Source organism: Hordeum vulgare, chromosome 1H (assembly GCF_904849725.1).
Source record: "Hordeum vulgare subsp. vulgare chromosome 1H, MorexV3_pseudomolecules_assembly, whole genome shotgun sequence".
Taxonomy (NCBI): domain Eukaryota; kingdom Viridiplantae; phylum Streptophyta; class Magnoliopsida; order Poales; family Poaceae; genus Hordeum; species Hordeum vulgare.
Genome location: NC_058518.1, coordinates 387238154 through 387310242, shown reverse-complemented (window position 1 = coordinate 387310242; position 72089 = coordinate 387238154). Strand labels below are relative to the sequence as shown.

General features: G+C 45.1%; 4 protein-coding genes and 1 pseudogene across 6 annotated transcripts; 1 reads left to right on the top strand and 4 right to left on the bottom strand.

The window, feature by feature from the left end:
* Window positions 1-26453: 26453 nt before the first annotated feature.
* On the bottom strand, window positions 26454-27692 carry LOC123411754 (ethylene-responsive transcription factor ERF039-like). Its single transcript, XM_045104723.1, has one exon. The coding sequence runs from the start codon at window positions 27487-27489 to the stop codon at window positions 26659-26661; it is 831 nt and encodes a 276-aa protein (XP_044960658.1). The 5' UTR covers window positions 27490-27692; the 3' UTR covers window positions 26454-26658.
* A 3536-nt stretch (window positions 27693-31228) lies between these two features.
* LOC123439473 lies at window positions 31229-36172 on the bottom strand (annotated as a pseudogene).
* LOC123439514 lies at window positions 35942-42834 on the bottom strand. Its single transcript, XM_045116226.1, has 3 exons — window positions 42569-42834; window positions 40198-41498; window positions 35942-36239 (listed from the first exon to the last, which is right to left on the bottom strand). Exon 2 carries the CDS (start codon window positions 41283-41285, stop codon window positions 40347-40349), a length of 939 nt encoding a protein of 312 aa, XP_044972161.1. The 5' UTR covers window positions 41286-41498; window positions 42569-42834; the 3' UTR covers window positions 35942-36239; window positions 40198-40346.
* Window positions 42835-42927: 93 nt separating this feature from the next.
* LOC123439484 (8-amino-7-oxononanoate synthase) lies at window positions 42928-46455 on the top strand. 3 transcript variants are annotated; one of them, XM_045116198.1, is made up of 11 exons: window positions 42928-43182; window positions 43486-43598; window positions 43695-43802; window positions 43884-44122; window positions 44224-44265; window positions 44401-44488; window positions 44569-44702; window positions 45054-45142; window positions 45457-45607; window positions 45687-45755; window positions 46006-46455. In XM_045116198.1, exons 1-11 carry the CDS (start codon window positions 42987-42989, stop codon window positions 46154-46156), a joined length of 1380 nt encoding a protein of 459 aa, XP_044972133.1. In that variant the 5' UTR covers window positions 42928-42986; the 3' UTR covers window positions 46157-46455. The 3 variants fall into 3 exon arrangements, 2 of the variants coding, with proteins under 2 accessions (XP_044972133.1, XP_044972141.1); XM_045116206.1 differs by lacking the exon at window positions 45054-45142 and having other exon boundaries at window positions 45476-45607; XR_006630104.1 differs by lacking the exon at window positions 46006-46455 and having other exon boundaries at window positions 45476-45607.
* A 515-nt stretch (window positions 46456-46970) lies between these two features.
* On the bottom strand, window positions 46971-49893 carry LOC123439503. Its single transcript, XM_045116221.1, has 3 exons — window positions 49757-49893; window positions 47641-49003; window positions 46971-47455 (listed from the first exon to the last, which is right to left on the bottom strand). Exons 2-3 carry the CDS (start codon window positions 48372-48374, stop codon window positions 47245-47247), a joined length of 945 nt encoding a protein of 314 aa, XP_044972156.1. The 5' UTR covers window positions 48375-49003; window positions 49757-49893; the 3' UTR covers window positions 46971-47244.
* Window positions 49894-72089: the final 22196 nt, after the last annotated feature.

Sequence of the window (72089 nt, the reverse complement as noted above, 5' to 3'; positions counted from 1 at the left end):
TCAAACAGTTGACTATGATGAGACTTTCTCACTCGTAGCGATGCTAAAAGTCTGTTAGAATTATGTTAGTAGTTGATGCATTATTTATGAAATATTGCACATAGGATGTCAAAACATTGTTTCCTCGACGGTTTCCTTGAGCAAACATTGTATGTGATACAACCAGGAGGTTTTGTCGATCCTAAAGATACTAGCAAGTATGCAAGCTCCAGCGATCCTTCAATGGACTGGTGCAAGCATCTCGGAGTTGGAACATACACTTTGATGAGATGATCAAAGATTTTGGGTTTGTACAAGGTTTATGAGAAACTTGTATTTCCAAAGAAGTGAGTGGGAGCACTATAGAATTTCTGATAAGTATATGTGGTTGACATATTGTGGATCAGAAGTAATGTAGAATCTCTGTAAAGCATACAAGGTTGTTTGTAAGGAGTTTTCAAAGGAATACCTGGATTGCGCTACTTGAACGTTGAGCATCAAAGATCTATGGAGATAGATCAAAAGCGCTTAATGGAAGTTTCAACAAGATGCATGCCTTGACAAGTTTTTGAAAGAGTTCAAAATAGATCAGCAAAGAAGGAGTTCTTGGTTGCGTTGTAAGGTGTGAATTTGAGTAAGACTCAAAACCCGACCACGGCAGAATAAAGAGAATTGACGAAGGTTGTCTTCTATGCCTTAGCCGTAGACTCTAAAGTATGCCATGCTGAGTACCGCACCTGATGTGTGCCTTGCAGCAAGTCTGTTAAGAGGTACACAGAGTGATCCAGGATTGAATCATTGATCAGCGGTCAAAGTTATCCTTAGTAACTAAATGGACTAAGGAATTTTTCTCGATTATGGAGGTGGTTAAAGAGTTCGTCGTAAAGGGTTACGTCGATGCAAGCTTTGACACTAATCCGAATAACTATGAGTAGTGAAACGGATTCGTATAGTAGAGTAGATATTTGGATTATTTCCGAATAGCACATAGTAGCAGCATCTATAAGATGACATAAAGATTTGTAAAGAACACACATACCTGAAAGTTTCAGAACCGTTGACTAAAACCTCTCTCACGAGCAAGACGTGATCAGACCCCATAAATATATGGGTGTTGGATTCGTTGGAATCACATGGTGATGTGAACTAGATTATTGACTCTAGTGCAAGTGGGAGACTGTTGGAAATATGCCCTAGAGGCAACAATAAATTAGTTATTATTATATTTCTTAGTTCATGATAATCGTTTATTATCCATGCTATAATTGTATTGATTGGAAACACAGTGCATGTGTGGATACATAGACAAAACACTGTCCCTAGTAAGCCTCTAGTTGACTAGCTCGTTGATCAAAGATGGTCAAGGTTTCCTGACGATAGGCAAGTGTTGTCACTTGATAATGGGATCACATCATTAGAAGAATCATGTGATGGACTAGACCCAAACTAATAGACGTAGCATGTTGATCGTGTCATTTTGTTGCTACTGTTTTCTGCGTGTCAAGTATTTGTTCCTATGACCATGAGATCATATAACTCACTGACACCGGAGGAATGCTTTGTGTGTATCAAACGTCGCAACGTAACTGGGTGACTATAAAGATGCTCTACAGGTATCTCCGAAGGTGTTCGTTGAGTTAGTATGGATCAAGACTGGGATTTGTCACTCCGTATGACGGAGAGGTATCTCGGGGCCCACTCGGTAATACAACATCACACATATGCCTTGCAAGCAATGTGACTTAGTGTAAGTTGCGGGATCTTGTATTACGGAACGAGTAAAGAGACTTGCCGGTAAACGAGATTGAAATAGGTATGCGGATACTGACGATCGAATCTCGGGCAAGTAACATACCGAAGGACAAAGGGAATGACATACGGGATTATATGAATCCTTGACACTGAGGTTCAACCGATAAGATCTTTGGAGAATATGTAGGATCCAATATGGGCATCCAGGTCCCGCTATTGGATATTGACCGAGGAGTCACTCGGGTCATGTCTACATAGTTCTCGAACCCGCAGGGTCTGCACACTTAAGGTTCGACGTGCTTTTATGCGTATTTGAGTTATATGGTTGGTTACCGAATGTTGTTAGGAGTCCCGGATGAGATCCAGGACGTCACGAGGAGCTCCGGAATGGTCCGGAGGTAAAGATTGATATATAGGAAGTCCTGTTTTGGTCACGGGAAAAGTTTCGGACTCATCGGTAGTGTACCGGGAGTGCCGGGAGGGGTGCCGGGGACCATCGAGAGGGGTGTCACGCCCCAAGGGGTCTCATGGGCTATGGGAAGAGATAAACCAGCCCCTAGTGGGCTGGAATAAGTTCCCACTAAGGCCCATAAGGTTTGAGAAGGGAAAAACACAAGGTGGAAAGAGTTTCCAAGTGGGAAGGTGGAATCCTACTCCAAGTAGGATTGGAGTAGGACACCTCCACCTCAAATTTCGGCCAAACCTTGAGGGTTTGAGGCTGCCTCCTCCCCTCCCTCCCTCCTATATATAGTGGGGTTTTAGGGCTGCTTTGAGACAACTTTTGCCACGGCAGCCCTACCACATATCTCCACGGTTTTACCTCTAGATCGCGTTTCTGCGGAGCTCGGGCGGAGCCCTGCTGAGATTAGATCACCACCAACCTCCGGAGCGCCGTCACGCTGCCGAAGAACTCATCTACCTCTCTATCTCTCATGCTGGATCAAGAAGGCCGAGATCATCGTCGAGCTGTACGTGTGCTGAACGCGGAGGTGCCGTCCGTTCGGCACTAGATCGGAGCGGATCGTGGGACGGATCGCGGGACGGTTCGTGGGACGGTTCGTGGGGCGGATCGAGGGACGTGAGGACGTTCCACTACATCAACCGCGTTCACTAATGCTTCTGCTGTGCGATCTACGAGTGTACGTAGATCGGAAATCCCCTCTCGTGGATGGACATCACCATGATAGGTCTTTGTGCGCGTAGGAAATTTTTTGTTTCCCATGCGACGTTCCCCAACAGTAACATCATGAGCTAGGTTCATGCGTAGATGTCTTCTCGAGTAGAACACAAAAGTTTTTGTGGGCGGTGATGTGCGTTTTGCTGCCCTCCTTAGTATTTTCTTGATTCCACGGTATTGTTGGATCGAAGCGGCTCGGACCGACATTACTCGTACGCTTACGAGAGACTGGTTTCATCGCTACGAGTAACTCCGTTGCTCAAAGATGACTGGCGGGTGTCAGTTTCTCCAACTTTAGTTGAATTGGAATTGACCGAGGAGGTCCTTGGATGAGGTTAAATAGCAATTCATATATCTCCGTTGTGGTGTTTGCGTAAGTAAGATGCGATCCTACTAGATACCCATGGTCACCACGTAAAACATGCAACAACAATTAGAGGACGTCTAACTTGTTTTTGCAGGGTATGCTTGTGATGTGATATGGCCAACGATGTGATGTGATATATTGGATGTATGAGATGATCATGTTGTAATAGATAATATCGACTTGCACGTCGATGGTACGGCAACCGGCAGGAGCCATAGGGTTGTCTTTAAACTAACGTTTGTGCTTGCAGATGCGTTAACTATATTGCTAGGACGTAGCTTTAGTAGTAATAGCATGAGTAGCACGACAACCCCAATGGCGACACGTTGATGGAGATCATGATGATGGAGATCATGGTGTGACGCCGGTGACAAGAAGATCGTGCCGGTGCTTTGGTGATGGATATCAAGAAGCGCATGGTGATGGCCATATCATGTCACTTATGAATTGCATGTGATGTTAATCCTTTATGCACCGTATCTTGCTTAGAACGACGGTAGCATTATGAGGTGATCTCTCACTAAAATTTCAAGACGAAATTGTGTTCTCCCCAACTGTGCACCGTTGCAACAGTTCTTCGTTTCGAGACACCACGTGATGATCGGGTGTGATAGACTCAACGTTCACATACAACGGGTGCAAAACAGTTGCACACGCGGAACACTCGGGTTAAGCTTGACGAGCCTAGCATGTGCAGTCATGGCCTCGAAACACATGAGACCGAAAGGTCGAGCATGAATCGTATAATTGATATGATTAGCATAGAGATGCTTACCACTAAAACTATTCTCGACTCACGTGATGATCGGACTTGAGATAGTGGATTTGGATCATGTACCACTCAAATGACTAGAGAGATGTACTTTTTGAGTGGGAGTTCTTAAGTAATATGATTAATTGAACTAATTGTCATGAACTTAGTCTAATGGTCTTTGCGAATTACGATGTAGCTTGCGCTATAGCTCTACTGTTTTTAATATGTTCCTAGAGAAAATTAGTTGAAAGTTGATAGTAGCAAACTTTGCAGACTGAGTCTGCAAAACCGAGGATTGTCCTCATTGCTGCGCAGAAGGCTTATGTCCTTAATGCACCACTCGGTGTGCTGCACCTCGAGCGTCGTCTGTGGATGCTGTGAACATCCGACATACACTTTTCTGATGACTACACAATAGTTCAGTACAAAATACTTAATGGCTTAGAAGCAAGGCGTCGAAGACGTTTTCAAACGTCACGGAACATAAGAGATGTTCTAAAGAGATGAAATTGTGATTTCATGCTTGTGCCCTTGTTAAGAGGTACGAGACCTGTGACAAGATTCTTTGTCCACAAAGTAAGGGAGAAAAGATCAATCGTTGAGCGTGTGCTCAGATTATCTGAGTACGGCAATCGCTTGAATCAAGTGGGAGTTAATCTTCCAGATGAGATAGTGATGGTTCTCCAAAGTCACTGCCACCAAGCTGTGAGAGCTTCGTGATGAACTATAACATATCAAGGATAGATACAATGATCCTTGAGCAATTCGCGATGTTTGACACTACGAAAGTAGAAATAAAGAAGGAGCATCAATAGTTGATGGTTAGTAAAACCACTAAGTTTCAAGAAAGGCAAGGGCTAGAAGGGATACTTCGTGAAACGGCAAAACAGTTGCTGCACTAATGAAGAGACCCAAGATTAATCCCAAGCCTGGGACTAAGTGCTTCTGTTATGAGGGGAACGGTCACTGAGGCGGAGCAACTCTAGATATTTGATATACATCACCATGATAGGTCTTTGTGCGCGTAGGAATTTTGTTGTTTCCCATGCGACGTTCCCTAACAGATACTTGGGTTGTGCAACATGGATGACTCTAGGATCGTATCTCCTCAGGAACTTGTTCAACTTGTTGTGTATGTTTTAACAACATCGAGGTACATATCGACAGGAAAGATGTCGAACCGCGGGCCGAAAAAGATTTTTTCGCGCAGAACCACCACTCAAAATACCTCAAACAAGAGGATGTCTCGCCTCCTAAAAGAAAAACATAAAAAGAGGTTAATGGTGCCACAAGCACAGAAAATGAAAAAACTCTTGTAAAAACGTTACGTCTACGTTGAATCAAGTTGGTGATGATCTGAAATTGGTCTTAAAGTTAATTTGTGCTTCCATGTTCTTTAACACAGTACATCTGATTTCTAGACTTCAAGCGGGTCAGCCTTTGGATTCAACCTCCTACCCCAAAGGTGGAGTGTTTCGCGAACTAAACTCGGGCGGCTTTCAAAAACCCCAACTACCTTCCTATTGACCAACACTCGCGTCGTAAAAAGGAATAGTAGAAAAAGACTTTGTTACGACTAAGAAGAAAATCCATTTATTGTAAAACGGCTAATATAAATTTAAGAGCTCCACTTAACATGGGAAAAGAAGTATTTTTAACAAACATTGTTTTTCACAAATAATTTTTTTGTTCAACACAAATATAATGCTTGGTCGAACTGAACAAAAATAATTTTTTTAAAAAAGTGGAGCATGAAAGCGACTTAGGTGGTTAATGTGCTCGGTGTTGATGACGAGGGCCGAGCTTGCGGTCGTTCGAGGTCCTAACCCCCAAGCCGCTCCCAAGATGCCCGCGCGAAGAACTCGGCTTGATGAAGTGGCGATGTAGCATGGTCGACGTGGCGAGGCGAAGCCTGTGGTCCAGCCGAGGTGACAAAGCTGGTTGGTGACGAGGCCGGTGACGCTGAAATCCCCGGAGCAGGTTGATGAAGAGATGGCGAAGCCCCCGGTCTAGCCAATGTGACGGAGCAGGTCAGTAAGGTTATGCTAGAGCCCCCATGACAGCTGGCATGTGGAAGCAGGTCGGCGTGGTGGACGTCGGGTAGAAGAAGCGACGGTATGGTCATGATGACGCATGTCAGAATTTGTGATGCGATCAACGCTGGCTTGATGAAGCAAAGGCTCTCCCGACCCGTGCAACCCATGGGGCGATGGGGTTCTCTTAATGGTTATTTGACCCTCTCAATACCGAACTCTTGGCCGGGTCACCGAGGTGATGATCCGATCAGGTTGACCTCGACTTGACGAAGCGATGATCTGTCTAGCATAGGTCGGCAGTCGTGGAGCAATGTTGTCACGCTGGTTTGACACCACCGCAATGATGAAGATTACCTTGGAAAAGGATTTAATTTTTTTTGGCACGTGCTTGAGAACAACACACAATACCGTGAGAAAAAGATCCTTCAAAAAGGATGTACAATACCCCGTTCATTAAGAAAGATGAACTCGGTCTGATTCATTCTCGTGTAGAAAACATATATTAAAATTGATGCACTCAACGTTTCCGAGAGTTTGAACTGTCGGATCGATCTAAAATTTTGAGGGGTGATCTAGATAGGAATTACGCACTCGATGAATGGTGGGATCTTTTGAACGATGTGCTAGCTGGACGCTGGAATCGTCGCCCTAAACTCGTCGGGACTCGTCCAGATTCGACAAGGCTCCGGTAGATCGGAGTTTGCTGGAGGTTCCTCCATCAGAACACGATGAAATTTTACAAGGTTGTTCTAGACTTAATTGCACACAATTCCACTGAAGCAATCATGAAAGCAACACCCGAGGAGGCGGGGACAACAAACATGATCTTGATGTCCAGAAAAAAATACAATCTGTAGACGAGGCATCAATCGTTTTGTTGATCTCACAGCGGAACCCTCAATAAAAACACCAATGTCGGTGTCAAAACCGGCAGATCTCGGGTAGGGGGTCACGAGCTTTGGATCTTGGATCAATGGGGAAAGAAAAACACATGGACAGTATTTACCCAGGTCCGGGCCTTCTCGAAGAGGTAAAACCCTACGTCCTGCTTGATTATATTGATGTGTGTATGATGGTTACGGACTCGATCTATCGCGAGATCAGATGAACTAAACCCTACATGGGTAGGATAATGATTATTGTAATTTATCGAATCGCCTGGCCTCGTCTTATATAATGCACGAGAGGCCTAGGATAATAAAAGTTCTAGACGACTATGTCGATGGAGATGAGTCCTTGTCTTGATCACCAAGTCTTGTGGAATCTTCCTCGTATATGTCATGGGCTGCCCAAAGTAGTCCATTAGTGAACCACCCTGGGGGTCCTCGGCCCAACCCACTGGCCGAGATCTGACATGTTGATTACCTCCTAGAGCAAGACGCCGTCAGCGTCCAAGAAGCCTACTTCAGCCGTTGCATTGAAGTCGGCTTCCCATGGCTTCTCGTCCCTTCCCCTGGCTTCGTCGTGCCTATTTAAGCAGGGCTCCGACGCTGTCAACATCTCACCATAACACTCCTCTTCATATCTCTCACATCCTCTTTGTTTCTCTCTGCTTCGGCTCTGTGCACACCATCATTCACAACATGTTGAAGTCTTGGTTCTCAACACCGGCAGGCGGCAGTGGGGGCGGCTTCGGATCTCCCTTCGGATGTGCATCTTGGCGCCATCGCGTTGCTCTTCAGGGTCCTCGGCCTCCATGAACAACGGCTCCTCTAAGAAGAAATAGATCATCGCCTCCTCCAGTGACGAGGAGGACTAGTAGTTGGGCGTGTATGCGAAGGCAGTGGTCATCGACGACAAGTACGTGTGGAAATGTAGCTCATGATTGAGCTGTCGCTCTAGGACTGTGGTCCAGCATTTCCCTCAACGTCGCGAGCTCGCGTGAAGGAGATGGAGTCACGACATCTCCATCACGAGAAGGTGGAGCGACAGCCCCCTAGCCGTGGCATCCAAATCGATCGCCACATGAAGGAGAGCTGGTGTCCTCGCCACACAACCGATATGGCCGTATCGATCAGTTAGTATCACCACCACGCTGCTACTCGTACGGGAAGGGCGTGAAAGAGGAGGCGACGTCCGTTATCGTGATGTGCGTGGGAGCCTCCTCCCATACCTCTGTAGTGGGAATGGCTCCTCGTCCTCATTGAGCATCGTCATGCGGGAGGAGAGGGCGGACATACACGTCGCATGGCGGGAGCGACGAAATGTGATGTGGCATTAAGCGTTCACTAAGTCTGATGAGGCGCTGGTCTCGGTGCCCACTAACGCCAACCTCACACAGGCCTCAGCCTGCGACTAGTCGGTGACTACCACATAGACAGTTGATACTTGTGATATGCATTAGGTTTTCCGTGAAGAGGAACAGGTTATTGCAGCACAATGTGGGTAAGTATTTTCCTCAGTTGTGAAACCAAGGTTTATCGAACCAATAGGAATATCAACAACAACTGTCTTCAGCGAGTGCACATGAAAGAACAATCAACTTGCACCCAACGCTGGCAAGAGGGTTGTCAATCCCCTTGATATTATTATTTGCAAGTAAGTGATGTGTGTAGATAATTGTAAACTGAAAAATAAAATAAAATAAAGTAAATGGCAGCAAGGTATTGAAGAGGCCTTCCGTGATCGACCCCCCCTCGGACAGGGTGCCGGAACGGAGCTCGAGATGGCATCCCATCGGAATAGAGACTTGCGGCAGCGTAAAAAATGTTTCGGGATTGCCTTAGGTTTTCAGGATATATGAGAATTTATAAGCCAGAGAACGGATTCGGGAAGGCCTCGAGGGATCCACAAGCCATGAGGGCGCACCCCCATGGTTGTGTCGTGTTGGCTTGTGGGGCCCTCGGGTGGCCTCCAACCTTCTTTTGATGCTTGTTGGTCTTCTTTTGATCCAGAAAAAAATCTCCAAAAAATTTCACATCAATTGGACTTCGTTTGGTATTGGAAACATGAAAAGTGAAAAACATGTAGAAAACATCAACTGGCACTCGACACTGAGTCAATAGGTTAGTGCTAAAAATAATATAAATTGGTAAATAAATACCCAAAAAGTATTCTAGAATGATAATATATGAGGATGGAACAATCTAAAATTATAGATATGTTGGAGACGTATCACTGTCTCATTCTCACATGCATGAGGCAAGGGGAAGAGCTCTTACAACTCACTCTTCCTCCCAGAAAATACGGCTCTAGGAGCAACCCTGTACTATGGGATACACCACATATATCACCACACATGCAGGACTAGGGGTGTTACCTCCTCGCGAGGGCCCCAAACCTGGGTAAACCACCGTGTGCTCTTACCCAATCCCGTCCCGTATCCCCACCACATCCTCGCTCTCACCTCTTTAAGCCACCACATGTCATGTGACTTGAGAAAACGACGACACACAAGTTAGCAATTCACACTAAAAACAAGATATATCAATAGTAGCAAGTATGAATTGCGTGATATAAAGTGTAGGCCAAAATAATTAATCTTTACAAGGAAATAGACAACACAATATAATGAGGACAACAATATATATAGTGAATGCAAGGTCAAAAGACCAAAGTAAACCACAAGTAGTGGCTAGGGTTACATATAACCGAAGACATGGAGACGAGGATGTATCCCTATGTTTACTTTCTTGCACGGAAGCTAGTCACCGTTCGAAAGGTGGATGTTACCACAAAGGCACACCATAGCCATGAAGGCTCACACTAGTATTCTTGAGATATCACCACGAAGGCGATTCCCAACCACTAGTCGTAGACCTTGAGGCGGCCTTCAAACCTTCACAAACTTTTCGGGGGATAAATCACAAGTTGATTCCTCACTAGATCACTCCTACCGCCTAGGAGTCTCCAACCTCCAAGAGTAACAAGATCAGGGGGAAATGCTCAAGACTTGATCAAATCATGAATTCCTTTTGCCACAAGAGGGGGAGGAACACTTGATTGGAAAATATCTCAAGAATTCTCACTAACCTCTCCGGGATCTAAGATTTAGTGTTGGAGAAACGTGAGAGTGAGCCACTTGGGTGCTCTAGGTTCTTTTGGATTGAGTGGTCAACCCCTGCTACTGCAACAAAAGACCCTCCAATGGCATCAGAAATAGGCACGTCGAGGGGAGAATACTTGGCTTGATCCTTCTGCTGCGGCTACGCCTCAAGGGACTTCCTAGGCAAGTATGCAAAGGATTCCCCCCCGTGGCCTTGGAGCCTTGCGTTGGTGTTCCCTCGAAGTGGAAAGGGTGATGTAGCGTAGCGGTGGTAAGTACTTCCCTCAGTTTGAGAACCAAGGTATCAATCCAGTGGAGGAGTATCTCAAGATCCTGCACAAACACAAAAACTTGCTCCCAACGCTATGAAGGGGTTGTCAATCCCTTATAGATTGTTTGCCAAGTGAGGACTGAAAGCAACAAAGTAACAAAGCAAAGTAAAAGCGGAGGTATAAACGATGGATGTGAATAGACCCGGGGGACGTAGTGTTTACTAGTGGCTTCTCTCATGAAAGCAGGTAGACGGTGGGTGAACAAATTACTGTCGAGCAATTGATAGAACCGCGCAAAGTCGTGACGATATCTATGCAACGATTATTTCTATAGGCATCACGTCCGAAACAAGTAGACCGATACTTTCTGCATCTACTACTATTACTCCACACGTCGACCGCTATCCAGCATGCATCTAGTATATTAAGTCCATAAGAACAGAGTAACGCCTTAAGCAAGATGACATGATGTAGAGGGATAGTCTCAAACCAATGATAAAAACCCCATCTTTTTACCCTTGATGGCAACTACTTGATGTGTGCCTTGCTGCCCCTACTGTCACTTGGAAAGGTCACCACATGGTAGAACCCAAAACCAAGCACTTCTACCATTGCAAGAATCATAGATCTAGTTGGCCAAACAAAACCCAAGACTCGAAGAGACTTACAAGGATATCAAATCATGCATATAAGAAATCAGCGAAGACTCAAATATATATCATAGATAATCTGATCACAAATCCACAATTCATCGGATCTCGACAAACACACCGCCAAAGAAGATTACATCGGATAGATCTCCATGAAGATCATGGAGAACTTTGTATTGAAGATCCAAGAGATAGAAGAAGCCATCTAGCTACTAACTACGGACTCGTAGGTCTGAAGTGAACTACTCACGAGTCATTGGAGGGCCGATGATGATGATGAAGAAGCCCTCCAACTCCAAAGTCCCCTCCGGCAGGGTGCCGGGAAGGGTCTCCAGATGAGATCTCGCGGAAACGGAAACTTGCGGCGGCAGAAAATTATTTTCGAGGCTCCCCGATTTTTTGTGGAATATTTAGGAATTTATAGGCCAAAGACCTAGGTCAGGGGGCGGGCAGGGAGGCCACAAGCCTGCCCACCGCCGCCTCTCCCCTGGTGGCGGAGTGGGGGCTTGTGGGCTCCCTGGAGCCCACCTGGCTTGGCCCAAAAGCCCCCTGGTCTTCTTCCTTTCGGGAAAAAATCATTTCGGGGTTTTTCTTCTGTTTGGACTCCGTTCCAAAATCAGATCTAAAAAGAGTCAAAAACACGGAAAAAACACGAACTTGCACTTGGCACTGAATTAATAAGTTAGTCCCAAAAAAGATATAAAAGGTACATAAAACAATCAAAGAAGACAAGATAACATCGTGAAACCATCAAAAATTATAGATCCGTTTGAGACGTATCAACCCCCTCCACGAAGTGGTGGGGGTTATATATAGTGTGCTAAGAAAACTTGTTGTTTTAGTGTAAGTGGCAACGCCATGCGGGGCATCCGACGGTTTTGAAATGCACAAACTAACACATGAAAACACAACAAATGTATAGGGCCCGGATATCTCGCCAATGCCCACACATCTGGCCTTTCTTGGGGCCCCAGATATTCGGCCAAGTGTCAGACATCTGAGAGGCGCAACTAGCACTTCACATAGGTTATGTACAGTGACAGTCGGAATTCTAGGAGCATCCTGGACATCCGGGAGCACGCACACCCGTCAAAGTACGAGATATCCGGCCAATAAAAAGCAGCAAGAAGCCCAAAACTAAAACATACATAACTTTTACATATGGACTCCGATTTTGATGATCTTGGGCTCGTTTTGAAGCTATGGAAAAACTCGAAGACCTCACATAGAGAACCATCGAAGATAAGACAACATGGAGATACAAAGTATGCAAAGGTTAGATCTTATACTTTGGGAAACCTAGTTGCTTATGGATTTCTTTGGTATATATGTTAGGAGTGTAATTGTTTATAGAAGATGTTAACTTGAGCAAATCTAGCACGAACCCCTTTGATCCCCTTTTAATAGTGTGGGATCCCTATAACTCAAAAATCATAAAAGAGTTAGATTACATTGCTATCGAGACTCCATTCTTGAGTGTATATGTTTCTTCGGTGGTAATCACTCCACACCGCTAACGTCAAAGGAACTAATACCTTTCACTCGAGCCTTTCACTTGAGCTTGATAACCTTATTTCTTCTTGGCTTAAGTTGAAGGCAAGGCATTGGCGAAGGCTTCAAGTAGCTCTCTCATATGGAGCATCCCACGATCATCCCCATGGATACACCTCAAGCTACAAGTGGTCCCATGACAAGAGCCCGCGCACGTGCCATTCAAACCCAAGTGACATCTCTCCTTAATGACTATTCCTTTGATACAAATGGAACATGGGTGCTACCTCAAGCGGAGACTACATGCATGATCAGGTACCAGGATCAAGGCCATCAAGGCACGATGGAAATGGACTCGAAGACGAACGCTTAAAATGACCCAAGGAAGGAGAAGTCTCCCGCACGCCAGAACTTTCGGTGCCCGGAACTTCCGGCCTGCCCGGAACCTCCGCCCTCACTCAGCCTCGGCAACCGCAGCCTCGACAACTTTTGGCCCAGCCCTGAACAAGCTCGGGACCGGCCCGGAACCTCCGGCCAGCCCAAAAGTTTTGACCCCTGCTCAGCCTCGGCACCTCGACCGGTGACATCACTCGAGAAAGCCCGGAACCCGCCCGGAACTTACCCGGAACATCCGGACCCCAGAACTTCTGGCCTCCATGCGCGTAGACACTCGGGCTTGAGTGCCCATGTACCCCTTTGGCTTCTGTTTCCAACCTAGACTATAAATACTCTTCCCTACCTTTGTTTTAGGCTTAGCTAATGTATCCATTTTTTGAGCTTAGCTCCATCTACTATCCTCCTCCCATGGAGATGTCCTCCATGTGAGAAGATCCATAGTGATGTCAGGGCCTCTAATATAGGGAAGATCCCCTCCCGGATACAAGGCCCCTAACATAGGGAAGACTATCGTTACATGTATCCTTTCGTTGACTTTGGATCGTGTATCTCCGTGTGTTATGTGGATCTAGTGGATGTGTGATTTGAGGATTGTTCTTGAGTTCTTGTGTTTCTCTTGATTCTCCTTTCTCCCCCCTCCAACTGTGAAAAGATCGAACACCGCGGGTGTGCCCCATATCATATTGATATCATGAGCCATGTAGATTCACACCTTGGAGTCTCACCCCCCACCATCTAGCTAATTTTTGTTTGATTTGACCTAAATTCGAAAATTGCCCACAAAAATAGCCATACCAAAATTTCTTGAATTCGTTGGATTTGAAGAGATTTTTTTGATTTGGATCCATGGATTTCGTTGTGCACAAGTTGATCTAGCTTTCCATCCAGCCAATTTTCACCATTTTTTCTTTTTCACCGCAGGATTTGGGTGTTTCTCCTAGTTTTCCGCCCAAATCACAGATTTGGAAATTAGGGTTCTTCCTCAATTTCCCGACCCCTGGAACCTCCGGCTCCACCCGTACCTTCCGGCCGCCTCGGAACTTCTAGCCATCGAAACCTTTGGCCATCCCGGACCTTCCGTCTTAAGAAGACCGTTTTCATTTCCGCATTTTCAACCACTGCCATTTTCTTCTGCATTTTTCCTCCAACATTTCTTCCGCAACCCATTTGCATTTTAGATTTTGAGTCACGAGCCCCACCACTTCCTAAGGTGTTTCGGCTAATTAGGACTGGTTCTACAACGACATCATCGCTCATCATCGCCCTGGGTCGTCGCCAACCGCCTCTTCATTGACACCTCACCATAAGCAAGGACGGTAACCGTGATGACACCCTTGACATATACCCGTGCCATCATATTGTTACCCCGAGCCTACTTGCGTAACTTGCCTATCGAGACAAGCCATCGAATATTGCGGGCCATGCTACTTGTGCACATTAGTGATACATACGCCGCATAGCTTCAATTGCATCCAAACACCATAACTATCATATTGTGGTGTCATACTAGTATCTTTTATGTTTTAATAATGCCCGCATACAAAATTGCTATATTGTTTGTGCACGTCCTGCATAGTAACCATACAAAATATCATTATCAAAAGAAAGAAAAGCAAAGCTTTTAAGCAAGTGCAAAGAGTAATAGCATTGCCAATTGCATCACATTGATATCATAAAAAATCATACTTGATCATCTTGGATCACTTGAGCGAGAGACATTGTGCCTCACACATATAGCAAAAGTCAGGAATAGGAAGACGACACGTTTTGTTTCTTATAGGTTGTGCACAAGTTCGTATCACGCCAGTTTGAGCAATCGTGCTAGCGTCTCTCTAGCGTTGTGCAACGCGGGCATTTTCGTGGAAAACCACATTTTGTGCTCATCGTTTGGTTTCACAACCCCACTTTTCTATCCGTGTGTGTGTGTTTCCGTGTATACTCATTGATATTGATCTAGCTTGTCTTACTTGCGAATTTGCGAATTTCTTTCAACATTATTGACTCTCATCTTCAAATTTCTTGAATTTTGTGGCACCATCCTAACCAAGCTCCTTCATAAGCTTTATTTGTGTAGGTGTGAGAAGGACAATCTTCGGTACCAATTCAACTATTTCTATAATTGCACATTGGGTGATCTCGATTCATCTTCAACTTTTGGATCACTAATTGATATTGTCTTCTCACTCTTCCACTTATATCGACTTGAGTGATATGGATAGGACTACCATGATGAACCCGACCATCGAGGAGCAAGACGACGACGAGAACAACTACGTCACCAAATTACAATTCTTCTGTGCCCAAAAAGGAATGCGCCAAGCACAAGATGCTATGAACGGTCGCATCAAGCAACTCGCCACTGAGTTGCGTGAATCCGAGGTGCGCATGAGGGACTACCTCGACGACAAGCTATCAAGCCACATGGATGAGATCCACAGATTGATGGTCAATCGCGCGTCCTCAACCTCTACTTCATCGCGGCGACGCCACTCAAGTCACCACTCCGATGAGTACTCCTCCGACGCAAGTCCTCCACGAGCTCGACATCATCAATGTGATGGCCGTTGATACGTCTCCGTCGTATCTACTTTTCCGAACTCTTTTGCCCTTGTTTTGGACTCTAATTTGCATGATTTGAATGGAACTAACACGGACTGACGCTGTTTTCAGCAGAATTGCCATGGTGTTGTTTTTGTGCAGAAATGAAAGTTCTCGGAACGTCCTGAAAATTTACGGAGATTTTTTCTGGAATAAAAGAAAAATACATGCGCAAAGTTCCACGTGAGGGGGCGTGCCAGTGGTCCACAAGCCCCTGGGCCGCGGCCACCCCCAATGGCTGTGCCATGAGGGCTTGTGGGGCCCACATGGCACCACCGCCCCAATCTCAGTTCTATATCTTCCGTTTCGCCTGAAAAAAAATCAGAGAGAAGGTTTCATCGCGTTTTGCGATACGGAGGCGCTGCCACATCATGTTCTTCATTTGGAGGGCAGATCTGGAGTCCGTTTTGGGCTCCCGAGAGGGGAAATCGTCGCCATCGTCATCATCAACCTTTCCCCATCGACAATTCCATGATGCTCTTCATCGTTCGTGAGTAATCTCATTGTAGGCTTGCTAGACGGTGATGAGTTGGATGAGATCTATCATGTAATCGAGTTAGTTCTTGACGGGGATTGATCCCTAGTATCCACTATGTTCTAGATTGATGTTGCTACTACTTGGCTATGCTTAATGCTTGTCACTAGGGCTCGAGTGCCATGATTTCAGATCTGAACCTATTATGTTGTCGCCAATATATGTGTGTTTTAGATTCTATCTTGCAAGTTGTAGTCATCTACTATGTGTTATGACCCGGCAACCCCAGAGTGACAATAGCCGGAACCACTCCAGGAGATGACCATAGTATGAGGAGTTCATGTATTCACCACGTGTTAATGCGTTTGTCCGGTTCTTTATTAAAAGGAGAACCTTAATATCCCATAGTTTCCATTAGGACCCCGCTGCCACAGGAGGGATGGACAATAGATGTCATGCAAGTTCTTTTCCCTAAGCACGTATGACTACATACGGAATACATGCCTACATTAGATTGATGAACGGGAGCTAGTTACATATCTCTCCGTGTTATAGCTGTTACATGATGAATCACATCCGTCACACTCATCCATCACCGATCCACTGCCTACGAGTCTTTTACTACTGGTTCTCGCTACGTTACTTTGCCTAGGCTTGTCCCTTGCTACAAGAGGGATTGGGCCACTTTGCTGCTGCTGTCACTTTGCTGTTGTCACTACTGCTGTTACTTGTTACTTTGCTACTGCTGCTACTATTGTTCCTTGCTACTCCGTTGTTACTTGTTGCAAGACTTTGTTGGCGCTAACATCCCATCAACAGGGCCTTTTTTGGCGCCATTGCTGGGAATTGTCAAAGCTTTTTCTGGTGCCATTGCTATCATACTACCTTGCTATTGATACTTTGCTTGCAGACACTAATCTTTCAGGTGTGGTTGAATTGACAACTCAACTGCTAATACTTGAGAATATCCTTTAGCTTCCCCTTGTGAGTGAATCAATAAATTTGGGTTGAATACTCTACCCTCGAAAACTGCTGCGATCCCATACGCTTGTAGGACATCAGCCATCACCACAACCAAGAATCGTACAATCCTTTCCATGGCAATGGATCACAAGATCGACTTCACGAGCATGATTAACTCCATCGATAAGAACAAGAGGCTTTGGATCAAGCACGCATTCAACAATGTTATGAAGACGATTGGCGACGTGAAGAACAAGCGCTTGAAGCTCAATGTGCTCTACGAGAAGCAACACATGCGATTCAACAAGACAACCGTCAAGCGTGAGAAGAACAAGATGCTCTCCGACGTGAACGTCAAGAAGAAGCCGTGCACCAAGAGGAGCACCAAGAGCTATGACATCGTGCAAGAGGACCTTGCCAATGAGCTCAAGCAAATCATGATGAGGCAATTGATGACGAAGCTCCAATGCAAGAACAACAACGTGAAATCAACAACGACATTGAAGACCCCCCGCCAAGACAAGGTCAACGCCAAAACAACAACCATTAAGAGAATCGCCTCGGCAATCTCAAGTTTGCAATGCTTAAATTCTCCGGAAGCAATGATCCCGAAAATTATCTTTCATGGGCGCTCAAAATTGACAAGATATTCCGACTTCACAACTTTGATGAAGAGAAGAAGCTTGCCATGGCTTCACTTGAGTTCCAAGATTACGTTCTCATTAGGTGGGAACAAATGATTGAGCAAAGAAGAGAAAAGGGTGATCCTCCTACCACCACTTGGACCCAAATGAAGGATCTCATGAGATCTCACTTCGTGCCTACTCACTATAACCGTGACCTCTTCAAGAAGCTGCAACTACTCAAGCAAGGCACACAGTCGGTAGAATAATACTATCAAGAGATGGAAATGTCCATGATCTGAGCCAATGTCAAGGAAGATGAGGAGCAAACAATGGCGCGTTTCTTGAATGGTCTCAACTACCAAGTCAAGAAAATTGCGTACTTCCAACCCTACGCAAACTTACTCGAGCTATTGCATCAAGCATCAAAAGTAGAATGCCAAGTGCAAGGTGGCTACACATACTCCAAGTTCTCTTCCAGGACCTACAGCTCAAGTGCCCAAGCTTCTCCGACTACAACGCCTTCGACTACAAAGCCTTCTACAACAACCGGCGAGAAGTTAAGCTACAAGGACAAGATGACTTCATCAAGCCACACTCCTACAACAAGCAACTACAAGCCAAGAGCTTCATTCTATACTCCAACACCGGATGCCAGCGCTAAAACAAGCTCCATCAAGTGCTTCACGTGCCAAGGCCGCATCCACAAGACGTACGAGTGTCCCACAAGGCACACGATGATCCTCCAAGTTGACAACACCTATGACTCTATGAGCGAAGACGAGATGGAAGCTTTGGACCATGTGGCCATGCACTGACAAGTAAATGAAGATGAAGATATGAAAATCTATTGCGACAATGATTCGAGCCCCAATCTTGTTATTTCAAAGGTGTTGACTCTTCAATAACAAAAATACGAGGACCAACGTTGCCACATCTTCCACACCAAGGAGGGCATTCAAGGAAAATCCATCAAGGTAATCATCGACGGCAAAAGTTGCCATAATTTGGCAAGTGAGGAACTTTGCTCAAAGATACAATTGGTCAAGCATAATCATCCACGCCCCTACAAGGTACAATGCCTTAGTGACTCGGACACAGTCCAAGTCGAACACACCGTGCAAGTATCCTTAAGATTGGTGCATATGATGATACATTGGAGTGTGATCTGGTTCCCATGTCCGTTTTCCATCTCCTACTTTGAATACCTTGGAAATTCAACCGTGGATTCATTCACAATGGCCGGACCTATCACTAAAACTTCAAGATGAAGGGCAAGGAATATGTGCTTCGACCAATGACTCCAAGTCAAGTCACCGCTGACAACCGAAATACATCCCATCATGGAGATAAAAGTGAGAGAACAACCCACCTAAAAGAGAGTGAGCGCCACAAGACAAAATTGAGTGACTCCATGATGAGATACAAGATAGATCTAGTTCCTTTAGCCACCAAAAGAGGCTTGAGGGATGTGAGTGAGAGCCCATCAACCATTCTTCACTTTTTACTTGTGTGCAAAGATGAGTTCGTAAGGACTCATGCTTCACAACATCTACCTCTTGTGTTATCTTGTCTATTGCAAGAATTCTAAGACGTTTTTCCCAACGAGCTACCTCCAAACTATCACCAAAATGAGGGATCGAACATCGCATTGACCTCATACCTGGAGCACCTCTTCCTAACAAGGCACCTTATCGCGTCAACCCCGAATAAACTAAGGAGATACAAATGCAAGTCCAAAAACTCCTAGATAATGGCCATGTACGTGAGAGCCTAAGTCCTTGTGCGGTTCCGCTAATTCTCGTTCCTAAGAAAGATGGTAGTATGAGCATGCGTTCGGATTGTCGCCCCATAAATGCTATCACTGTTTGTTATAGACATCATATACCTCGCCTTCATGATATGCTGATATGCTAGAAGAACTTAGCGGTGCCACTATATTTTCCAAAATTGATTTGAAACGTGGTTACTATCAAATACGCATACAAGAAGGTGATGAGTAGAAAATGACATTACAAACAAAATTTGGTCTATATGACTGGCTAGTGATGCCTATGGGCTTATCTGAAGCACCAAGTACTTTTATGTGTGTCATGCATTATGTCTTACACCATCTCATTGGTGATTGTGTTGTGGTCTACTTTGATGACATTCTTGTTTGTAGCAACACTACAGAGGAGCATGCTAAACATGTTAGGAAGTATTACAAGTCCTTAGAAATGAACAACTTTATGCAAACATGGAAAAATGCACTTTTGGTGTTGACAAGATTGTTTTTCTTGGATTTGTAGTATCTTCTAAGGGTGTGCAAGTTGATGAAACTAAAACTGATGCTATTAAAACTTGGCACACGCCCACAAATTTGCAAGAAGTGCGTAGTTTCCTTGGCCTAGCTGGCTTTCACCATAGATTCGTCAAGGATTTTAGCACCATTGCCTCTCCTCTACATGCTTTGAGTAATAAAAATGCACCCTTTGTTTGGGGACCATCGCAAGACACAATTTTTCATGAGCTTAAAAACTTGCTTACTCATGCGCCCCTACTTGCCTTACCAAACTTTGATAAAAACTTTTGGAGTGTATTGTGACGCTAGTGGTAATGGCATAGGTGGCGTGCTCATGCAAGACAAACGCCCAATTGCTTATTTTAGTGAAAAACTTTCAGGCACCCAACTCAAGTATCGCATATATGACAAAGAATTGTATGCTTCAGTGAGAGTCTTGCATGTTTGGGAACATTATTTATGACCTCATGATTTTTTCATTCATACCGACCATGAAACATTGAAATACCTTAAGGGGCAAACCAAGTTGAACAAGTGGCATGCTAAATGGAGTGAATTCATTGAATCTTTTACTTATGTTATCAAATATATTAAGGGTAAAGAGAATGTAGTAGCCGATGCACTTTCAGGCAAATGCATGATCGTTACGCAACCTGAATTGAATTTGATTGGATTTGAGGACATTGAAGATTTATATGAGCATGATACTTTCTTTACGATTCCATATACTAAATGCCATGATAAACCTTGTTGGTAAAATATTACATGAACAAGGGCTATGTTATGTGTGCTAACAAACTATGCATTCCCGAGTCTTCTCTTCGTTTGTTGCTTTTGCAAGAAGCTCACGGTGGATGAGTCATGGGTCACTTTGGACGCGACAAGACATATGTGACACTCTCCAACAAGTACTTTTGGCCAAAATTGTTTCGTTATGTTGCACGCTTCACCAACCGATGCTCTACATGTCACAAAGCTAAGTCAAAATCTCAATCCCATTGTCTTTACATGCCCCTTCCTATACCTTTTCAACCTTGGAAAGATATAAGCATAGAATTTGTGCTTGTTTTGCCTATAAAAAAGAATGTTCATGATTCCATGTTTGTTGTTGTGGACCGTTTTTCCATGATGGCTCACTTCATTCCATGTCACAAGATAGACGATGCTTCACATGTTGCAAATCTCTTTTGTAGGGACATCTTGAGACTACATGGCGTCCCAAATACCATCGTGTCCGACCGCGGCGTCAAGTTCCTTAGGTACTTTTGGAAGACTTTATGCACCAAGCTCGGAATCAAGCTACTATTCTCTTCGGCCTATCATCCACAAACCGATGGCCAAACGGAGGTGATGAACAAAACACTATCAACTCTCCTACGCGTGTTGATAAAGAAGAATCTCAAGAAATGGGAATATTGCATCCCGATCGCCAAGTACGCCTACAACCGTGCAAGACAATTCACCACCGGCAAGTCTCCTTTTGAAGTGGTCTACTGCTCCAACCCCTTGTCCCCATTAGACATCCTTCCTCTACCACTTCAAGAGAGAGTGGACATGGATGCAAGTACAAGGGCTGCTATATCAAGAAGTTTCATGAAGATACAAGGCACGTGAGCGAACGTCAAGTGGAACGCATCACCAACAAGCGCAACATCGACAAACACCCCATGGTGGTCAACCCGAGTGATCTTGTGTGGCTACACCTTCATAAAGGCTGCTTGCCCAATGAGTGCAAGTCCAAGTTGCTAACCCGAGCGGATGGACCTTTCAAGGTGTTGACACGCTACAATAACAATGCCTACAAGATCGACATTCCACGCGACAAGTACAACGTGAGCGACACATTCAACATCAAGGACCTATCTCCGTTCCATGGTGATGAAGAACTTGATCTGAGGATGGATGTTTCCCAAGGGGCGGGATATAATATAGAGCATCCCACGATCATCCCCATGGATGGACCTCAAGATACTAGTGGTCCCATGACAAGATCCCGTGGACGTGCCATTGAAACCCAGGTGACATCTCTCCTTAATGACTATTCCTCTGATACAAATGGAATGTGGGTGCTACCTCAAGTGGAGACTCTGTGCATGCTCAGGTACTAGGATCAAGGCCTTCAAGACACGACGGAAATGGACTCAAAGACGAACGAGCAAGAGGACCCAAGGAAGGAGAAGTATCCCGGGGCCAAGAACTTCTCGTGCCCGGAACCTCCAGCCCCCGCTCAGCCTCGGCAACCGCAGCCTTGACAACTTTCGGCCCAGCCTAGAACAAGACCGAAACCAGCCCAGAACATCCGGCCAGCCAGGAACTTCCGACCCCTGCTCAGCCTCGACACCTCGACCGGAGACATCACTCCGGTAAGCCCGGAAGCTGCCCGGAACGTCCGCCCCCCCAGAACTTCCGGCTTGACCCGAAACTTTCGTCCTGCCTACGCGCAGACACTCGGCCCCGAGTGCCCATGTATCCCTTCGGCCTCTATTTCTGACCTAGACTATAAATACTCTCCCCTACCTTCTTTTCAGGGTTAGCTAATGTTTAGACAACCATTTGTTGAGCTTAGCTCCATCTACTATCCTCCTCCCATGGAGATGTCCTTCATGTGAGAAGATCCATAGTGATGCCAAGGCCCCTAATCCAGGGAAGATCCCCTCGTGGATACAAGGCCCCTCTCGTAGGGAAGGCTATTGTTACGTGTATCCTTTCGTTGACTTTGGATCGTGTATCCCGTGTGTTTATGTGGATCTAGTGGATGTGTAATTTGAGGATTGTTCTTGAGTTCTTGTGTTTCTTTTGATTTCCCCTCTCTTTCCCTCTCCAAGTGCGAAAATATCGACCATCGCGGGTGTGCCCCATATCACTCTCCCATACACAATGTGGAAAGCCTTGCTTTGTATTCATCTTCACTTGTCCATCATGTGAACATCCACAAGCTTCAAGCATGTAATCCTTCGGGATGGTTATCTTGAACCTGCCCTTGTCAACCATGGTCATGAACACTTCATGTCATCCTCTCACGAACACTTGGAATCTTTCTTGATACGAGCCCACGAGAATAACCAAAGAACATAAACAACACATAGTCTGGGTTAGTACACAAAGTGCAATTGACAATTACTTACCATACCACAAGATCTAATGTGGTACACCATTTGCGCTTGTGTGATGCCATCTTTGAGTTAAATCTTTCATCTTCATCTTTGTCAACATTTATCTTTGATCCATGATTAATCTTGATGTCTTGAAGGCCCTATTGATTTCTTCACTCTACTTCATTGCTTTAAGACATGATTACCAATATCTCAATTCACCATGACCATACCAAGTTTCTCCATGAAACTCATATTGGATATAACTTGCTCATTTTCATGATCCAACATAGTCTCTCGAGAGGCACAATGAGTTCTTCACTTGAATTACTTGCTTGAAGACATAATCATCCATGACTCAACGTATGAGCTCATCATGATCATATTTTCCAGACATGTGTATAATTATTCTCTTTAATTATTCTCTCAAGATCTTTATTCATCATGATTCAACCCATAAGCCAAAGCATGAGAAGGTATGAGATCCTCGATGGACTCCACATAGATCACATCTTGTTCATCACATGGAATTCATCTTGATTGTATCGTATTTGATTCAATCATTGAGCTTATCCTTGATGCATGCACAATAATATGTATATGCCATTCATTTGATATCCTTCTTGCATTACCGTGGAACAAACATCCTTAAATTTATCCAATATTCTTCATGCATTGCAAATGGAACTTTCCTTCGAATGTATAACTCAATGCAAACATTAGTCCATTGGGATCGTCATCAATTACCGAAACCACACATGGGGACTACATGCACTTTCAAATGTCCACATCATCTTCTTGCCATTGGTTGTCATGGCCATGAGTGTCTTCTTACATGTGGACGTCTATGTCTTCTTGCCCTTCGGTGTACTGGTCGTGGTCGTCTTGGCTTTGGGTCTCATCGTCATCGTACGCTTGGCCACTCTCGTAGATCATGTCATCCATGAATTCATTGTAGTAGGTTGAGTCTTCATAAGTTGTCGTCGGTGTCAGTGGTTCGACGTATAACTTGCGAGCATCGGGATATTTTTCCCGTAGGTATCTCTCGCGCTCGCTTCCTTTGTGTCCCGGTGGAGTGCTCGGCCACCAGTGTGACATTGAGGTCGAGGGCCCCCACCACGGGGAATGGTGGCGTGAGTTCTCTCACTTTCGGTGAGCCGTGCCGAGATAACCCGGGGAAGCGGGATACACCCAGGCCATTTTGAGGAAGGAAAATGTAAGTCGACGACGTTATTGGGGTGTGCGGCGACTCTGGATGTGGAGGGCGGGCAATCGACGAGCCTCGACTGGTTGCGGCCGCAACAACAAGAGTGGTTGGCTAACCGTGAATGTCTAGCATGAGGAGGGTCTCCTGCGTGGCCTTGGCGACGTGAGGTCATTTTGTGCATCGACGGCCTCATGCGCACGGATTCGACTACGGCGGCGATGGCGTAATCTTTTTTGTCGGTCGCGACCTTTCTCCGGTTAGCCCTCTTCAGCGTATTCTTGATTGTATCCTCCTGCGTGTGCACCTTATTCGACTTGTTTTTCAGGTGCACGATGCAGTCAACCACGCCATTCACTGTGGTGTCTCGGATGCAAGTGTCGATGGGGTTGGGTGCGCCAGCTAGGGCGGGAGGACCGGAGGGTTTTGGAAGAGAGGGGGAAATGGGGTGGATGTGTCACCTACGGATGGACCAGTTGAAGGACAAGGGAGGGCGTCCGCGCTGCCGCAAACCCTGCCCAATTTTTTTAACGAAAAGATGGCCCTAGGGCCATATTTCTTTGATTAATCAGAGGGAGAAATACAAATTGCAGTAGTAGAGCCATAGTTAGTGCGATCAAAAGGTTTAGGGGCTGGTTTCCAGCTGGCACGACCAGTATACAACAACAACGACAACAAGAAGATGCTCTTTAGCACTCATGGTGGCTCAAAGAGTTTGTTTAAAAGACTTATACCAGCCACCAACCAGCTTCTCGCCTCACCGTTGATGCATCCCATGAACTGTGGAACAATGCACTCGGCAGCGTTGAAGACACGATTGTTGCGTTCTTTCCAGAGCATTCATGAAACCAAGCTGATGGCCGAATCCTATCTAAATTTAAATGAGAAATGGGTTTTGACGGTCAAAAAAAGATACATGTTTGTTTGTGTAGCCACATTGGACCGTGTTTTTATCCACACAGACCCAATTTGATGCGGACGGACGAAATGAGTTGCCGCATTGGAGTTGGCCTGAGGCTTGGTCCATGTTGATATCACATGGTTATATTTTGATGGTCAACAAAATCACTCGACTAACTTTTTTCCTATGCAGTTTAGAAAACAAATGGTCTTTGTTTGGATGGTTGCTAAGTTTCATGGCATGACAATGACTCTTTGTCTACTCTTAACTCATTTTCTTTCCAATGCTTGCTAAATTATGGGGAACTAATTTTTTTTATACAGTGCCAACTTGGCAAAAGCAAAGCATATGTTCCGGTCCTAATCTTCGAGGGCATGTCCTGGCCGCCCACGTGGCAGCCTTGGTGACACCGTGGTAGGGCAGTAGATGAACTAGCACCAGAGCTTTGATTTGAGCTCACAGAAACAGGGAGATAAGATGAGATGAGACGCAATTAAGGCGGCCGTTGTGGCTTGACTAGCCATGAAGATGACACCCTTGCCCTGTTTGGAGAAGCAGTGTTCAACTCGAGCGAAAGGGCAGAGCATGCATGCACACATGGTCAGCTCAGCTAGCCAGGGCCTCTCTGCCCGGCACATGCTTGGTAAGTGGGAGCATTAGCTTTCTCACTGGAAATGATGGCCACGCTTAAAATAACCTCGTCCTCTCCCCCTCTCTCTCTACCACGAGGAAAAGAAGCAGCAGCAGAAGAAGAATCTCATTCCCTCATCTTGATCAGGGGAGCAGCAAGCAGCTTTCCAAAGCAGATGGCAAAAGGGAGAAAAAAGCAGGGGAAGCCAGAGGAAGAAGAAGAAGAAGATGATGAGATGAGATGCTGCACTGGAGCCACATGAGGAGCGCTGCCTTTTGTCTGCACTGCTTGCTTGATCATGGAGGAGACCAACACTAGCCAAACAATCTCATATCCACAAATAACCATTTTAACCCTTTTTTTTTCTTCTATTGTGTCGAATAGTTAAAGAGCTTCTTCTCCCAATCTCACCAAGGAAACTAATAAAGTTTAACATGATGTTTACGACAGGATCTGATGATGATAAAGAAACATGAAATTGCTGGCAGTAGCAAAGCACCTCTTGTTGAGCAACATCACTTGATGATGATAAACAAGTGAGGGGTGGAATAGATCAAGTTTTCAAAGTCAGCTTCAGTGGCCTCTTAACTTCGAGCTTCATGGCAGTTCTATTTCTTTTCTCCTCATCCCAGTTTCCATTGCATGACACTCAAATGTACTACTATTTCTTTTCCTGGGGAAACTCAATGAAGTACAGAGAGTATTCCAAGCATAACGAATGCAGTACATCGCCTAAAATCTAGCAAGGTCAACCACTGGGGTTCACACATTACTATGTGGTAACAGTAATAATACTTAACTCTCAGGTACTAACATGTAGTAGTAGCAGCAAACTTTCTTTTGCATATGTATATATCACTACGTACTCCCTTGTGCTTATTAAACCAACAAAGTAAAAGAAAAAGAAAAGGCAAACTAAAAAAACACTAGTAGTAAAAAAAGGAGGAGAAAAAAGGCAAAGAAGAGATTACACTAGCAATTAAGTACTCCTAGTATATTGATGATCATCTAGTCTTCGCAAGCATCTGCTACTCCCAAAGGAGTGGCTCCTCGAGCCGGAGGTCTGCATTGACCTCCTCGACGTCGGGGAGCGGAGCCCACATGGTGGAGAACCCGAACCCGTCCTCGATGTCCATGAGCAGGTCCGGCAGGTCGAACAGCTGCAGCTCTTCCTCGTCGGCCTGCTCAGCGGCGCCGCCGCTCGTCGGCGTGCCAGCAGACTCCGTCTGTGCGGTAGCGCCCGCGCTGGCTTCGTTGTTCTTGACGATCTCCTCTTGGATAAGGCCCTCCTCCTCCTCCGACTGATCGGTGGACAAGGGCGGCGAAGAAGACGTGAACGCGGCGGCCAATGCGGCGGCGGCCTGCACGTCCTTGGGCGCCGGCGAGGCGGCGCGCGGGAGGACGTCGGCGAGCTCCGGGAAGTTGAGGTGCGCGGAGCGGGCGCCCTTGATGGCGAGCGCGGCGACGTCGTGCGCGCGCGCGGCCATCTCGGCGGTGGGGAAGGTGCCGAGCCAGATGCGCGACTTCTTGCGCGGCTCGCGGATCTCCGACACCCACTTGCCCCACGCCCGCATCCGCACGCCGCGGTACACCGGGTGCTTCCCGTCGCTGCTCCGCTTGCTCTTCTTCTTGGTCGTCGTCGTCGTCGTCGTCTTCCCCTCCTCCTGCCCACCTTCTTCCTCGTCCAGCTGCCGCTTGCGCGGCGCCTTTGCCGCGGCAGCATTGGCCGGCGAGGAGGGACAAGACGAAGAGTCCGTGACGGTGGACGAGCACGACATGGACGTGGAGCTGGTCGTATACGACGACGTCGACGACGAGGAAGACGAGGAGGTTTCTTGGAGCTCCCGAGCGGGCGCCATGGCTGCGTGCAGTGGTGGGTGCACGAGGAGGAAGGAGTATGTATCAGAGTATGGCTTTGCTGCTGCAAGCTAGCTCTCGCTGCTGCTCCGCCTTGGGCTTGCGGTGCGGTGGTGTGTGTGCGTCTGTTCGTATCTGCAGTGGGGGTTTATATGAGAGAGAGGGAGGTGGGAGAAAAAATTACTGGGAGAAAAGCTAATTAAGAAACCATGGGAGGGCGCTATATATGCTTGGTGCCCCCCTGGTCTCGTCCCCACTGTTTTTGTTTCCAAGGCCACATGTTCATCATTGGTTTTTCGGTGCCTCGTGGGACTACACGATATAAATCATCATTTCTCTTCATAAAATTGGCACCACATATTCAACGGTACAAATCTGAGCGGTTCTGGGCTTGGGTGCCGGGACAAGGATGCCACCATTCACATGCTCCCATGCTCCTAATTTTACATTTAAATGGTTCACATTCTTTTGATTATTTCTTGCGAATGTTCATATAAGACAAGTACTCCCTCCATCACAGTTTATAAGGCATGTACGTATATCTAGATTGTCAATTTGATCAACTTAATAAGAGGCCTATATTACAAAAAATATATCATTAAAAACTTTAGATATTCTATTTTCTAATGATATAATTTTTATGTTAAACAATATATTTTATATAAGTTAAATTGATGACCTAGATATACGTGCACGCCTTATAAACTGTGACGGAGGGAGTATCTGACGCCCTTAAAATTACGAAAAGAAACAAAAAGAATCCATATGTGAATAGTGTCGTTTTTTCTCGATATCCATTTTAGCTTGCAAGCTCATCTGATCTCGGTGAATGGTAAATCGAAAAAATACTAAATGAATTCAAAAATATGAGTTCTTTTTTCCATGGAAGATATTTTAGCGTGTGAGGTCCGTGGCAAATTTCAGCGCCTTCGGACATCCTAGAAGCTCTCAGCAAAATAGAAAAATCAGTCCCGAACAATGCTTGAATAGTAAACTTTTTCATATACCCCTGTTTTTTTTGTTTTTTTTTGGCTGAGAACTGCTAAGATGGTCAAATGAGATGAAATTTGACACGGACCTTACCCACTTAAACATCTTTCATGCAAAAAATAAATCAAAATGTGTTGAATTAGTACAGTATTTCTTTTGATTTTATTGTTCATGTGCAGGAGCAGATGAGTTTGACACTATTCATATTGTTCATGTCAGTTGATTTTCCTTGAGTGAATTCTATAAGATATTCACATGAATGCGATGTGGAAAACAACAAAAGAAGTATAGCAGATTCTGTAACTTGCAAATTCAGTCTTGTAAAAGAATCAACGTCACTCCTTTACCAAAAAGAAACAACATCATCACGTAGATCTTTTGATGTGCATCGTTGGGTAAACCCGTGTAAAACCCGCACGCCGTTTTGATGTGCACGCCACAGGGGAGGCACATATCGGCATCAAGCCCATTGCGTACCAGTGCCACATTGTGACGTGATGTGACAGTCTCATGCAAAAAAAAAAAAGTTGTGGTACACCATTAGCACGTCTGTGCTAACTAATCAGTGCCCTTGTACATGTCAAAAATAATAATCAGCGCCTTTATTTGTTCGGACGAAATATAATTGTGTTTAATGACTTCAAGATCATTTTTTTCTCATCTTTTTTCTTTTACGAACCATAGTATTTTGTGTACTGCATGCATTTTATTTTGTATGTTTTGTAACATTGCACGGTACATATATACTTGAGGGTTAAGCGAGGATGGAAAACTAAGCAACTATGTTTCGCATCTTTTTAAGGTGATATCTTTCGCATCCCATTTCCCAGAAGAAGGTGGTAGGGACATGCACAAGGCTCTGTTCCTTTCACCACCACCCCTTGGTGGCTGGTGTCTTGCTGGTGGCACAAGCAGCCCATCCCCAAAGGCCCTCCCGCTCCTCCTCCCATCCCACACCCGTTTGGATGTTTTACAACTCACCCACGCAGGGAGGCCATGTTGGAGGCGTCGCACGTTGATGCTGCTGTCCACCGGGCACTGGCCTTGGCTTTAGCTGCCAAAGCAGAGTGGAGACAACCAACTGGCTTGTACCTGCCTGCAAGCTGCAAGCCAACCAGCCAAGCTGGTGAAAATGGCTGCCCATGCATGGGAAAAGCAAGAGGCATGGCGAAGCAGCTAGCATATGCATATGCGTGGTGTGTGGAAGTGGAAGGGACGGATGGCATTGGGATCGGAGCACATGGACGAGCGGTCTCCTGGTCTGCCTTTCGGAACGCTCTTCTCTTCTCTTCTCTGCAAGGAAAACAATATGCGCTCTCCTCCTTGCGTGGTCTCCTTGGATTTTTGTGGCGGCAAGTGAGGTGAGGCGAGCCCCTATAATTGGGCTGGGGTTTCCTTGGATTCCCATATATAACCAACTAATCGGTCGGGATTGCGCTCGCAGTTGGCCACCTGCAAATTGCAGTGCATGTTTGGTGCGTTTACTACCATGATGACGATGATGATACTACTTGCTTATTTTGATCCTGTCAGCCTGCTGATGATGACTCCTTGTAGATCGGCCTAGGAGCATGGCATGGCGCCGTACCATGTGCGTGCAGCGATCGTGTCGTGCGTGCGTGCCCCCTTGGTTCCGAGGGTCTGGTCCTGGGCGTTTACCCACGGTTGCTTCTGCACTGCACTGCACTGCACTTCCCATCATTCCTCGGGACCCCATTTTAATAAGCTTGTGTCCAAAACCTTGTTTGATCTTCAGGTCAGGCCAGGGGTTTTTATTTACGGAACCCGGCTGCGGTCCCCGTCGGTTGAATACGTATCGCCACTGTACGTGCGCGGCCAATGGACGGACTGTGCGTAACATGGCGTGGAACGCGTGGCCGCCGGTGGGTTGGGTGTGTGCAGGTGCGGCCCGGCTGGCCGAGCGACAGGTCCCTGTGCGGGACGGGCCGATCGGTCGATCGCCGGAGACGAGATCGTCCGTAGGCCCGGCCAAGCAAGGATCGATCATACCGGTGCGTCGTGGTGGATGGCGAGGGCGAACCAGGAACGCGCCGCGGTGCAGAGCACGGAGTCGCCGCGGCGCGCACAGTGGGGCGGCATGTGCCGGTTTGACCATGTGCCCCGCGCGCGGCCTCGCTTCGGCGCCGCTCGCTCCCCATGTGCGCGGCGTCAAGCCACAGTGGAGCACACACTGGCGGGCGTTCTCTCCGACGACGACTGCTTGGGCTTCGGCCCAATAGGCTCGCGCCATGTTTGCGGCGTGGCCGGAGGAGGAGGAGTGGCGCGACGTTTACGTTGATTGATCGACTGACCCGATGGCCGATGCTCCTCTGCTCGGTTCAGTACTTCAGTTCAGTCGTCCTCCTGTGTGTGTGTGTGTTCAGTGTGGCAAACGGTGCCGTTACGAGCAACTAGCACAGCGAGTTTGCCGCAACAGGAGCCAACAGATCGATCGACATGACAAATTAACAATTGGTGTTCTGTAACTGATGGTCTCCACTGATTTGGAATGGGTAATAGGCCAACAAGCAGTTGGAAAAGGGTAAAAAAAAAACTAAGAATAGCAGAGCATTTTGAACTGACGGTAGCTAGGATGTTTCAAGTGTCAGTAACAAGTGCAGCTTCAAGTTTCAAGCACCACTTTGTGACAAGCGCCCTCCAGGGCTGGGAGAGTGGGAGTTACATCCTCCCAGTAAAAACCCCACGGGTTCTCTACTGTACCTTCGCAAGCACACATCCAGAGACAAGTTGTAAAATCTATACACCTTGTTTCAAAACAAATTGTATACACAGGTAAGCCTGAAAGCTAGACAGGAATCAGCTTGCACAAGAGCATGGAGCTCAGAACCCTTCTCACGCATCAACCTATTCCTTTGTAATATTCACAGGAGGCAAAATAGAATTTTCAAGTCTAAACACAGGAAACCTGCCTGCCAAATTAACATGCCATGTCAGGCTGCAGGCGTCCTACGTGTCAACATGTGCAAGTATGGTCTGCATTTCCTCAGTTCTTGCGTATCAAGAATTCGAAGAATGAACAGCCACATCAAACAGTATGCTTACCATTTCTGAATCCTCGACCTTCTCGGATCTTCACACCGTCAAGCACGCCAGCTTTCCTTTCCTCACCTATTCATCCAAAGGAAGAAGAACCTCAGCACATTTCATAATTCATACATGACCTCACGCAAAAATATACTGTAGCACATAGGACAGGAGTGTCGCAACAGACGAATCCATACATCACATAACAAACACACGGTGTCAGAAGTGATATTCGCCTCTCTGGAGCATAATAGCACGCTTTGGTTCGTCGAAGGTAGCAGCACTATGAGCCAATTACCCTGCGACGTAAGGCGCAACTACAACAATGCTACTGACCCATGCTCTGTTACAACAGTACCGGCATGGAGTTATCTAATAGCCATCTTGAATGAGCCTGACAAGATTTCTATTGCAGCAGTAACAAAATCAGGCGATAGCGTTTCTATCTTTAATAAGGCTGACAATGGTGCTTGAGATCCTAAACACAAATCACTCATTTATATACATACATGATTTCCCAAGCTACATATAACCAGGATTGCCATGACAGATAAAAAGCCCCATACACATCACATACAAGGAATGGTAAATGGACAGAGATGTCAGTGCAGAACTTGTTTTTCCTGAACATTTCAGAACTTGGTTTCAGTACAGCCAAAAGGCATAGCAGAGCTTGTGTACACATGCATGTAATCTGACTAAGCACATTAATCTAGAAGCAAAATGAGCCTTAACAGTTGAGCAAACCATCACAAGGAGGAACCAGTTTCAGGCCACAACAGTGCAATACAACTTACATCTATTCTCATAATCACACTCAGGACTAACATGAAATGGCCAAGATGCAAATATGTCAGGCAAGCTAAAACTACAACTTACATCGATGAAGCTGAGCTTAGTTTTGGGCAACGAACTCCTGCTTGCTCATGAATATTGCAACTGGCTCCCCAGGGGAAGGTGGGTTGTTGTTAAGCACAGAAACATGCCGTCCAGCTCTGGCACGAGCAGCTCCATCAGATGCCGACAGCACCTCTGCATGCTCAAGATCCAGCTGCCTTTTGATCAGCTCCAGGTTCTCCTCAAGCACGTTCATTTCACCAAAGGAAAGCTTCAAATTCAAAGCCTGTGGACCGATGGTCCTTGCTTCATCTTTCTTGAACCTGATGAAAGGCATGCAGAGCTTCTGGACTTGTGTGAAGTTTGCTTCATGTTCGATGAAGCAATTCTTCAGCGCTTCCTTAATGTCCTCGTCAGGGGCAAACAAACGTGTTTGGCTATCATAGTTCGACTGAAGCACCCTCAAGCATTGCTCTTTCCATCCATCATAGTGCTCGTTGACATATATGAGACCAACAGTGAGCTTGTTCTCTGCGGATGGAGGCATTGCCGCGCCCTTCTTGGGTTTCTTGGAGCCAGATCCTTGCTTCTGGTGCAGCTTCCTCATCAAAACAATTGAATCCTGTAAATACTTGTTTGCAATTCTTAGAGTAGGATTGGGAGTGTCTGCGATAGGCCATCCAGCCTTTATTGCAAAACCTTCCTTAGGATATTCTGCCACACATGTTCAGCATAGTGTGGACAAATTGGAGTGATGAGCCTCGTCTGAACTTCCATGAACCGCACCAATAAACCACGATTCATGCCTGCCGCTCCACAAGAGAGCCTGTACTCATCTCTAGCCAACTGTAGGTCATAAAACCCAGACTTCAAGGCATCTCTGAACATAAAGGAATTGTAGCTCTTCTCGGTTTCTTTCACAGCAATGTTGATCTCATTGGCAAACACATGGTCAGCGTAAGTAGAGGGAGGACCAGATCGCCGAGAAGATTGAGCAGCTATAACCTCTTCCATCCATGCAATTTCTTTTGTAAGCCTCATGATGGCAGATTTTGCAGTTTCAGTGACAAAATTTGCATCATCCATACCATCACCCGCATCAGCAAGGGCAAACCTGGTGGCGTCTGAAGAGTACTCTTTAATGGTCTGCCCAAGAGTTTGGAAATTCCCTGTGGACTTGGACATTTTCTCAGAGTTAAGCATAAGGTGTCCATTGCAGCGGAAGCCACGAGGCCAATGGTGCTCTGGAAGCAGTGCTGTATGATTGTAAATGCTGAATGTCAGATGGTTCTGGATAAGCTCCTTACCAGAAACTCGAATATCCAAGGGATACCAGTACTCATATTCTTGCTTCATTCATTTTGCTCAACATGGCAGGAGGGATGTCGCTTTTGGGTGCCGGGCCATCACAGAAAACATAATCCCATACCTCATCCGTCATTTGCTCTGGCCTAATAGAAGATCTTCCTTTTCCATAAATGTCACCGTTTTGTAGAAGATGTGAAATCGTGTAATACGCCATGTATAGGGTTGAATCAGAAAGAGATTCTACAAGGAACTGCTCATCCCATGGAATGCGAGTACCTAGGCCGAAAGAACGTGAGCATGCCCACTTGTTCAGCCAGCCCAGTGTATGCTCGAATCCAGTACGAGTTTCAGCTGAAAATGTATTCATGTTCTTCAAACATTTGACCGCCTTCTGCTTCCATTCAACCTCACCATAAGTTATGTACCACTGATCTGTTAGAGCAACGACACACTCATCACCAGATCTTGACATAACCTTTTTCTCGGGCTCACTATACAAAACAGCCAAGCCTTCTTCCAAAAGCTTGTTCTTAATCAGTGGCTTTGCTTCTTCAACCTTTCTGCCATTGTACTCCCCTACAACCATCACTCCTTCTGTGAACCCTTTAAGATATGTCATCCTTTTCGCATCAGCAAGTTTTTCCTTGTCATATTGGCTCGTAATCTTAAGATCAACACACACCTTCTCAGCTGACTTGTCTCCAAATCCAGGAATGTCGATTATAGGTATAATATCAAATGGAAGAACCCACTCGTCTTTGACTCCAAATTTTGCTCTCAATGCCGGCTTTGTGACTAAAGCTTGCAGTGCCATGAAATCGTCTGGCGAATCGCTTGGAACACTAGTCACAATGCCAGTACCTTTATCCGTTAAGATAGTGAGCATGGGAAGCGCATATATGATTTCATTGAAGGAAAGAGGAGACTTTAATGGCAAACCAATCAAATCGTTGCCAGAAAACTCAGCTAAGCAGGTTGGCTTTTCAGGGACCCTGGATAGATTCTGATATGCAAGATTAAGAGCAGACCTTGCGGTCAGAATGAATACATCGGCATCATTGACCTCAAAAGCCCCATAATTGCCATGAGGCAGCACCCAGCAGTTTGTTTGGCCATACATTGTCTCTGGTCTCAATGTAGCTGCTGCCAAATAAACATTTTTTCCTTCCAAGACCTTCAACTTTGGGGGAAAAGGTGGAATCAGCTCCATTTTAATCAGTACATATTCTTGTGGCTGTGCATCTTCACCTGTTGCCCTGTCATGGTCGGCACAAGGTTGGCCATCCAATGGCGAGTAGATTGTGTACCTCTTGTCCTTCACAACTTTGCCCATTTTCTTGAGCTTTCTCATCTGCCATCGAACAAAAGCATCATAGAAAGGATTCATGTCGGTGGCTATGAATGAACGCCTCCAATCACAACCTAGGCCAAAGTCCTTCAGGTCTTTCTCCGCCAACGGAGGGAAGTAGGTCAACCAGTGATAAGGATCTTGAAGTTTGACAATTTCTTCATCTAACAGGCCAAAGCTCTTCATGATCTCCCATTGGAACTTCTGCATGCCAGTTTTTGCAGCAGCCTTAGATTTCTTGCTCTTAAATTTATCTGGGGTAACGGCAGCAGCCTGCTCAACTTCTCTATCATCTGCCACTTCAGCGCTTGAATTATTCTCTGCTTGAGGAAACACTGGAGGGTTTCCATACTGTCATATCTCCCTGGCCAGCTTATCAGCTGAGGCCTTGATTGGCATCCCAGTACAGTGGAAAGCAAATGGCAATAGAACATTCGAGCCACGGAGTCTGTGGTATGCAGCACCAAACTCAAGCTTGGACAAGGAGAACCCATGTCCCAAATGAAGCAATCCATTCATGTAAGGATACGGAAAGTTACCGAAGAATTTTTCACCAGGTCCTGGAGATTTATTGCCCGGCTCAGCATGAAAAACTTTGCTATCCTCCCAACATTTTTGAGCATCTGACTGGATCTTGAGCAAAAGGTCTCTGCGTGCATAACGCTTGCCTACTTCAGGATTTGAGGACATTTTCCTGATTGTTCAACAAAAAACAGGTATCAGAGGGCAAGCTTCTAAATTTTATGCACATTATTCAGGAATAGATTGTACATGTTCAATATAAAAAATTAGCAACAGGGTGCAATATGCTTTGAATTTCTCAGCTTTTCCAACATAAGAAACATGGTAATGCTTAATGAAGTCAATGAGATGAAGCCATTCTTTTTTTTCTTCGAAATGGGGGCAATGCCCCGGCCTCTGCATCGAGTGATGCATACAACCATTTTATTGCAAAACGAAATAGTCTGGAGCAGTACAAAAAAGCGAGATAATTCAAGACACAAAAAAGAGTTACATGGCGCTCAGACCGCCGAAAAACCGACTATATCCCACGGATAGGCTAGACTAAAGTCCAATCCTATTAGCATGCCGCCATCCATATCGGTTGAAGATAACCTGAGCTGTCATCTCCCATCGGACACACCCAGTAACCAAAGGCTCCCTGGTTTCCACAGGAGTGAGTAAGGACCACGTGCGGATCAAGGCGGTAGCCTTGAAGATGACCTGCAAAAAGTTAATGTGATGTAATCTGTTAAAAACTAGATCATTTCTGCAGTTCCATATCGCCCACAACATGGCACAGGTACCAATCCGAATTAGTTTGGCGTAAAGTACATTAACCCCGTTTAGCCACGTCCCAAATAACATGTGAATGCTAGTAGGTGGAGTAATGTTGAAAGAAATCTGTAAGGAGCGCTATAATAATTTAGCCATAGGGCAATCCAGAAAGAGGTGTTTAATCGTCTCATGCGTCTGACAGAAGCTGCATCTTTTATTTCCTTTCCATTGTCTTTTAGCCAAGTTATCCTTAGTTAAAACAACTCCCTTGTGAACAGACCACATGAAGATTTTTATCTTAAGGGGAACCTTGACCTTCCAAATATGCATGGACTTTGGAATAGGCGACGTATCAATAATATGGTCGTACATCGATTTCACTGAGAAAGTACCATTGGTAGTCAGCCTCCAACAAATACTATCTGGGAAATCAGACAGGGAAATATCCATCAGTCTTCTGACTAGATGTAACCAACTGACCCATCTATTTCCGATCAAGGCTCTACGGAATTGAATGTTAAGAGGAGTGTGTCGTAACACTGCAGCAACGGAAGTCTGTTTTCGTTGTGCAATATTATATAGTTGCGGATACTGTAGAGCCAAAGGAAGCGCGCCTAACCAAGTATCTTCCCAGAATCTAGTAATTTCACCATTACCAATGACGAATCTAGTTCTGTTAAAGAAAGCAGCCTTTGTCCTCATTAAACCTTTCCAAAAAGGTGAATCGGCCGGTCACGCAGTGACTTGGGCTAAGGTTTTGGTCCGTAGATACTTGTTCTTTAAAATTTGTACCCACATCCCTTGCGATTCGACAGACAATCTGAATAGCCACTTGCTAAGCAGACATCTGTTCTTGACCTCTAAATTTTCAATCCCCAAACCTCCCTGATCCTTGGGTCTACAAATAATATCCCATCTAGCCAGTCTATATTTAGTCTTGACCTCGTCGCTCTGCCAGAAAAATCTAGATCGAAAGAAATCCAACCTTTTCCGCACCCCAACAGACACTTGGAAAAAGGATAGTAGAAACATTGGCATACTTGTCAACACTGAGTTAACAAGAACCAATCGTCCTCCGTAGGATAATAGCTTGCCCTTTCAGCAGCTTAATTTTTTCTCAAAACGATCTTCGATACATCTCCACTCCTTGATGGTCAACTTTCGGTAATGAATTGGGATTCCTAAATATGAGAACGGTAACGTACCGCCCTGACATCCAAAAAGTTGGTAGTACGTTAGCTGTTCTGCTTGTGCATCCCCAAAGCAGAAAAGCTCACTTTTGTGGAAATTTATCTTCAACCCAGATAGCTGTTCAAATAAGCATAATATGAGTTTCAAGTTTCTGGCCTTTTTGAGATCATGATCCATGAAAAGGATCGTGTCGTCCGCATACTGTAGGATCGAGACTCCCCCATCAACTAGATGAGGTACAAGCCCTCCCACCAAGTCTTTGTCATTTGCCCTCCTTATCATCAGCGCCAACATATCAGCAACAATGTTAAATAAAATAGGTGACATAGGGTCTCCTTGCCTAAGTCCCTTAAGTGTCTGAAAGAAATGACCGACATCATCATTAACTTTAACACCGACACTTCCTTTTTTTATAAAACAATCTACATGTTTGCGCCAAATTTCACCGAACCCTTTCATACGTAGAGTTTGTTGTAGGAAAGACCATTTGACTTTGTCATATGCCTTTTCGAAATCTACCTTAAATAAAACTCCATTGAGTTTCTTGGAGTGTAGCTCATGAAGGACCTCATGCAGTACGACAACCCCTTCAAGGATATTCCTACCAGGCATAAAAGCTGTCTGCGAAGATTGCACGACCGAATGTGCCATCTTAGTTAGCCTATCCGTTCCCACCTTTGTGAAAATTTTAAAGCTAACATTGAGCAGACATATGGGACGGAATTGTTCAATTCTGGAAGCGCCCTCTTTCTTCGGTAATAGCGTAATCGTACCGAAATTTAGATGAAAGAGTTGAAGGTGGCCAGAATACAGATCATTGAACATAGACACAAGATCCGCCTTAATAATATGCCAACATCGTTTATAAAACTCAGCCGGAAACCCGTCTGGACCAGGAGCTTTACCATTTTTCATACCCTGAATTGCCTGAAACACCTCTTTCTCTAGAAATGGTACGGAGAGACTCTCATTGTCGGCCTGTCCAACTTGAGGAATATCCGCAGTCTGATGCTCGTCCATAGACACAAAGCTATGTCCTGGAGCACCAAACAACCGTTTATAATAATTTGTGATATAAAGTTTTAGGTTCTCATGCCCTACTATGGTCCCCTCATCTTGCTCGAGTTGTACGATTCTCTTTTTCCTATGTTTGCCATTTGCAATCAAGTGGAAAAACTTTGTGTTGTTGTCCCCCTGGACAATTGCCCTAACCTTGGCTCTGACAGCCCATTTCATTTCCTCCTCCCTGAGGAGAACACGCACCCTCTGTTCGGCCTCATTTTTTGACAACCTTTCATGCTCATCCAACATGTCGGTCTCAGCCTTCCGATCCAGGGCATCTATAAAGTGAAGCAGTCGGTCTTGCTCATCTTTATACTGTCCGAACACATTCTTAGCCCAACCTCTCAGGAATTGTCTAAGGTGTCGGATTTTGCGTTGCCAGATGTCGACACTAGATGTCCCATCCGTATGTTTGTTCCATTCTCTAGCAATAATATCTAAAAAACCCTCACGGGTGAACCAACTAGCCTCAAAGGAGAAAGCATCTTTTTTTCCTTTGTGAGTGGCATTTCCAGAGTCTAACAATAGTGGAGTATGGTCAGATATAGCCCTCTGCATAGCACAAACCGTGATCAAAGGGAACTTCTGCTCCCAGTCAACACTCGTTAATACTCTATCCAATTTTTCAAAAGTCTGGTTATGTAGAGAATTGGCCCAAGTATATTTTCTACCGGAGAGTTCAATCTCCCGTAGATTCTATAATCGTATTAAACATAAAAGGCCATCTACCATCGAAATTATCATTGCTTTTCTCATCAGCTCTCCCGATGATATTGAAATCCCCACCCACCACAAGTGGTAGATTTTCATCGCAAATTCTAACCAGATCAGCCAAGAAAGCTGGTTTATGCTCCGCTTGAGCGGCACCATAAACCGCTACTAGAGCCCATTGAAACCCATCTTCCTTGTTCCTAATTCTAAATTTTACCGTGAAGTCACCTAATATAACTTCTCGCAGTTGAAGTGTATTGCATCTAACCCCAAGTAAGATCCCTCCAGACCTTCCTCTTGGAGGAAGACAGTGCCATTCAAAATCCACTCCTCCGGAAAGGGAGTTGAGAAAATGTGATGTGAAGTTGTCCCGCCCCGTCTCCATCAACGCGATGAAGTCAAGACTATGCTGTAACGTTGATTCTGCAAGGAACCTAATTTTAGCCAAGTCTCTCAGACCTCTGCTATTCCAAAAAAGTCCTTTCATATTTCATCATAAAAAATTTTAGCAGTCCTGAATCTAGCACTCCTACGAACAGCCGAAACTGGATAAACTCTTCGCCTCTTTGGCTTATCCGAAGCATACTCCTGGTCCATATAACCATGAATATCTTTGGCCGTATCAGTAAGATGCGAATTAGTAATATTGGAATCATCAAACGCTACATGCGACTGGTTAGACTCCTCCTCAGGGACTAAGTTTTGACATAATAAATTTAATCCCCCATAGTTGATATCTCCTTATCATTCATAGGTCGAACCACCGCTAAGTTTCGAATAATATCCAAAGCCCTATCAACTTCTAAGTCTAATAAGTCATTGATGGATTTTGAAACTTGTTGGCTAGTCTCACCCAAAGTCACCCCCACTGCCTTCGCATTATCTAGAATCTCTTGCGGAGTAAAATGAAGAATAGAGTGTTCAGTATTAAAAGTCATACCTATTGAATTTTGAAACTCCTTCATTTTGGCCATATGCATCGCCCGTCCAATCTGCAAGTCATCCACATCTGCTTGAGACTGAACCCGTTGACTAGATCGTCTTTCCAGACCCATCGGTTTGGGAACACCTCCGAATGCTATGACATCATCAACCGAGATCGGTCCAGACTCTGGTGCAACGGCAGTAGGTACTTCGGTTCCCGCCATGGGCGTACCCTCCGTAAAGACATCCACCACGTCGTCGGGCTGAGCAGCAACAAGGGCTGCACCTGCCACTCCTGGCCAGCGCGTCGACAGGAACAACCTGGGCCGCCGCTGGAGCATGCTGAGGTACAGCAGCAACGCAGCCCTCCCCAGCATTAAAAACCTCATGCATGGCCAAATTGGGAATTGTCTCGACAGCTCGTGCGGTAGCCACCGCACCGCCGCAGGCCAGCGCCGCATCCTCAACATGAGTCGGTTCATGTACTGATGCTCCTCCCAAACTTGCAACCGAAGCTGGCAGTTCAAACGCTGGTACAACACCGCATTGCAGACCCTGATGTGCCGACTCCTCGACCCCTGCAGGGGCAGCTGCATGTCCAATTAAGGCTGCTGCTTTGTCCGCAAGCAGCTGCGAACACTGCGACAAATCGGCAACCTGCGGCTGTCCGGTTGGGTGACCGAGCCCATCAGCAGTGCATACCTCCATAAGTCCAGCGCTAGCCGACGTAACAGGTGCACCAAGCACAATAGGAAGCGTCGTCGACGTAGCCTTAGCTCCGACCAGATACTCCTCCAACGACAGCGGTTTCAGCGCAGAGTTAGACTGCACGCTTCCCTTGAAATTGTTGGAAGTCTTCCCCGCAAATCTCGGCAGTCTAGGCGACTCCGCCCAAGAACCAAATTTTGCCGGCGCGGAGGCGGGATCAAAAGCACCAAACCGCAAATCCCTGTGCACAATAGTGTTGTTTGGACCAGTATCATTACCAGGATGAGGCTGGTTTTGCTGTGGAGTAGCAGTGTGTTTAGGGAAATCATTGGAACCTGAGTCTTTTGACCCCTCTGCATTATCTTTGGAACCACTGGCATCATCACCATCAGTCATATGAGTATCTTTATCAGAGTCAGGGACATCAAAAAGTGTAGGACTCTCAATCTCCAATTAGAGGGTGTATCTCATCCCTTCAAAGGTCCAAACAACCTCATCTGGAACTAGTTCAATATCTAGGACACTAACCAGCATCCTGGCAACACCTTTGGCTTTAGCATAAACCATATCCACCTCTTCAGTTTTACCAATAAGCGAGATGAAGCCATTCTGTAACAGAAACATTAAGAAAACTCACCGACAGGGGGCATTCAAACAATTTTTGGCATCTAAATCTAAAATTGAGAAAAGCTCTGCCTAAAATTACGAGCAAGCCCTATGTAAAAGCAGAATAAAGTCAACGTTTTCATGACTGTATATAAGTAGATGGCACGCAAACTATATATCCACACAGTACAGCAGCACGACAAGAACAGTAACAACTGGGGCAAAAAAATCATGACGTGACACCAAACATCTTTTTCCTGCGAACCAGCTCTTATATTGGCTGGCCGCATAACAGAGAGCCTGAACAAGAACACGTAATGTATATAAATTTTTTTTTTGAATTTTCAATGTATATAAACTGCCAATTAAAATATCAAAAGCACACAGTCACGTGCAAATTCGTAAACACAAGTATTCATAATTTCCACATCCTTCAACCTTTATGAAATATGCTGTTCGAATTCCCCCGTGAAAACTTACAGATTTTCAGAAAAATAACAACAGTTCTGAACTAAGCAACAAGAAGTAGACAATCCAAAGACAGATTACTGCATACCCAGTGACAAACTGGCAGCTGACAAGAGCTAAGAATCATTCTCAAATCCCAAGCTCGTGGCTCAAAGAAAAGCAATCATCGCACTAGAAAAGACAGGAATCCATCAATGTGTTTGCCAAAATAAAATTAGCCGGTAAGGACAGTCACAGTTCTCCCATCTGAAGTAAACAAGCATGCCACAAACATGTCCTATTCCAGGTCCACACAAAGTATCAAAGAACCATGTAAAACCAGGCAATGGCACGAACTATTTCGCCTCGATCGTGCTCAAAATAAAGGGGCTGAACTGAAACCCTACAAAGCGAGAGCAGCAGTATGCCATCACCAGTTCATCAAAAAATCAGGCACGAAAAACATCGGAAAGCTAGGCTGGAACACCACGCGCGAGTATAATAGACGGATCCGGCATAACTGTGACAGGACATAGCAGAAACCATGCATAAACAAGCGTGCAGACGAGGAACTTCGTGTCTGAGATCGGGAGAGGAGGAGTCGGGAGGGCGAGAGGGAGGCGCACCTACACGTGACGCTAGCAACCGCCGATCAGAACCGCCGTCCTTCTGCGAGAGGAACGCTCGAGTCGCCGGAGTGGAGAGCTGGTGGTGGTGGAGGCGGTCTCTTTTTTTCGAGGGAGAGCTCGAGGCGGCTTGCCCGAGAAAGAACGACGACTGTTTTTTCAGGGAAACTGAGACCCCGATGAGCGTCATCACGCAGCCGAGTACAACACAATCGGCTCGGCTGTCGCCCTGCGGCCCAATAAAGTCTCGGGCCGCCTCCTCGTAACTTGGGCCGACCCTCATTGAGCAGGCTGACGTGCCGCTGGTCGCTGAAGCGTGGGCCAACCGCTCTGTCACGTGACCTTTCTCCGTGTCCGCGCCTCGTCCTCTCCGCCCCACCACCAGCGAGGAGGAAGTGGCGGCCGCCTGTTGGACGGAATGGCGCAATGGGACGCGCTCGTGGACGCCGCGCTCGGCGAGCTGGCGTCCAAGAGCCTCCTGCGTGCCACGCGCCCCATCTCCCTGGCGCCGCCGCTCGCGCCGCCGGAGACCTTCCCAGGCCCCGGGCCGTGGGACCGCGCCGCCGTCGAGATCCGCCTCGACCGCGCCACCCTCCACCAGTGGCTCGCTGAAGGTCCGCAGCAGCGTCAATATCCCACGCTTGCTCGTAATAATACCCCAGACAATTCCGCTTAATTCCTTTTGCGTGTTGCTTGCTGCCTTCCTTGCTGTGTGACTGTCCCTGTTAGGCTGTTAGCTGTCAGGTTAGGATATGGTTTACTGCCTTGCTGTGTGACTGTGTCCCTGTTAGGCTGTTAGCTGTCAGAACAAGCTGCAGAGTTTGTTCGTGCTCATTGTTTTGCGATCATAGTTAACTTCGAAGATTTACTAGTAGTTGGTTCACTACATGGATTGTTCACGGGCATGTTTGGTTTAGGTGGCGAGGCCAGTGGCCAGGAAGAGGAGCTGGGTGAGAAGCTCATTCTTTTCTCCGGGAATGACTACATGGGACTCAGCTCGCATCCGGCAGTCCGTGAGGCCGCAGCGAAGGTGTGCAAGTTCTGTGCCCGTTGCGATTGTTAGGTCTGTAGAGTACTCTGAATCGAAGAGTCTCTGCTTGAGCTAACGATTGGGTGCGTTTGCTAGGCAGCTCAAGAGTACGGCATGGGCCCTAGAGGCTCCGCGTTGATTTGTGGGTATACTACTTATCACAAGTTGGTGGAGGAATCATTGGCAGAGTTGAAGAAAAAAGAGGTCTAGTGGCATAGAGTTTTGAGTTCAAGTAGCCATTGCTTCACAAGTTTTGCATCCTCACGTTAGAGTTTTTTTTTACAGGATTGCCTTCTCTGCCCCACCGGATTTTCTGCCAATATGGCTGTGATGACTGCTCTGGGAAGTATCAGCTCTCTTTTGGCGGTTGGCAGGAAACCCGCAAAGGACGAGAGAATTGCTATTTTTTCGGATGCTCTGAATCATGCTTCGATCATCGATGGGATTCGCCTTATTGAGCGTCAGCAAGAAGCTGTAGTGTTTGTCTACAAGCACTGTGACATGTCTCATCTTGATTTCCTCCTGTATGTTTTTCACTTCTCAGTCATAATATGATTATTGCATAATATGCCATATGTAACCATGAACTAAGATAGCTACAAATACAATATCATTGTCCATGCAGGTCCAGTTGCTCAATAGAAAAGAAAGTTGTTGTCACAGACAGGCAAGTTTTTTCTCGGATTTAATTTCCTCGCCGAAGAAGTACATTTATGTTTGTGTGAAGTAGTAGAGGCATGCTCGAGGCATGCATAATGTCAGAGCACCCAAATTCAGATGCTCCTTTATTGATACAATGCAGCTTGTTTAGCATGGATGGTGATCTTGCTCCATTACCTGAACTTGTGGAACTACGTAGGAAGTATGGATTTTTATTGGTCATCGATGATGTTAGTAATTTTATCTCCTCTCAGATACATTTTTGCAGAGTTTCTTAGTGATCGATTTTGTTGTGATTTTCCTTGAACAGGCCCATGGAACACTTGTTTGTGGTGATAATGGTGGTGGTGTACCCGAGCTGCTTGAATGTGAGAGTGGAATTGACATAAGTGTTGGCACCTTAAGCAAGGCTGCTGGCTGCCAGGGTGGGTTTGTAGCATGCAGGTAAACAGACTTACAGACACTTAGATCAGGTTGTAGTATGAATGCACACACTTCTGTACATCGCGGTACTGATTTTAGTAAAAAAATTCATATAAAGTGATTTTCAAGGTTCTGGATCATGTCATCTAAGTTAGCTTTGGCAAATTTGCAACACAGTACCTCATGCTTATAATTCAATGAACAGGAGATAACTTGTTATGCACATCTGCAACACTGTATATTTATGGTACTGGACACTAGACTTTGGAACATCAGTACTCCACACTACATGGCTTCCCTACACTTTGGACTTACTATGATATCTTGATAGTTTACTTACTAATAACTAAAATTTTGGAATGTGTTGAGCAGCACCCGATGGAAGAGTTTAATTCAGTCGCGAGGTCGCTCGTTCATTTTTTCTACTGCTTTGCCAGTGCCAGTAGTTGCTTCTGTTCAAGGTAATATTCACAACATACCAACGACGTCACAGAACCCTCTAAAATGAATATCGCAAGCTAGTGGACTGTCATTGTTGTGTTCCATTTATTGAGCCAATCTCCAATATTTATTTTTATCAATATTTCCTCTTACCTTCTATTCATTAGGAAATGCTTAAAATGATGTCTAGTGCTTTCACATTGGTTAGTAAGAATGATAACTGGATACAAGCACTTCAGCTAGTTTAAGAAACTACAGTTATCAGGAACTTGCATTTTTCTGAACGAGAAACTATCACGTTGCTTCAAATATTCGTGCTGTTTTCTGATTCTAGCGGCGCTCCATGTCTCAAGGAAGGAAAGATGGCGGAGATCATTGGTCTGGAGGCATGTGCAGTATTTTGCATCCTTGACTAAACTCAATATAACTAGTCCCATAATTTCCATAGTAGTAGGAAGTGAAGAAGCTGCACTTAGGGCTGGCAGGTTATCTCTTCCTTCCAATTTTATTTAGTGCTAGTCTGGGTCATCTTATGTTCCTAATCATTTCGTTTTTGAACCGCAGGCATATGCTAAGATCTGGATTTCATGTTACACCAATTCGACCACCCACCGTGCCGCCCAACTCATGCAGGTCCCTCCTCCCTCCTGCTTTTTTCGTTTGCAACCCAGTGTCTTGTCATGAGCTTTACCAATCTAGAACGTGCAACCCTGTGTCCAAGTAATTGGACTAGGACTTTATGGTTAAGGGCGTATAGCACAATGTCATAATTAGCAAAATTGCTTGTAGCATGCATATCTCTGTATCTATGGATTCCTGCTCGATTCTAGTGCGGATAAATCACCAATCGACCAAGATTAACTGACCATGAATCTCTTGACAGGCTGCGAATAACTTTGAGTGCTTCTCATTCCTCGGATGACATCAAGAGGCTGGTCAATGCGCTCACTCCCTGGCTATCTGGCAAACATGCCAAACAGAATTTTGTGGAGGGGCATGCTGAGCAGAGCTATGTCGCGGCATCAAAACTTTAAGCAGCATGAACTGAAGCTTGTAGGCGGGGACACTAGATGTGCTGGAATACGTGGGAGAAAACGCTCACGGAGAAATAACTCGGTAGATGTTGATGTGATCATTTGTGTCCATTTCACACGCGACAAAAGTGTTTCCATAATTGGTATATATGGTCTTGTGAGGCATACTACCCTGAAAGATACTATTGATGTAGAGATGGATTTGGGTAATTTCCATATTGAGAGCTTGAGACTGTTCTGTAACCGGAAACATCCTTGATGCCGTGATGTAAGTATAGGCTACCGAATTGCCTGGTAAACAACGGCCTGTTTGGGATGCAGGAATTTCTTGGGAATTTCACATGAAACGGTTTGATTCTCATAACTAGTGGCCTGTTAAGAACACAGGAATAACGTCGGAAGTTCCACAGTAAGGGCTTGTTTGATTTGTAGGATTATGAAAACGTAGGAATAGAAAAAGCGCAGAATGGAATGTCATGCCCAATTAAGCAAAATAAATATCCAAGAGGTTCAAGTGGATGCTAGATTTTCTATGGGATGCAGTGCAAATGATTCTTTAGTAAAAATTCCTACAGATTCAGTCCTACGAATCAAAGGAGCAACATATATAGGAAAACTCTAAAGAATTCTATAATCCTACAAAAATCTTTTGAACCGAAGAGGCCATAGATAGTTGAATTCTGGAAAGGAATGGTAAATAATTCCTGCTATCTCAAACCAGGGCCTGATCGATCGAGCATCTGCTGATCAAACACAAGAAGCATCGGTCAAGCATTTTTGTCAAGTAGTGGGAGGTTTTATGCACGGACAGAGCTGAAAGAAGCATACGTCTATATGAAAAGGAAACGGAAGTAAACACACATTGTTCCATACATATAATTAAGACAAGCACAAAGCACAAACTGGACACACATATGTATATATCGATCGATGGTCTCATCTCTCGAGTATAGTCTGTGGACCAATCAATCGAGTAGTAGTAGGTAGCCAATTAACCGAGTAACCGACTGTGCCATCGCCATGACACATGCATCTTCAAGCTCCAACTTCATGCACACAGTTTCTTAATTGTAGGATGGATCAAGCATTCAGGCTTCGATGAAGGTGGAGTGCCTGGAGCTGGGCACGTAGACCCTGGCCCAGAGGTGCCTGCCCTTGATGATGTACTTGGCCGTCGGCTCGCCCCCGAGCAGCACCGGGATCATGTCCGGGCTCTGCAGCACCACCCTCCCGTACACCGGAAGCTGCCCCGCCGGCGCCCTCTCCACCATCACGTCCTCCACGCACGGCCCGTGCAGCCTGCATCCATCCATGCATCACATGCATGCACCATATACTTATACTATGATACACGTACGTGCGTAGTAACCCCGCCTTGCCAGTTGCCACTGATATACGCTGTAGTACTCCCTATGTAAACTAATAGATCACTAACCGTTCTTATATTAGTATTAGTTTACAGAGGAAGTAGTGGCGAAACTTACGAGTTGAAGAACTCCTTGATGTCGTCCTTGTCGATAGGGTAGCCGCGGGAGAAGGTGATGAAGAGCGAGCGGAACTCCTCTGGAAGGGGGTCGATGATCATTTGGTGTTGCTGGTGATGCTGCTGCGCCACCCGGACCGGTGACCACGGCGGCGCCATCGCGTTCAGCTGGGAGAACCTCGGCGTCATTATCGCGTTCAGGTCGGCGAACCTCGGCGTCGTCGGCGTCGTCGGCGTCTCGGGGACCGGGGTGGGGCCGGCGAACGCGGGAGAGCCGATGGCGCGCGGCACGGAGGCGGTGCTGCTCCTGGGTAAGAAGATGGCGTCGTCGGAGGCGCAGGTGTCGTCGAGGACGACGCGGCAGACGGTCTTGTACAGTAACTTGACGCCGGGCATGATCTTGTCGCGGTGCTCCTCGAAGTAGGTGACGTCGTCGATGGGCCTGTTGAGGAGCGCGTTGGTGCAGGGGAGGAGCGTGCCGGCGCCGGCGAGCTCGCGGCCCGCGAGGCGGGCGAGGCACGCCAGCGCCTCGTCGACGAAGCGCAGCACGACGGGGCCCGGGAGCGCGGACGCGCGGCGCATGAACTTGTCGTGCCCATCGGCCTCGAGCCAAAGCCAGAGCGCGATCACCCACCTCATGTGCTCCCTCTCCTGCCCGAGGTCGCGCACCAGCCGATGGAAGAAGCTGCGCTCCTGTGCGTAGAATATCGCCATCTCAAGCATTCCAGGGCCCATGGCTCGCTCGATCCCTCACCCTCACACAAACACACACGCTCTCTCTATCTCTCGCTCGCTCTCTCGCTCGCGGATGGCAATGGCATGGCGAGGCGGGGTTGATAAAGGCCCGGCTCCGTGCTCTGGCGCGCCGCGCGTGCGCGTGCGTCCACAGAGGTTTGTTGCGCGCCCCGGCTACGAGACAAAGCCAGGGCGCACAAGGGAGAGCACGCAGCACAGGGGCGCACGGCTCGGCGTACACACGGCACCTCTCACATGGAAAGCTCGGCTCGGCATCGGTCGCCTCACCAGCCGGTTGCCGGTGCGCGCGCGGTGATCAGGGGCGAACTGAAGCCCTAATTCCGCGGTGAAGACCAGTAACTCCACTGTGTTTACACGTCCGGTAGCCTCGAGCTCGTCGCGGCTCTCCGGAAAAGGCCTGCGGGTAAGCTGCAGAGGACGTGGAAAGGAGGCCTGCTGTTCTAGAAGCAGGCGAGCACACACCACCATCCGTCCATGGGAGGCGCGCTCCTCGATCTCGGCCGCATATGAATGCATGCATCCAGCTCAGCGCCGAGATGGTCTCTTCTGATGGTGGTTCAACGTGATCCTTTGCTGCTTACCGCGCCTGGTTTCACGCAAAGGTAAAACTGCCAAAAATGGGATAAGCTTCGGTTACCAAAACGACAATGCTAAAGCTCGATGCAGCTGGAAAGGGTTAACCCTAAGAAGTTCGAAATTACATCATCTCCCCCCAGGTCTTCCTCCTCACGCCACGGCTTTGGTGGAGCGGATCTGGTGCGGTGACTCTCTAGGGCTGCAAGAAGGTATAAGCTCACCTCCGGGCTCGGGTTAACTGGACATCTTCCCTAAAAAAAACTACTTCTTTGCTATAGATTTCATAACTAGGACCAGGAAAACTTCTGAATAACACTGTGATTGGACCTGGTCGTCTAGATAGCAAATTCCGAACGGTGAAATCTCTTCACATGATTACCTGGATCTAAGTGAATTTATTTTCTCCGGGGTGGAGAAGAGAAGGGGGGGGGGGGGGGGGGGGGTGTTAGATGAGATGAAGTCACCAATTTGCGAGCGAAACTCTCTTGGTATTGTCGGATGACAACGGATGCAGATCTGACAATTGTCGGCACTAGAAGAAAGGGATATAGGAAGAGAGGAAATAAATGGATTTAGGAAGAGAGGAACTTTCGAATGCGTAGACATAAGGGAAAGAAGTATATGTGTCACCCCCCCCCCCCCCTCCCGGTTGCCGATGAATCACCGGACATAGTAAGGGTTTTATATATAGAAGAATAAATCACGTCTTTTGTGCCGTATCCGCAAATATTTTCCATAACTACATCAAACAAAATCTAGATATGTAAAAAGAGTAAGTTACCAACCTTCGCTGCTAAATTAGAGAAGGCTTCACTTCACTCCTCACCGTCAACCTGCGAGTGAGGGGATCCATGGCGAGTTTTCCATGTGAAGCTAAGAGCAGAGGAGGTCCGCTAGGGAAGAGTAGAGGAGATGGAGCGAGAAACTTGCTTTATATAGCCCCGGGGACGGAGAATTCGAGGCGGAAGGGATCAATACATGTAACCTATGTTCGCTCACAAGATTCGGGCCAATCGACCAGCTGGCAACCATAACAAAAGCCCCCCCCCCCCACTGCCGCCACATATCACCCACCCACATGTACACGCAAAACCTCAGGTCGATAACTTTACCTATACACGAGACTAGCTTACACAACATTTCAAGGGGGAAAGACCCCTCCCCATCCCATATCACCCACCCACATGCACACGCAAAAACTTCGGTTCAAATAGCTTTACAGAGACACAAGATTGGCTTACCCAACATGTCAAGGGGTGAAAGCCTCCTCCCCATCCCATATCACCCGCTCACATGCACACGCAACACCTCGTTCAATAGCTTTACCGAGACATGAATGGGTAACTTGAAGTCCATGTGGCACTTAATTGTATTTCGGTGTGATGACAATATGGTAAGAGGAACTAATATCAGTTACTAAGGTTTATCTCAGGATATTGGTTCCATGAAGTTCTTGATGGAGGTGTTTGACCCTCCAATTAAAAAAGATCAAAGGTATGGTCTTTCCGGCGACTCGGAGGTTTTCGTTTTGGTTCGATTTGAGTCATAGGAAATACCACACTATTGAGAGGGGTCTTCGTGGATTTGTGTTGTGTGGGATACCACCACAACATATACACCAACCTTCCAATAACTTACACCATCCATATGCCCTTTATGTGTCGTACCCGGGTACTCAGCTAGTTCCAACACAGACTTTCTGGACACCTCATGTGCACAGGGTCTTTTGACCCCCGTGTACACGGGGCATCCAGTAACTCTCTGAGTAACCCGTATGCACGGGCCTTTGGACCCCCGTGCGCACGGGGTACCCCGAAACTCCGCGAGTACCCCGTGCACACAGGGTCTTTTGACCCTCATGCGCACGGGGTGGTGGTTTAGTCTATAAGTACCCATGCACAGGGGTTAAGTTAGCCTGTGCGCACGGGGTCCAATGGGCAGAAAACCCCACCATCCAAGAACACTATAAAAGGCCCCCTTCTTATTCCTCCATCCCTAACGTACCCTAATGTCCTGTTGAGCTCCTCCATTGCTACACTTCATTTTTCTCAATACTACCAATACCTCCACCCAAACTTGTTGATACTTTAAGGATTGGGAGAGCAAGACCCGATCTACACTTTGACCAAACCAAATTCGTGTTCCCCACAAAATTTGTTCACCATTGACTTGTTACTCTTGGAGATTAGGCTCCTAGGCGGTTAGAGGTTCCCTCGGAAGCTTCCTTGCTTGTGGTGTGCTCTGGAGAAGTTTGTAAAGGTGTGGTGGGCGCCTTCAAGACCAACCCCCCAGTGATTCGAGGCTCATCCGTTGGGGTGACTCTAAAGAGATACGGTGAGCCTTACGTGGTATTCTGCAAGCTTTGGCTCTGGCACCACTCTAAACGGAGATTAGCTCTTACCCAAGGAAGAGTGAACTTCGGGATAAAATCCGTGTCCTCGTCTCATGGTTAATCCTTCCCCGCACTTTACCTTGCTTTGTATGCTAGTTGGCTTCCTAATTATCTTTATGTATAACATATTTACTACTACTTATGTTTGTCATATAGGTTATGTTCACCTAGTTGCATATCTAGTGAACCTTATTTATCCGCTTATCCGTAAAATTGACAAACAAGATTGAAATTGGTAGTCTCCTATTCACCCCCTCTAGTTGGTTGTATCGATGTTTTCAATTGGTATAAGGGCCTCGTGATCTAATATAAGGTTTTACAACCTTAGAGCATATGGGAGTGTTGGGTAACGTAGCATAAATTCAAAATTTTCCTACGCATATTCAGATCTTCCTATGGAGAGACCAGCAACGAGAGAGAGGTAAGAGCATCTTCATACCTTTGAAGATCGCTAAGCGGAAGCGTTGCTAGAACGCGGTTGATGAAGTCGTACTCGCAGCGATTCCGATCTAGCGCCGAACAACGGCACCTCCGCGTTCAACACACGTGCAGCCCGGTGACGTCTCCCGCACCTTGATCCAGCAAGGAGGAGGGAGAGGTTGGGGAAGAACTCCAGCAACACGACGGCGTGGTGTCGATGGAGAGACGAGGTCTCCCGGCAGGGCTTCGCCAAGCACCTGCAGAGAGGAGGAGGAAGAAGAGCGGGGCTGCGCCGAGAGAGAGGGAAAAACCGTGTGTCTCAATGGCCAAAAGTGCCCGATATATATAGGGGGAGGGGAGAGGGGGTGCCACCCCTAGGGTTCCCACACTAGGGGGTGCGGCAGCCCCCCCAGATGGGAGGTGCGGCGGCCAGAAGGGGGAGGAGGGGGTGGCGCACCATCTGGTGGGCCTTAGACCCACCTGGCCTAGGGTTTGCCCCCCTTTTTCTCTCCCTTGCGCTATGGGCTGAATGGGGAGGCGCACCAGCCCACCTAGGGGCTGGTTCCCACCCCCACTTGGCCCACCTTATCTCCCGGGGTCGTTGCCCCCCTTCGGTGGTCCCCCGGGGCCACCTCCGGTGGTCCCGGTACGTTACCGGTGATGCCCGAAACACTTACGGTGTCCGAAACCATCCGTCCTATATATCAATCTTTACCTCCGGACCATTCCGGAGCTCCTCGTGACGTCCGGGATCTCATCCGGGACTCCGAACAACTTTCGGTAACCTCGTATAACAATTCCCTATAACCCTAGCGTCATCGAACCTTAAGTGTGTAGACCCTACGGGTTCGGGAGACAGATAGACATGACCGAGACACCTCTCTGGCCAATAACCATCAGCGGGGTCTGGATACCCATGGTGACTCCCACTTGCTCCACGATGATCTCATCGGATGAACCACGATGTCAAGGATTCAATCAATCCCGTACACGATTCCCTTTGTCTGTCGGTATAGAACTTGCCCGAGATTCGATCGTCGGTATACCTATACCTTGTTCAATCTCGTTACCGGTAAGTCTCTTTACTCGTTTCGTAGCACGTCATCGTGTGACTAACTCCTTAGTCACATTGAGCTCATGATGATGTTCTACCGAGTGGGCCCAGAGATACCTCTCCGTCATACGGAGTGACAAATCCCGATCTCAATTCATACCAACCCAACAGATACTTTCGGAGGTACCCGTAGTGCACCTTTATAGTCACCCAGTTATGTTGTGACGTTTGATACACCCAAAGCACTCCTACGGTATCCGGGAGTTGCACAATCTCACGGTCGAAGGAAAAGATACTTGACATTAGAAAAGCATTAGCATACGAACAATACGATCTAGTGCTAGGCTTAGGATTGGGTCTTGTCCATCACATCATTCTCCCAATGATGTGATCCCGTTATCAATGACATCTAATGCCCATGATCAGGAAACCATGATCATCTATTGACTAACGAGCTAGCCAACTAGAGGCTTGCTAGGGACACATTGTGATCTATTTATTCACACATGTATTACTGTTTCCTGTTAATACAATTATAGCATGAACAATAGACGATTATCATGAACAAGGAAATATGATAATAACCATTTTATTATTGCCTCTAGGGCATATTTCCAACAGTCTCCCACTTGCACTAGAGTCAATAATCTAGTTACATTGTGATGTATCGAACACCCATAGCATTATGGTGTTGATCATGTTTTGCTCGTGGAAGAGGTTTAGTCAACGGGTCTGCAATATTCAGATCCGTGTGTACTTTACAAATATCTATCACTCCACTCCGGACATGGTCCTGGATGGAGTTGTAGCGGCGCTTGATGTGCTTCATCTTCCGGTGAAACCTGGGCTCCTTGGCTATGGCAATGGCTCCAGTGTTATCACAGAAGAGTGTCATAGGACCCGACGCGCTTGGAACCACTCCAAGGTCGGTGATGAGCTCCTTCATCCAAATTCCTTCATGAGCCGCTTCTGAAGCAGCTATGTACTCCGCTTCACATGTAGATGCTGCCACGACTTCTTGCTTGCTGCTGCACCAGCTCACTGCCCCACCATTCAACACATATACATATCCGGTCTGTGACTTAGAGTCATCCGGATCTGTGTCGAAGCTAGCGTCGACGTAACCCTTTACGACGAGCTCTTCGTCACCTCCATAATCGAGAAACATTTCCTTAGTCCTTTTCAGGTACTTAAGGATATTCTTGACTGCTGTCCAGTGTTCCGTACCGGGATCACTTTGGTACCTCCCTACCAAACTTATGGCAAGGTTTATATCAGGTCTGGTACACAGCATGGCATACATTAGAGAGCCCATGGCTGAAGCGTAGGGGACATAACTCATCTTCTCTCTATCTGCTGCCGTGGTCGGCGACTGAGTCTTACTCAATCTCATACCTTGCAAAACTGGCAAGAACCCTTTCTTTGAGTTTTCCATATTGAACTTCTTCAATATCTTGTCAAGGTATGTACTTTGCGAAATACCTATGAGGCGTCTTGATCTATCTCTATAGATCTTGATGCCTAATATGTATGCAGCTTCTCCAAGGTCCTTCATTGAAAAACTCTTGTTCAAATAGGCCTTTATGCTCTCGAACATCTCTATATTATTCCCCATCAATAATATGTCATCCACATATAGTATGAGGAAAGCTACAGAGCTCCCACTCACTTTCTTGTACAGACAGGCTTCTCCGTAAACCTGTATGAACCCAAAAGCTTTAATCACCTCATTAAAGCGAATGTTCCAACTCCGAGATGCTTGCACCAGCCCATAGATGGAGCGCTGGAGCTTGCACACTTTGTTAGCACCCTTAGGGTCGACAAAACCTTCTGGTTGCATCATATACAACTCTTCCTTAAGGTTCCCGTTAAGGAACGCTGTTTTGACGTCCATTTGCCAAATTTCATAATCATAAAAGGCGGCAATTGCTAACATGATTCGGACTGATTTCAGCTTCGCTACGGGAGAGAAAGTCTCTTCGTAGTCAACTCCTTAAATTTGTCGAAAACCCTTTGCGACAAGTCGAGCTTTGTAAACGGTTACATTACCGTTTGCATCAGTCTTCTTCTTGAAGATCCATTTATTTTCTATGGCTCGCCGGTCATCGGGCAAGTCCACCAAAGTCCATACTTTGTTCTCATACATGGATCCTATCTCGGATTTCATGGCCTCAAGCCATTTGTTGGAATCCGGGCCCGCCATCGCTTCTTCATAGTTCGAAGGTTCACCGTTGTCTAACAACATGATTTCCATCACAGGGTTGCCGTACCACTCTGGTGCGGAGCATGCCCTTGTGGACCTTCGCGGTTCAGTGGTAACTTGATCCGAAGCTTCATGATCATCATCATTAACTTCCTCTTCAGCCGTTGTAGGCGCCACAGGAACAACTTCCCGCGCTGCGCTACTATCCTGTTCGAGGGGGTGCAATTACCTCATCAAGTTCTACCTTCCTCCCACTTACTTCTTTCGAGAGAAACTCTTTCTCTAGAAAGGATCCGTTCTTGGCAACAAAGGTTTTACCTTCGGATCTAAGATAGAAGGTATACCCTATAGTTTCCTTAGGGTATCCTATGAATACGCATTTCTCCGCTTTGGGTTCGAGCTTTTCTGGTTGAAGTTTCTTCACATAAGCATCGCAGCCCCAAACTTTAAGAAACGACAACTTAGGTTTTTGCCAAACCATAGTTCATACGGTGTCGTCTCAACGGATTTAGACGGTGCCCTATTTAAAGTGAATGCTGCAGTTTCTAATGCGTATCCCCAAAATGATAGCGGTAAGTCGGTGAGAGACATCATAGATCGTACCATATCTAATAAAGTGCGATTACGACGTTCAGACACTCCGTTGCGCTGCGGTGTGCCAGGCGGCGTCAGTTGTGAAACGATTCCACACTTCCTTAGGTGTGTGCCAAACTCGTGACTCAAATATTCTCCTCCACGATCAGATCGTAGACATTTAATTTTTCTGTCACGTTGATTCTCAGCTTCACTCTGAAATTCCTTGAACTTTTCAAACGTCTCAGATTTGTGCTTCATCAAGTAGATATACCCATACCTACTCAAATCATCGGTGAGGGTGAGAACATAACGATAACCACCGCGAGCTTCAACGTTCATTGGACCACACACATCAGTATGTATTATTTCCAATAAGTCGGTTGCTCTCTCCATTATTCCTGAGAATGGAGTCTTAGTCATCTTGCCCATGAGGCACGGTTCGCATGTGTCAAATGATTCAAAGTCAAGAGACTCTAATAGTCCATCAGTATGGAGCTTCTTCATGCGCTTAACGCCGATATGACCAAGGCGGCAGTGCCACAAGTATGTGGGACTATCATTATCAACTTTGCATCTTTCGGTACTCACACTATGAATATGTGTAACATCACGATCGAGATTCATCAAGAATAAACCATTCACCAGCGGAGCATGACCATAAAACATATCACTCATATAAATAGAACAACCATTATTCTCTGACTTAAATGAGTAGCCGTCTCGCATTAAGCAAGACCCTGATACAATGTTCATGCTTAAAGCTGGTACTAAATAACAATTATTAAGGTTTAAAACTAATCCCGACGATAGATGTAGAGGTAGCGTGCCGACGGCGATCACATCGACTTTTGAACCATTCCCGACGCGCATCGTCACCTCGTCCTTGGCCAGTCTCCGCTTATTCCGCAGTTCCTGCTTTGAGTTGCAAATGTGAGCAACAACACCGGTATCAAATACCCAGGAGCTACTACGAGCGCTGGTAAGGTACACATCAATAACATGTATATCACATATACCTTTAACGTTGCCGGCCTTCTTGTCCGCTAAGTATTTGGGGCAGTTCCGCTTCCAGTGACCCTTTCCCTTGCAATAGAAGCACTCAGTCTCGGGCTTGGGTCCGTTCTTTTTCTTCTTCCCGGCATCTGGCTTACCGGGCGCGGCAACAGCTTTGCCGTATTTCTTGAAGTTCTTCTTACCCTTGCCTTTCTTGAAACTAGTGGTCTTGTTGACCATCAACACTTGATGCTCTTTCTTGATTTCTACTTCTGCAGATTTGAGCATCGAGTACAACTCGGGAATGGTCTTCTCCATCCCTTGCATGTTGTAGTTAAGCACAAAGCCTTTGTAGCTTGGTGGGAGAGACTAGAGGATTCTGTCAATTATAGCATCATCCGGAAGTTCGACTCCAAGTGAAGTCAGACGACCGTGTAACCCAGACATTTTGAGTATGTGCTCACTGACAGAACTGTTCTCCTCCATCTTACAGCTAAAGAACTTGTCGGAGACTTCATATCTCTCGACACGGGCATGAGCTTGAAAAACTAGCTTCAGCTCCTGGAACATCTCATATGCTCCGTGTTGCTCAAAACGTCTTTGGAGCCCCGTTTCTAAACTGTATAACATGCCACACCTGACCAGAGAGTAGTCATCACTCCGCGTTTGCCAGACGTTCAGAATGTCCTGGGCTGATGCGGGAGCGGGAGGGTCACCTAGCAGCGCATCAAGGACATAAGCCTTTTTAGCTGCTTCAAGGATGAGCTTCAAGTTGCGAACCCAGTCCGCATAGTTGCTACCATCATCTTTCAGCTTGTTTTTCTCTAGGAATGCGTTGAAATTGAGGTTGACGTTGGACATCTACAATATTCATAAAGACAACTTTTAGACTAAGTTCATGACAATTAAGTTCATTTAATCAAATTAAGTATGAACTCCCACTTAAATCGACATCCCTCTAGTCATCTAAGTGATACATGATCCATGTTGACTAACCCGTGTCCGATCATCACGTGAGACGGACTAGTCACCATGGTGAGCAACTCCATGCTGATCGTATTCAACCATACGACTCATGTTCGACCTTTCGGTCTCTTGTATTCGAGGTCATGTCTGTACATGCTAAGCTCGTCGAGTCAACCTAGGTGTTTTGCGTGTGTAAATCTGGCTTACACCCGTTGTATGCGAACGTTAGAATCTATCACACCCGATCATCACGTGGTGCTTCGAGACAACGAACCTTCGCAACGGTGCACACTTAGGGGAATACGTTCTCGAAATTTTAAGAGGGATCATCTTATTATGCTACCGTCGTTTTAAGCAATAAGATGTAAAACATGATAAACATCACAATGCAATCATATAGTGACATGATATGGCCATTATCATCTTTGCTCTTTCGATCTCCATCTTCAGGCATCGCATGATCATCATCGTCACCGGCGTGACACCATAATCTCCATCATCATGATCTCCATCATCGTGTCTCCGTGAAGTCGTCACGCCAACTACTACTATCACTACTACTATAGCTAACCGTTAGCAATGAAGTAAAAGTAGTAGGCACATGGCGTTGCATCTCATACAATAAATTTAAGACAACTCCTATGGCTCCTGCCGGTTGTCATACTCATCGACATGCAAGTCGTGAAACCTATTACAATAACATGATAATCTCATACATCATACATGCAACATCACAACTTTGGCCATATCACATCACATGTCAAACCCTGCAAAAACAAGTTAGACGTCCTCTAATTGTTGTTGCAAGTTTTACGTGGCTGATTTGGGTTTCTAGCAAGAACGCCTTCTTACCTACGTGACAGCCACAACGATGATATGCCAAAGCTATTTACCCTTCATAAGGACCCTTTTCATCAAATCCAATCCGACTAGAGTAGGAGAGACAGACACCCGCTAGCCACCTTTATGCACGATGTGCATGTCTGTCGGTGGAACCAGTCTCACGTAAGCGTACGTGTAAGGTCGGTCCGGGCCGCTTCATCCCACAATACCGCCGGAAAATAATAAGACTAGTAACGGCAAACAAATTGACAAATCATCGCCCACAACTTTTGTGTTCTACTCGTGCATAGAATCTACGCATAGAAAACCTGGCTCGGATGCCACTGTTGGGTAACGTAGCATAAATTCAAAATTTTCCTACGCATATTCAGATCTTCCTATGGAGAGACCAGCAACGAGAGAGAGGTAAGAGCATCTTCATACCTTTGAAGATCGCTAAGCGGAAGCGTTGCTAGAACGCGGTTGATGGAGTCGTACTCGCAGCGATTCCGATCTAGTGCCGAACAACGGCACCTCCGCGTTCAACACACGTGCAGCCCGGTGACGTCTCCCGCACCTTGATCCAGCAAGGAGGAGGGAGAGGTTGGGGAAGAACTCCAGCAACACGACGGCGTGGTGTCGATGGAGAGACGAGGTCTCCCGGAAGGGCTTCGCCAAGCACCTGCAGAGAGGAGGAGGAAGAAGAGCAGGGCTGCGCCGAGAGAGAGAGAGGGAAAAACCGTGTGTCTCAATGGCCAAAAGTGCCGAGAGAGAGAGAGCGGGGTCTGGATACCCATGGTGACTCCCACTTGCTCCACGATGATCTCATCGGATGAACCACGATGTCAAGGATTCAATCAATCCCGTACACGATTCCCTTTGTCTGTCGGTATAGAACTTGCCCGAGATTCGATCGTCGGTATACCTATACCTTGTTCAATCTCGTTACCGGTAAGTCTCTTTACTCGTTCCGTAGCACGTCATCGTGTGACTAACTCCTTAGTCACATTGAGCTCATGATGATGTTCTACCGAGTGGGCCCAGAGATACCTCTCCGTCATACGGAGTGACAAATCCCGATCTCGATTCGTACCAACCCAATAGATACTTTCGGAGGTACCCGTAGTGCACCTTTATAGTCACCCAGTTACGTTGTGACGTTTGATACACCCAAAGCACTCCTACGGTATCCGGGAGTTGCACAATCTCACAGTCGAAGGAAAAGATACTTGACATTAGAAAAGCATTAGCATACGAACAATACGATCTAGTGCTAGGCTTAGGATTGGGTCTTGTCCATCACATCATTCTCCCAATGATGTGATCCCGTTATCAGTGACATCTAATGCCCATGATCAGGAAACCATGATCATCTATTGACTAACGAGCTAGCCAACTAGAGGCTTGCTAGGGACACATTGTGATCTATTTATTCACACATGTATTACTGTTTCCTGTTAATACAATTATAGCATGAACAATAGACGATTATCATAAACAAGGAAATATGATAATAACCATTTTATTATTGCCTCTAGGGCATATTTCCAACAGGGAGATCATGAGGAAGTGGGAGGTAACCTACCTATTACGGGAATGGGTCAAAATCTTCTTCCCGCCGCGATCGAGGTCGTGATACCTCAAGCCGATGCTCCCGTAGACCCTGACCCGCTTCCGTCTTAGCCATGGCGGATGTTCTTTCAATGTTTGTCGATCTCAACACCGCATTGTTGAAAGAAGTTCGCTCCTTGGCTAACGAGGAAATTGATGCATGCTTAAAGCCATCACCCTCCACATCAAACTCATTTCATCCAATGAGGTGTTTGATGTGGATGACTCAAGGGAACCCCTTGCATCACTCGGTCGCACTCAAGTTCCTAAGTACAATGCATCGAAACCTTTCTACTACCTCAACCCTCTTGCAACATCCCCGCGTTAATCCTATTAGGCTTCCGCCCCCTTTGAAAGATAATGCATTTGCTAATTGGAAGCAATATATGGAGTCTCACATTCAAAGTGCATATACGCAATTATGGTGGATTGTGGTCAATGGTTTCAACCCTGAGGACGCAACAAATCTCACTTCAAGGGAAGCGGTTGACGATCAACTCAATGCAACAGCCCACAACATTTTGCGTAATGTCGTCGTTACCAAGGACTATAGTGACTCCATTGCTCTTCTCAATACCGCAAAGGAAATTTGGGATTGCCTTGAAGAAGCACTTGAGGGTGATGAAGCCATTCGAAGATCACGCTTGGCCTTGCTCAAGCAAGGGGTAAATATGTTCGTAAGGGATGATGGTGAGACCGTGGAAGAAGTGTGTCGAAGGTTGAAGTCCCTTGTGCTAAACTTGAGAACCTTTGCATGCTCATGGGCAAATGATGATTTCATCAAGGACAAGGTTATTGATGCAATGGTGCTAATGGAACATACTATGGTGATGATGATCCATCAACGCCCGGACTACCACAAGTTGACCGCGACTCAAGTTGTATCTACCTTATCCACCCATGTGCTTTTGGAGACAAAGTCAAAGAAGACCTTTGCAATTTCTCAAGCCACCAAGAACTCAACTATTGCCTTGAAGGACAAGAAGGTGGTTGCTTAAGCTAGAGAATAAAAAGTGATTGAAGAGAGTGGTGAGGATGATGGTGACACTACTTGCCCGACCAATGATTTTGCGGAAGACTTAGCTCTCTTAGTCAAGAAATATCCGGGCACCATGGCCAACAAAGGGAAGAATCTTCAAGGAACAAGCTTTGGAAGAAGATAAAATGCTACAATTGTGATAGCCCAAGTCTCTTTCTCAAAGTTCACCAAGAGAAAAGATGACAACACGCTTGTTAATGAAGAATACATGTTCGGAGATGATGATGATGCCGATGATGACCAAGTGAGCACGACTGCAATTTCCATGCATGCAACTAACCCCTCCTCTAGCGCCAGCCTCTTCGAATCTCCAAATGAGTATGAGCCCTTCACACATGGATGCCTCATGGCTAACTAGGTAAAACTAAGTCCAAATCATCCAAGCCCGCTAACCACGCTCCCAATATATCTTGTAAGATAGTGGAGGATGAGTGTGAGGTTACCATGGGCAATGATGAGGTATCCTTGATGGCTTTTATGAAAACTCTTCATGGTGAAGCACGTGCTCATTTTAGCGATCTCCTTAAGTCACTTGCCAAACGCGATGACTTTATTGAGAACCTTGAAAACCTACTTATAAAGGGAAAAGAGAGAGTCGAACTCTTCGAGCATGAACTACATGAAGAGAGTGCCATGAGAGCCTCTCTCGAGGAAGCCATGTCTTCCCATGACATTGTATTTGTTAAAACCAATTATGCTTTACATGTTTCTCTTGAGAACAAAGATTCCATTACTCTTAAATATGAGAAGCTTTTAGTTTATCACTTTCAACTTAGTGAGGAAGATGAGATCCTTGTGAAAAGTTCCAAGGTTGTTAAATGTAACATCATTTCCCTCACTGGGTCATATTCTCAACTTAAAGCTACTACCATGAAGGCTCTTACTAGCGTCTCTCGTATTGATTTAAACGATGAATCTTGCACGGCTAACTTTGTTCATGATTGCGCCTCTCTTTAAGAAGAGAATAAGAAGTTTAAAGCCCAAATAGAGAAAGGGATCGTGTCTTGCATTCAAGGGTATAAAAACCTCAATGACCTCTTGAGCAATCAAAAGGAGTGTACTGCAAAAGAGGGAATTGGGTTTGATCCTTCTCTGAAGGAAAAGAAGAAGAAGAAGAAGGTCGGTTCCACTCCTTCTCCTCCACAAAAGTTAGTGTATGTGCAAGAAGGGAACAAGGAGAAGGAGAAGGAAATGGGGAAGTTGGGAATGGCAAGGCCAATAGTTACAAGGTCATTCCTAGAAAGTTTGCCGGCAAGAAGAACCCATCATACGTCCCCATGAGAGGAAAGGATGGGTACACATGTGCAAAATTTGTTGGCACTAATTATGATGATTATGCATGGACTATTTGGGTTCCTAAGACCCTTGTTGATAACTCTCTAGGACCCATTGCAAAATGGGGACCTAAACTCAAAGCTTGATTCATGTAGGACTATATCTCCGGTGGAAGACAATGGGTGGTCGATAGTGGATGCACCAAGCATATGATCGGAGATAGGGAAATGCTTGTTTAATTCGTTGATTCTCTCAAGGCTTCCTCAAACATTTCTTTTGGTGACAATATAAAGGGAAAGGTAATGGGGTTGGGCAAAGTGGTAATCTCTAGTGATTCATCACTCTCGAATGTCATGCTTGTTCAATCCTTTACTACAATTTACTCTCAATGATTCAATTGGCATGTGTCAATTATGATTCTTATTTCAGTGAAGTTCATGTGACCGTTTTTAAGAGGAGAAATATCAAAGTGGTCTTTGTTGGGCATGTTGAGGACAACCTTTACATGGTTGATTTCTCGAAAGAGAAGGCTCATATTGCAACATGCCTAATGGCCAAGGCCGATGTGGGGTGACTATGGCACCGACAGCTAGCCCACGTGGGCATGCGAAAACTACAAGAAAGGGGGGCACATCCTTGGGCTAACCAATGTGTATTTTTCAAAGATCGTCCTTGTAGTGCTTGCATTGTCGGAAGACTACATGAAAAAGCTCATAAAGTGAAGAATATCATCTCCACCTCGAGGCCCCTCAAGACAAAATATCAAACCCAAGAAACATTCATCAACTTTGCCAAAGATGCTCGATGTCTACAAAGTTGTGAGATAAAGGAAATTCAAAGTGACAATGGCATGGAGTTCAAGAATTACACTATGGATGATTTCTTGAGTGATGAGGGGATCAAGCATCAATATTCTGCGGCCTACACTCCCAATAAAATGGTGTTTCGGAGAGGAAGAACTGAACTCTTATTGAGATGGCTAGGACCATGCTTGATGAGTAAAAGTCTTCGTACAAGATTTGGGCCAAAGCCATCAACAACGCGTGTCATGCTTGAAATCGGCTTTATTTCCGTAAGCTCAAGAACAAGACCACCTATCAAATACTTTTGGGTATTCAATTGTAAGTGTTTCATTCTAAATATGAAAATCCGCTTAGCTAAATTTGAATCTAAAACTTGCTTCAAACTCTCATGCTTATCGTGTTCTAAATAAATCCACCGTATGCATTGAGGAGATGGTAAATGTGGAGTTTGATGAATATAACGGCTCCCATGCAAAGAAAATTGTTCCTAGTGTTGTAGGTGACGAGTCTCCTTCACACGCTATAAGGACCACGGAGATAGGCCACATTCTTCCACAAGAAACACCCCAAGTCCAAGTAGAAGGAGTAAGAGCCCCTGATGACTCACAAGTATAGGGGGTCAATCATAGTACTTTTGGTAAGTAAAAGTGTCAAACCCAACAAGGAGCAGAAGGAAATGAAAAGTGGTTGTTAGCAACGTAATTCATGCACGCATCGAGAGTAGCAGTAATAGATAGTTTGACAGTAGTGCAATTCGTAACATGATAGTAGTGCAATTCGCAACAAGTGACAAGTAACAATTGTAACTAAGGTGCAACAAGGTGTCCCAATACTTTTTGTAGCAAAGGACAAGCCTGAAAGTTCTCTTATGTAAAGTAAAGCGCTCCCGATGACACATGGGAATTGTTGTCTAGTCACATGTTTAGGTGATTTGCGGTCGGTACTTTGATGATTTGATATGTGGGTGGACTAGTGCTAGGGTGTTGTTCTTACTTGAACAAAAAACTCTCTTATGATTACCCCCTCTCTCAAGCATCCACAAGTATGAAATAAGAATTAAGATAAATCTTACCAGAGCATGAAACATATGGATCCAAATCAACCACTTAAAGCATAACACATAAACTAGGGTTTAAACTTCTGTCAATCTCGCAACCCGTCATCTACTTATTACTCCCCAAATGCTTTCCCTTAGGCTTAAATATGGTGAAGTTTCATGTAGTGATGTTCACATGACACCACTAAAGGAACAACAACATACACATCATCAAAATATCGAGCAAATAACAACATAACATGATTACTTATAACAAGACTTATCCCATGTCCTCAATAAATAAAGTAACTGATCACAAATAATCATCATCTTCAAGATGAGAGGTATAATGAATATTCTTAAGGATCTGAACATATAATATTCCACAAAATTAACCAACTAGCATCAACTACAAGGTGTAATCAACACTACTAGCAACCCCCACGTACCAATTTGAGGTCTTGAGACAAAGATTGGATACAAGAGTGAACTAGGGTTTGGGATGAGATGATGTTGGTGAAGATGTTGGACATGGGTCCTCCCAAGAAAGTGTTGGTGATCACAATGGCTTTTATTTTTTCCTCCCGGAGGGAAGTTTCCCCGACGAAATCACTCCCTCGGAGAGCAAAAGTGCTCCTGCCCAGGTTCCGTCTTGAGATGGCGGCACTTCGTCCCAAAATCAATCTTATGATTTTTCTAGGATAAAAGACAACATGTAGGAGAATATGGGCTCCGAAGGGCTGCTAGGGGGCCCACAAGCTCGAGGGGCTTGTCCTGGGGGTAGGGTGCCCCTAGGCTTGTGTCCACCTCGTGGGTTCCCCTCTGATGATTCTTTCGCCAATAATTTTTAGGGATTTATATTGTCATGTCCCTCATTGCTTAGTTCTCCTTAGTTTTGCCCTTTCTCTTTTGCATCCCTCACTTTCCCCTCCACCGCGCGACCCACCCTCTCAAAATCCCAAAGTGGGGTGTGCCATTGGGTCAAAGCCTTTGGTCATTACTTGGCATGGTTACTGACTCGTCGGACACCCCTGCCAGCGTTTGTGCGGTTGTAGATAGTGGGTGCGTATAATGACTTGTAGGACCCGTCTATCAGCAGCCGCGTGGTCATAGGTTGGTGGTCTTAATAACACGTAGGACACCCATGTCAACGGTAGTTTGGTCGTAGGTCATGTGCGCATTTACTGACACGTGGGACCCCAACGGAGGGCCCATCGACGAGCGGTTGCACGGTGGGAAGAGGGCAAAGAGGGCCCAAGTACGTCTACGCGCCATTTGAAACACTCCTCGTTCTTCCCTTCTTCTGTTTTCCAATATTTTTACAACATTTACCTATTCCTCATTCAAATGGACACCAAAAATCAAGTTTGTTTTTCTATTTCTTCCTATTTAAATCTTTTCATCCAAAGAGTACCTTTTGTTCTTTCACTCCAAAGATAACCACATTAAAATTCTATTTGATGGAAATAAATATTTAGAAAAATAAAACTGAAATCACACGAACAGAACATTAATATATGATATATTCCCTTAATATATTGGGAACACACACATTACATAGATAGGTCCCTACATAGATAGATGGTGTTCTACATAAATAGCTTAGCCCGTCAGCAACACCAAACATCTCGTGTCCCTACACCACCAAGTTCACTCCGAGCACCCGCTAACTCCTCATCCTCGGGGAAGATGTAGGGGAGAGTGTGCATGCCTTCGTGGGTGGGGAAGATATAGTCAAAGTTGATGAAGATGTTGTAGGTGGTGAAGGCGATGAACTCGCACCCGCACCATAAGAGTTTGCCGAGGAGGAAGGAGGCATCGATGCAGTTGGTGAAGTGAGCAAGGAGCCCAATCGCAAGGCCACTGCACGAACCTCTTCGACATAGAACATCCTTGGAGGGCCGTGTGGGAGGTGGAGGTAGCCGGCCGTGAGGAAGATGTTCTCCAGCTCAGTCGGGCCCCTCCACCTTGATATGGCCCACACCCAGGGGGTTTGCTTGACGATGACCTCGACGGGTACTGCCTCTTCTGCACGGTGGTTGGCAGATGGTAGGTTGGGCCGGTGAACTACATCTTCTCTACTTTTGCTTTGGATTTTTGGTGAAGTAGAAAGGGGCGCAAATGGATGTGAGATCGAGTTGAGAGATATGTAGATGGGAGGTGTTTAACTAGCCATGGAGCCATTCCACTTCATTCATCATGGCACGGTCTCCATGTTCATACATTCAATGACCTACTCCATCAAACAAAGCCCTATGCATTTTCCACACTCAATCGGGCACCTTGATTGGTAAAGTTGCATGCATTTTAACAACCCTGATGCGACGACGCTCCATTGATTGCACGTGCATGCATGGCTGATGTCTACTACACAATTTTATTCTTGTAGACTGTGTTGGGCCTCCAAGCGCAAAGTTTTGTACGAAAGCAGCAAATTTCCCTCAAGTGGATGACATAAGGTTTATAAATGTGTAGGATGAAGATGGTCTCTCCCCAACAACCCTGCAATAAAATACAAGAAATCTCTTGTGTACCCAACACACCCAATACAATGGCAAATTATATAGGTGCACTAGTTCGGCGAAGAGATGGTGATACTAGTGCAATATGGATAGTAGATATAGATCTTTATAATCTGAAAATATAAAAACAACAAGGTAGCAAGTGTAAAACAGCGAGCAAAACGTTGTGTAAATGCTTGGTAATAAGGCCTAGGGTTCATACTTTCACTAGTGCAATCTCTTAACAATGCTAACATAATAGAATCATATGATCATCCCTCAACGTGCAACAAAGAATCACTCCTAAGTTCCTGTCTAGTAGAAAACAATAAGATGAAATTAGTGTATGTAGTAGAACCATCTCAAAGTTATTCTTTATGTTCAATCTTTTGAGCTATTCCTATAAGTGTCACAAATAACCCAGAGTTCGTACTAGAATGACACCCATGATATATATCAATCAACCCTAATGTCACCTAGATACTCCAATGTCACCTCAAGTATGCGTGGGTAAATTATACGACATGCATCAAACAATTTCAAATCTATCATATTCAATCCAACACAAAGAACTTCAAGGAGCACCCCAAGTTTTCTATCGGAGAACTTAGTATGATAACGTGTAATCAACCCCTATGCATATATCCCCAAGGTCACCGGAATACGCAAGTTGATGCCATAACATATATCAAGTGAATCACTTGAATACCCCAATGTCACTACAGGTATCTGCATGCAAGACATACATCAAGTGTTCTCAAACAAAAATATACAATCCAACATAACAAGATCTTAAGGGAAAGATTCAATTCATCAGAACAAGGTAGCAAGGGAATAACATCATATGATCCAACTAGATTAACAAGGCCCATGATACATCAAGATCGTGCCATCTCAAGAACATGATAGAGAGAGATTGAACATATAGCTATTGGTACATACCCTCAGCCCCGAGGGTGAACTACTCCCTCCTCATCATGGCCTCCGCCGGGATGATGAAGATGGCCACCGAAGATGATTTCCCCTCTTTGTTAGGGTACTGGAAAGGCTCCAGATGGGTTTTTCGTTGATACAGAGAGTTGTGGTCGCGGAGCAGAAGTTGTCTTTCGATTTCTGGGGTTTCTGGTATATATAAGATTTTTCATGTTGGAATCATGCCAAACGGAGCCGCGTGGGCCCCACAAGCCATCAGGGCACGACCTAGGGGGAGCGCCTTGTTGGCTTGTGGCCCACAGGTGGCTCCCCTCTGGTGGTTCTTCGCTCCAATATTGCTTATTTCCTCGATAAAAAATATAAAAAATTCAGGCGAATATGATAACTTCCATTTTCTACACAAAAACAACACCATGGTAACTCTGCTGAAAACAACCTCAGTCCAGGTTAGTTCTAAATAAATCATTTAATGTGCATAAAAACCATATAAAAGTATTGTAAACATAGACAAACATGGCATGAATACTTCATAAATTATCAATGCGTTGGAGAAGTGTCATCATCCCCAAGCTTAATTCCTACTCGTCCTCGAGTAGGTAAATGATTAAAGAAATAATTTATTAAGTGTGAATGCTAGCATAGTATATAAATTTGATCAATGATAATTCCAATCAGTTTTTTCTAGCATCATAACCAACAACGTTTTTCATAAAAATTATCATGGTTGAGTAGCAATTAATTGTCAACAATAATGGATCATGATCAAATATATTTAAGTGGATATATATGTTTGGATCTTTCCCACCACATGATGCTTGCCAACTAATAGATTGAGGTTGGAATATGAAGTTGACTCAACTCGAAAGTAAATAGATTGTCCCTTCACAGAGGGAAGCATGGATTCACATAGGTGCGAGAGCTCATTTTTTAAAACAGAGATGAATATGTGATTTTGGGTGGTGTGCCTTTCATGTCAACGTCACAACAAAGTTTTCAATATCTTCCGTGCTAATAACATTATTGGCGGTTCCCAAATAGAATTGAAATTTTACCCCCCTCAACCATTCAATCACATTCCGTGGCTAGCTTTATCCACGAGTGCCCTCCAAACAATCAACTTTCTAGGGGGAGTTCTTGTTTATTTAGTTTTGTATTATTCAGGACTGGGCATCCTTTATACCCGCCTCTCTCATGCAATAACAAGTGAATAAACAATCATCCTTTGAATAAATAGCTTAGCATGGAAGATAATGACCCCCCATCGCTACATGAGCGGTACAGGCACACAGAACGGATGTTTATTTGAATGTTTAGAGGTGGAACATGCAAATTTACTTGGAATGGCAGTGAAATACCATATATAGGTAGGTATGGTGGACTCTCATGGAAGAAAATTGGCTCAAGGATTTGGATGCACAAGTAATATTTCTACTTAGTATAGAGTTTTGGCTAGCAAATGGTTCTAAATAAGCACCACGTGTTGGAGGATCCATAACAATATAACTTATATGCAAATATACCCAAACATAACCATTACTTGTATTCCTTGTCCAACTTCAACTATTTGATCAAGGTTGAAAATAATTAATGGGTATTCACAATCATAAAATACGTCCAATATAATATATTTGTATGTGGAAGTTGTCTTTCTTATACTAATCATTCATGAATTGCTTGTATGACCAATATTGTGATTGTCAAACTTCAATAGATTTTACTTTCTAAACCAAATGTGAAATTACTACAATGCATAATGCTCATTGATAATTTCAGATTTATGAGATTCAATTTATTCACAATTTACTCTTAGGGTATAAGTGGAGCACAAGAGTAAACATCAAACTACTCTCAAAAGATATAAGTGAGGATCAATGAGTAGTCAAACAATTAAGTAGCTATGTGAGGACTGTCTCTCAATAAATATTTTCTGATCTGATATTTTATTTCAAACATCAAAGAAAACAAAAATACACTCCAAGAATAACACATATCATGTGGACAAATAAAAATTTAGGCTCAACATAGGCTAACCGATATTTGTTGACGAAGAGAGGTGGGATGCGTGGCATCTCCAAGATTAGATGCTTGATACTTCTTGTAATATTTACTTGCAGTGCCTTGGGCATCCCCAAGTTGATATTTTGTACCTCGTTCAATTCTCTCATATCTCGATTTCACCAAAATCTCAAAAACTTCATCCACAGAAAACTTGAAAAGAACTCGTGGGATAGATTTGTGCACATAAGAATAAATCAACTCTTTATGTACTGCTAATACAAGTTGCATGACAATTTTCAAACATTATCTACTGTTTACTATCATTTCCATAATTTATATCTACCAATACAGGCTATGGAAACTATAGGATAAGTAGATAACAAAACTTTGACAACAATTTGTCTAAACAGGACAGTGTGTAGAAATTAATTCAAAACGTGTACCTATGTAACTCCAAAAAATCTGAATATTTAGGAAATGATAAATAATTTTCATTATAATACTTTGTCAAAAATCCATAAATTTCCACATCCCAGTAAAATCTGATAATTCAAATACTATAGCAAAAGTTTCTGATTTTGTACAACACACATCACACATGCAATTCAAGCATTCTAAAGGCAATTCTTGGAAATTTTAATTTAAAAAATATATTATAAATAACATCTAACAAAGGAAAACAAAATAAAATTATGCTCCAAAAAACACATATCATGTGACGGATAAAAATATAGCTCCAAGTAAGATATACCGATAATGTTGGAGACGAAAGAGGGGATGCCTTCCGGGGCATCCCCAAGCTTAGACGCTTGAGTATTCCTTAGATATTACCTTGGGGGTGCCTTAGGCATCCCCAAGCTTAGGTTATTGCTTCTGCCTGTTCTCCTCATATCGGTATCTCACCCAAAACTTGAAAACTTCAATCACACAAAACTTAACGGAACTTTGTGAGATGGGTTAGTGTAATAAAGATAGACTATTCACTTAGGTACTGCCATGACAAGATTCATAATTGTTATAACATGATACCTACCGTATTCTGTCTTTCCCATAATTTATATCACCAAATGTAAGCTATGGAAACATTAAAACAAGAAAACTATGCATGCAAACAGAATCTGTCAAAAACAGAACAGTCTTTGAAGATCTGCATTAACACCATAGTTCCCTGGCTCTAAAAATTCTGAAACATTAGTACAATGCATATAATTTTCATACCAAAACTATTTAAAAATTTCAGAATTTTTTTACGCTCCAGTAAAATCAAAGAAATCATGGACTCGACGTAAAAGTTTCTATTTTTGCACAGAATCAAACAAACAAGTATCCACATTATCCCAAAGGATTTACTTGGTACCTTACGGAAATAAAAGACACAAAATGTGATTAATACAATATCTTAATCATGTGAACACATAAAAACAGAAATGATAAATATTGGGTTGTCTCCCAACAAGCGCTTTTGTTTAATGCCTTTTAGCTAGGCATAATGATTTCAATGATGCTCAGAGAAAAGTAATGAATTGAAACACAATGGGAGCATCATGTAGCATATGACAAGAACATTTAAGTCTAACCATATTACTATGCATAGGGATTTTGCAGAAAACAACTTATTGTAGCAAGAATCAATTTGTGTAGGAAGGCAAAACAAGCATGACTTCAAAACTTTGAACACATAGAGAAGAAACTTGATATTATTGCAATTCCTACAAGCATATGTTCCTCCCTCATAAAGAATTTCAGTAGCATCATGAAGGAATTCAATAGTATAACTATCACACAAAGGATTATTCTCATGATGCACAAGCATAGAAAATTTATTACTCTCCACATAAGCAAATTTCTTCTCATTCATAATAATGGGAGCAAAATCAACAAAATAACTATCATGTGATACTTGATTGGAATAATGCAATTGAACATTAAAATCATGATGAAAAGTTTCCTGGTTATAATTACTCTTTATAGCATACATGTCATCACCATAATCATCATAGATAAGAACTTTGTTGTAATAGTCAATATAAACCTCTTCCAAAATAGTGGACTCATAAATAAATAAAGTCATGACCTCTCCAAATCCAGTTTTATCATTATGAAAAGATTCAACACCCTGCAAAATAGTGGGATCATTAGTACATATAGTTGACACTCTTCAAAACCCACTTTCATCAATATAATCATCATAAATAAGAGGCATGCTATCATCATAATAAATTTGCTCATCAAAACTTGGGGGACTAAAAATACCATATTCATCAAACATAGCATACCAAAGCTTGTGGCTTTGCATATTATTAGCATCATGGATATTCATAGAATTCATACTAACAATACTACTATCATGCTGATCATTCAAGGAATTCATATTAAGATTTTTTATAAATTCTTCCTCTAACAATTGAGCACAATTTTCCGAACCATCATTTTCAGAAAAGACATTATAAAGATGAAGCAAATGAGGCAACCTAAATACCATTTTTTGTAGTTTTA

Coding starts and splice junctions, on each gene's coding strand:
- LOC123411754 (XM_045104723.1), bottom strand. CDS start 27,489: ATGGCGCCCGCTCGGGAGCTCCAAGAAACCTCCTCGTCTTCCTCGTCG.
- LOC123439514 (XM_045116226.1), bottom strand. CDS start 41,285: ATGACTGATGGTGATGATGCCAGTGGTTCCAAAGATAATGCAGAGGGG.
- LOC123439484 (XM_045116198.1), top strand. CDS start 42,987: ATGGCGCAATGGGACGCGCTCGTGGACGCCGCGCTCGGCGAGCTGGCG. Junction 44,266..44,400: donor AAAGTTGTTGTCACAGACAG/GCAAGTTTTTTC, acceptor GATACAATGCAG/CTTGTTTAGCATGGATGGTG. Junction 45,608..45,686: donor GCTGCACTTAGGGCTGGCAG/GTTATCTCTTCC, acceptor TTTGAACCGCAG/GCATATGCTAAGATCTGGAT.
- LOC123439503 (XM_045116221.1), bottom strand. CDS start 48,374: ATGGGCCCTGGAATGCTTGAGATGGCGATATTCTACGCACAGGAGCGC. Junction 47,456..47,640: donor ATCAAGGAGTTCTTCAACTC/GTAAGTTTCGCC, acceptor GGATGGATGCAG/GCTGCACGGGCCGTGCGTGG.